Below are 71,848 nucleotides of genomic sequence, written 5' to 3'. Positions count from 1 at the left end.
GGGACCTTCGGATTCGAACCAAGGACCTCTCGATCTGCAGTCGAATGCTCTACCACTGAGCTATATCCCCGCAAACGTTGAATTGAGTAATAATTTTTAGATTTTATTCATAAATTGTTCCCAATCTCGTCGTTTTCAATTCATTCAACAATTCAGTTTTTCTGCCCAAATTCGCTACTTCCAAAATCAAAAATTTTGGATGAAACTTTTTGTTTTGAAGCTTGCGTCCGTGTTTCAGTTTCAGGAAATAAGATACACACGATTTCGCTCCGCTGACCTCGATCTGCTGTTGAAATCTGTGCCAGTGAGCTTTACTAATATGATGTTGGTTAGGATTAATAAGTGTTGAGGAAAAGTGACAACAGTTTTTTTTTTCTTCGTTTTCATTTCTTTCATGAATTCATTCTTTTCGTCAAGTTGGGTACTTTCGAAATCAGAAAAAATCGATCGAATTGTTTAGATTTATAACTTGCGTTTGTGTTGCACTTTGCGGTGATAAGGTACACACGGATTCAATCAGCGTATCTCTTAAACTGCACTCGCATTCTTTACCACTGAGCCAGATCCCGTTCGTGGAAGTTGCAATTCTAAATTATCTAACAACAGTGCAAAAACGTGTCAGTTTCTTTTTTCTAGAATTCAAGGTATTTGTCCAAATTGGATAGATTTGCATAAATAATAAGTTCGAGCTTTAATTTGTTAGGGGACACTCGGATTCGAACCAAGGACCTCTCGATCTGCAGTCGAATGCTCTACCACTGAGCTATATCCCCGCAAACGTTGAATTGAGTAATAATTTTTAAATTTTATTCATAAATTGTTCCCAATCTCGTCGTTTTCAATTCATTCAACAATTCAGTTTTTCTGCCCAAATTCGCTACTTCCAAAATCAAAAATTTTGGATGAAACTTTTTGTTTTGAAGCTTGCGTCCGTGTTTCAGTTTCAGGAAATAAGATACACACGATTTCGCTCCGCTGACCTCGATCTGCTGTTGAATTCTGTGCCTTTGAGCTATACTAATATGATGTTGGTTAGGATTAATAAGTGTTGAGGAAAAGTGACAACAGTTTTTTTTTTCTTCGTTTTCATTTCTTTCATGAATTCATTCTTTTCGTCAAGTTGGGTACTTTCGAAATCAGAAAAAATCGATCGAATTGTTTAGATTTATAACTTGCGTTTGTGTTGCACTTTGCGGTGATAAGGTACACACGGATTCAATCAGCGTATCTCTTAAACTGCACTCGCATTCTTTACCACTGAGCCAGATCCCGTTCGTGGAAGTTGCAATTCTAAATTATCTAACAACAGTGCAAAAACGTGTCAGTTTCTTTTTTCTCTAGAATTCAAGGTGTTTGTCCCATTTTGATAGATTTGCATAAAAAATAAGTTCGAGCTTCAATTTGCTAGGTGACACTCGGTTTCGAACCCAGGACCTCTCAAGCTGTAGTCGAATGCTGTAACACTAAGCTATATCCCACAATGGTTAATGTGAAAAATAATTTTTGTAGGTTTGCTTCATAACTTGTTCACTTTCTCTTTGTTTTCGTTTCGTACAATAATTCAGTTTTTCTGTCCAAATTTGATACTTTCAAAATCAAAACAGTTTGGTTGAAGCTTTTTGTTTTGAAGTTTGCATCCGTGCTTCAGTTTCAGGTGATAAGTTATACACGATTTCACTCCGCTGACCTCTCGATCTGCTGTTGAATTCTCTGCCAGTGAGCTATACTTATGTAATGTTGGTTAGGATTAATAAATGTAGAACAAAAGTGACAACAGTTTCTTTTTTTCTTCGTTTTCATTTCTTTCATGAATTCATTTTTTGTCCAAGTTTGGTAATTTCGAAATCAAAAAAATTCGATCGAATTGTTTAGATTTATATCTTGCGTTTTTGTTGCACTTTGCGATGATAAGGTACACACAGATTCAATCAGCAAATCTATTAAACTGCACTCGCATTCTTTACCACTGAGCCAGACCCGTTCTGGGAAGTTGCAATTTAGTATTATCTAACAGCAGTCTAAAAACGTTTCACTTTCTTTTTTCTAGAATTCAAGGTGTTTGTACAAATTTGATAGATTTGCATAAATAATAAGTTCGAGCTTCAATTTGTTAGGGGACACTGGGATTCGAACCACGGACCTCTTGATCTGCAATCTAATGCTCTACCACTGAGCTATATCCATAATAATAATTTTTGATTTTATTCATAAATTGTTCCCGTTCTCTTCGTTTTCACTTCATTCAACAATTCAGTTTTTCTGCCCAAATTCGATACTTTCAAAATTAAAAAAGTTTGGATGAAGCTTATTTTTGAAGCTTGCGTCCGTGCTTCAGTTTCAAGTGATAATATACACAGTGATAATATACACATTAATAATTTTAGATTTTATTCATAAATTGTTTCCGTTCTCTTCGTTTTCAGTTCATTCAACAATTCAGTTTTTCTGCCCAAATTCGATACTTTCAAAATCAAAAAAGTTTGGATGAAGCTTTTTTTGAAGCTTGCGTCCGTGCTTCAGTTTCAAGTGATAATATACACACGATTTCGCTCCGCTGACCTCTCGATCTGCTGTTGAGTTCTCTGCCAGTGAGCTATACTAATTTGATGTTGGTAAGGATTAATAACTGTTGAGGAAAAGTGACAACAGTTTCCTTTTTCTTCGTTATCATTTTTTTCATGAATTCATTTTTTTGTCCAAGTTTGGTACTTTCGAAGTCAGAAAAGTTTGATCGAATTGTTTAGATTTTTGTCTTGCGTGTGTGTTGCACTTTGCGGTGATAAGGTACACACAGATTCAATCAGCGTATCTCTTAAACTGCACTCGCATTCTTTACCATTGAGCCAGACCCGTTCTGGGAAGTTGCAATTTTGTATTGTCTAACAGCAGTCTAAAAACGTTTCAGTTTCTTTTTTCTAGATTTCAAGGTGTTTGTCCAAATTTGATAGATTTGCATAAATAATAAGTTCGAGCTTCAATCTGTTAGGGGACACTCGGATTCGATCCAAGGACCTATCGATCTGCAGTCCAATGCTCTGCCACTGAGCTATATCCCCGCAACGGTTGAAGTGAGTAATAATTTTTAGATTTTATTCATAAACTGTTCCCTTTCTCTTCGTTTTCACTTCGTTCAAAAATTCAGTTTTTCTGTCAAAAGTTGATACTTTCAAAATTAAAAAAATAGCTTGAAGCTTTTCGTTTTGAAGCTTGCATCCGCGCTTCAGTTTCAGGTGATAAGTTAAACACGATTTCGCTCCAGCTCAAGTGCCAACAGTTTCTTTTTTCTTCGTTTTCATTTTTTTCATGAATTCATTTTTTTGTCCAAGTTTGGTACTTTTGAAGTCAGAAAAGTTCGATCGAAGTGTTTAGATTTATATCTTGCGTTTGTGTTGCACTTTGCGGTGATAAGGTACACACGGATTCAATCAGCGTATCTTTTAAACTGCACTCGCATTCTTTACCACTGAGCCAGATCCCGTTCGTTGAAGTTGCAATTCTAAATTATCTAACAACAGTGCAAAAACGTGTCAGTTTCTTTTTTCTCTAGAATTCAAGGTGTTTGTCCCATTTTGATAGATTTGCATAAAAAATAAGTTCGAGCTTCAATTTGCTAGGTGACACTCGGTTTCGAACCAAGGACCTCTCAAGCTGTAGTCGAATGCTGTACCACTAAGCTATATCCCACAATGGTTAATGTGAGTAATAATTTTTGTAGGTTTGCTTCATAACTTGTTCACTTTCTCTTTGTTTTCGTTTCGTACAATAATTCAGTTTTTCTGTCCAAATTTGATACTTTCAAAATCAAAACAGTTTGGTTGAAGCTTTTTGTTTTGAAGTTTGCATCCGTGCTTCAGTTTCAAGTGATAATATACACAGTGATAATATACACATTAATAATTTTAGATTTTATTCATAAATTGTTCCCGTTCTCTTCGTTTTCAGTTCATTCAACAATTCAGTTTTTCTGCCCAAATTCGATACTTTCAAAATTAAAAAAGTTTGGATGAAGCTTATTTTTGAAGCTTGCGTCCGTGCTTCAGTTTCAAGTGATAATATACACAGTGATAATATACACATTAATAATTTTAGATTTTATTCATAAATTGTTCCCGTTCTCTTCGTTTTCAGTTCATTCAACAATTCGGTTTTTCTGCCCAATTTCGATACTTTCAAAATCAAAACAGTTTGGTTGAAGCTTTTTGTTTTGAAGCTTGCGTCCGTGCTTCAGTTTCAAGTGATAAGTTACACACGATTTCGCTCCGCTGACCTCTCGATCTGCTGTTGAGTTCTCTGCCAGTGAGTTATACTAATTTGCTGTTGGTTACGACTAATAAGTGTTAAGGAAAAGTGACAACAGTTTCCTTTTTCTTCTTTTTCATTTTTTTCATGAATTCATTTTTTTGTCCAAGTTTCGAAATCAGAAAAGTTCGATCGAATTGTTTAGATTTATTTCTTGCGTTTGTGTTCCACTTTGCGGTTATAAGGTACACACGGATTCAATCAGCGTATCTTTTAAACTGCACTCGCATTCTTCACCACTGAGCCAGACCCGTTCGTGGAAGTTGCAATTTTGTATTATCTAACAGCAGTCTTAAAACGTTTCAGTTTCTTTTTTTTTCTAGAATTCAAGGTGTTTGTCCAAATTTGATAGATTTGCATAAATAATAAGTTCGAGCTTCAATTTGTTAGGGGACACTCGGATTCGAATCAAGGACCTCTCGATCTGCAGTCGAATGCTCTACCACTGAGCTATAACCCCGCAACGGTAAATGTGAGTAATATTTCTTAGATTTTATTCATAAGTTGTTCCCGTTCTCTTCGTTTTCACTTCATTCAACAATTCAATTTTTCTGCCCAAATTCGTTACTTCCAAAATCAAAAATTTTGGATGAAATTTTTTGTTTTGAAGCTTGCGTCCGTGTTTCAGTTTCAGGAGATAAGATACACACGATTTCGCTCCGCTGACCTCTCGATCTGCTGTTTAGTTCTCTGCCAGTAAGTTATACTAATTTGCTGTTGGTTACGATTAATAAGTGTTGAGGAAAAGTGACAACAGTTTCCTTTTTCTTCGTTTTCATTTTTTTCATGAATTCATTTTTTTGTCCAAGTTTTGAAATCAGAAAAGTGCGATCGAATTGTTTAGATTTATTTCTTGCGTTTGTGTTCCACTTTGCGGTTATAAGGTACACACGGATTCAATCAACGTATCTCTTAAACTGCACTCGCGTTCTTTACCACTGAGCCAGACCCATTCTGGGAAGTTGCAATTTTGTATTGTCTAACAGCAGTCCAAAAACGTTTCAATTTCTTTTTTCTAGAAATCAATGTTTTTGTCCAATTTTGATAGATTTCCATAAATAATAAGTTTGAGGTTTAATTTGTTAGGGGACACTCGGATTCGAACCAAGGACCTCTCGATCTGCAGTCGAATGCTCTACCACTGAGCTATATCCACGCAACGGTAAATGTGAGTAATATTTCTTAGATTTTATTCATAAGTTGTTCCCGTTCTCTTCGTTTTCACTTGATTCAACAATTCAGTTTTTCCGCCCAAATTCGATACTTTCAAAATCAAAAAAGTTTGGATGAAGCTTTTTGTTTTGAAGCTTGCGTTCGTGCTTCAGTTTCAAGTGATAAGTTACACACGATTTCGCTCCGCTGACCTCTCGATCTGCTGTTGAGTTCTCTGCCAGTGAGTTATACTAATTTGCTGTTGGTTATGATTAAAAAGTGTTGAGGAAAAGTGACAACAGTTTCCTTTTTCTTCGTTTTCATTTTTTCATGAATTCATTTTTTTTGTCCAACTTTCGAAATCAGAAAAGTTCGATCGAATTCTTTAGATTTATTTCTTGCGTTTGTGTTGCACTTTGCGGTTATAAGGTACACACGGATTCAATCATCGTATCTCTTAAACTGCACTCGCGTTCTTTACCACTGAGCCAGACCCATTCTGGGAAGTTGCAATTTTGTATTGTCTAACAGCAGTCTAAAAACGTTTCACTTTCTTTTTTCTAGAATTCAAGGTATTTGTCCAAATTTGATAGATTTGCATAAATAATAATTTCGAGCTTTAATTTGTTAGGGGACCTTCGGATTCGAACCAAGGACCTCTCGATCTGCAGTCGAATGCTGTAACACTAAGCTATATCCCACAATGGTTAATGTGAAAAATAATTTTTGTAGGTTTGCTTCATAACTTGTTCACTTTCTCTTTGTTTTCGTTTCGTACAATAATTCAGTTTTTCTGTCCAAATTTGATACTTTCAAAATCAAAACAGTTTATTTGAAGCTTTTTGTTTTGAAGTTTGCATCCGTGCTTCAGTTTTAGGTGATAAGTTATACACGATTTCACTCCGCTGACCTCTCGATCTGCTGTTGAATTCTCTGCCAGTGAGCTATACTTATGTAATGTTGGTTAGGATTAATAAATGTAGAACAAAAGTGACAACAGTTTCTTTTTTTCTTCGTTTTCATTTCTTTCATGAATTCATTTTTTGTCCAAGTTTGGTAATTTCGAAATCAAAAAAATTCGATCGAATTGTTTAGATTTATATCTTGCGTTTTTGTTGCACTTTGCGATGATAAGGTACACACAGATTCAATCAGCAAATCTATTAAACTGCACTCGCATTCCTTACCACTGAGCCAGACCCGTTCTGGGAAGTTGCAATTTAGTATTATCTAACAGCAGTCTAAAAACGTTTCACTTTCTTTTTTCCAGAATTCAAGGTGTTTGTACAAATTTGATAGATTTGCATAAATAATAAGTTCGAGCTTCAATTTGTTAGGGGACACTGGGATTCGAACCACGGACCTCTTGATCTGCAATCTAATGCTCTGCCACTGAGCTATATCCCCGCAACGGTTGAAGTGAGTAATTATTTTTAGATTTTATTCATAAACTGTTCCCTTTCTCTTCGTTTTCACTTTGTTCAAAAATTCAGTTTTTCTGTCAAAAGTTGATACTTTCAAAATTAAAAAAATAGCTTAAAGCTTTTTGTTTTGAAGCTTGCATCCGCGCTTCAGTTTCAGGTGATAAGTTAAACACGATTTCGCTCCGCTGACCTCTCGGTCTGCTGTTGATTTCTCTGCCAGTGAGCTATACTAAGGGTAATGTTGGTTAGGTTTATTAAATGTTGAAGAAAATTCTTCCGTTTTCCTTCGTTTTCAGTTTTTTCATGAATTAATTTTTTTGTCCAAGTTTGATACTTTCGAAATCAGAAAAAATCGATCGAATTATTTAGATTTATATCTTGCGTTTGTGTTGCACTTTGCGGTGATAAGGTACACACGGATTCAATCAGCGAATCTCTCAAACTGCACTCGCATTCTTTACCACTGAGCCAGATCCCGTTCGTGGAAGTAGCAATTTTATATTATCTAACAGCAGTCCAAAAACGTTTCAGTTTCTTTTTTTTCTAGACTTCAAGGTGTTTGTCCAAAATTGATAGATTTGTTAGGGGAAAACTCGGATTCGAACCAAGGACCTCTCGCTCTGCAGACGAATGCTCTACCACTGAGCTATATCCCAGCAACGTTGAAATTGAGTAATAAGAATTTTTAGAATTTATTGATAAATTGTTCCCTTTCTCTTCGTTTTGACTTCATTCAAAAGTTTAGTTTTTCTATCCAAATTTTATACTCTCGAAATCAAAATTTTGGTTGAAGTTTTGAAGCTTGCGTCCGTGCTTCAGTTTCAGGTGATAAGTTACACACGATTTCGCTCCGATCACCTCTCGATCTGCTGTTGAATTCTTTGCCAGTGAGCTATACTAATTTGATGTTGGTTAGGATTAATAAGTGTTGAGGAAAAGTGACAGTAGTTTTTTTGTCTTAGTTTTCATTTCTTTCATGAATTCATTCTTTTGGTCAAGTTGGGTACTTTCGAAATCAGAAAAAATCGATCGAATTGTTTAGATTTATAACTTGCGTTTGTGTTGCACTTTGCGGTGATAAGGTACACACGGATTCAATCAGCGTATCTCTTAAACTGCACTCGCATTCTTTACCACTGAGCCAGATCCCGTTCGTGGAAGTTGCAATTTTAAATTATCTAACAACAGTGCAAAAACGTGTCAGTTTCTTTTTTCTCTAGAATTCAAGGTGTTTGTCCCATTTTGATAGATTTGCATTAAAAATAAGTTCGAGCTTCAAAGTGCGAGTTTCGAACCAAGGACCTCTCAAGCTGTAGTCGAATGCTGTACCACTAAGCTATATCCCACAATGGTTAATGTGAGTAATAATTTTTGTAGGTTTGCTTCATAACTTGTTCACTTTCTCTTTGTTTTCGTTTCGTACAATAATTCAGTTTTTCTGTCCAAATTTGATACTTTCAAAATCAAAACAGTTTGGTTGAAGCTTTTTGTTTTGAAGTTTGCATCCGTGCTTCAGTTTCAGGTGATAAGTTATACACGATTTCACTCCGCTGACCTCTCGATCTGCTGTTGAATTCTCTGCCAGTGAGCTATACTTATGTAATGTTGGTTAGGATTAATAAATGTAGAACAAAAGTGACAACAGTTTCTTTTTTTCTTCGTTTTCATTTCTTTCATGAATTCATTTTTTGTCCAAGTTTGGTAATTTCGAAATCAGAAAAGTTCGATCGAATTGCTTAGATTTATATCTTGCGTTTGTGTTGCACTTTGTGGTGATAAGGTACACACGGATTCAATCAGCGTATCTCTTAAACTGCACTCGCATTCTTTACCACTGAGCCAGCTCCCGTTCGTGGAAGTTGCAATTTTGTATTATTTAACAGCAGTTCAAAAACGTTTCAGTTTCTTTTTTTTCTAGAATTCAAGGTATTTGTCCAAAATCGATAGATTTGCATGAATAATAAGTTCGAGCTTCATTTTGTAAGGGGACACTCGGATTCGAACCACAGACCTTTTGATCTGCAGTCGAATGCTCTACCACTGAGCTATATCCCCGCAACGGTAAATGTGAGTAATAATTTTTGTAGGTTTGCTTCATAACTTGTTCACTTTCTCTTTGTTTTCGTTTCGTACAATAAATCAGTTTTTCTGTCCAAATTTGATACTTTCAAAATCAAAACATCTTGGTTGAAGCTTTTTGTTTTGAAGTTTGCATCCGTGCTTCAGTTTCAGGTGATAAGTTATACACGATTTCACTCCGCTGACCTCTCGATTTGCTGTTGAATTCTCTGCCAGTGAGCTATACTTATGTAATGTTGGTTAGGATTCATAAATGTAGAACAAAAGTGACAACAGTTTCTTTTTTTCTTCGTTTTCATTTCTTTCGTGAATTCATTTTTTGTCCAAGTTTGGTAATTTCGAAATCAGAAAAGTTCGATCGAATTGCTTAGATTTATATCTTGCGTTTGTGTTGCACTTTGCGGTGATAAGGTACACACGGATTCAATCAGCGTATCTCTTAAACTGCACTCGCATTCTTTACCACTGAGCCAGCTCCCGTTCGTGGAAGTTGCAATTTTGTATTATTTAACAGCAGTTCAAAAACGTTTCAGTTTCTTTTTTTTCTAGAATTCAAGGTATTTGTCCAAAATCGATAGATTTGCATAAATAATAAGTTCGAGCTTCCTTTTGTAAGGGGACACTCGGATTCGAACCACGGACCTCTTGATCTGCAGTCGAATGCTCTACCACTGAGCTATATCCCCGCAACGGTAAACGTGAGTAATATTTTTTTAGATTTATTCTTAAATTGTTCACGTTCTCTTCGTTTTCACTTCATTCAACAATTCAGTTTTTCTGCCCAAATTCGATACTTTTAAAATCAAAAAAGTTTGGATGAAGTTTTTTGTTTTGAAGCTTGCGTCCGTGCTTCAGTTTCAAGTGATAAGTTACACACGATTTTGCTCCGCTGACCTCTCGATCTGCTGTTGAGTTCTCTGCCAGTGAGTTATACTAATTTGCTGTTGGTTATGATTAAAAAGTGTTGAGGAAAAGTGAAAACAGTTTCCTTTTTCTTCGCTTTCATTTTTTTCATGAATTCATTTTTTTTGTCCAAGTTTCGAAATCAGAAAAGTTCGATCGAATTCTTTAGATTTATTTCTTGCGTTTGTGTTGCACTTTGCGGTTATAAGGTACACACGGATTCAATCAGCGTATCTTTTAAACTGCACTCGCGTTCTTTACCACTGAGCCAGACCCATTCTGGGAAGTTGCAATTTTGTATTGTCTAACAGCAGTCTAAAAACGTTTCAATTTCTTTTTTCTAGAATTCAAGGTGTTTGTCCAAATTTGATAGATTTGTATAAATAATAAGTTCGAGCTTTAATTTGTTACGGGACACTCGGATTCGAACCAAGGACCTCTCGCTCTGCAGTCGAATGCTCTACCACTGAGCTATATCCCCGCAACCGTTGAATTGAGAAATAAAGTTAATGATGAGTAATAAATTTTAGAGTTTAGTGCTCAATAGTTTATTTTTTATTCGTTTTCAATTGTTCAAAAATTCAGTTTTTTGTCCAAATTTAGCACTTGTGCAATCCAAATCATCGATTGAATTGAATTGTTTAATAATCTTTTAGGTCTTGAAATATGATTAAATTTCCTTCCTGTTTAGATTTAGATTTTTCAAATTGTAGTCGAAAGTTGATTCCTAGTTTCTTTTTCAATTTTTCTAAAGAAGCTATCCTAAAACAGTATTTTGATTTTCATTCCACATCATTTTGAGAAGTCGTTGGAAAAAAAAAGTAGTTGGAATTTCGATGTTTTAGGCGACATTCGTATGCCAACTGAGGAAATCTCGATCTGCTGTTGAATAACCTACCACTGAGCCATATGTCCGTAATTCTGTTTAGGATTTTTAATTTTTTCAAAAAAAGTCAAAAAAAATTTCTCCGTTGTTTTTTTTTCGTTCTTTCGAGAATTCAGTCTTTTCGTCCAAATTTGATACCTTCGAAATCAAAAAGTTTGGTGGAAAGTTTTTGTAGTAGTTTTTGCGTCCATGCTTCAATTTGAGGTGATAGGGTACGCTCGATTTAGCTCCGCTGACCTCTCGGTCTGCCGTTTAATTCTCTAACCTCGAGCTATATTACCGTAATTTTGGTTAGGAGTAATATTTTTTAAAGAATATTAAAAAAAAGTTTCTTTTTTCTTCGTTTTCCGTTCTTTCTGAAACTCACTTTTTTGTCCAAGTTTGGTGCTTTCAAAATCAAAATAGATTGATCGAATTGTATACATTTATATATTGCGTCCGTGCTTCAACTTGCGGTGCTAAGAGACACACGTCTCCGAACCGCATACCTTTCAAACTGCTTTTGCATTCTCTAGCACTAAGCTAAGCCCACGTTCATACAAGTTGCAATTTATCTTATCAAACAGTATTTAAAAACATTTTAGTTTCTTTTTTTTCCAGAATTCAACGATTTTGTTCAAGTTTGATAGTTTTGCATACAAAAAGTTTCGAGTGTCTATCTTTTAGGAGAAACTCGGATTCGAAACAGGCTAATCTTGCTCTGCAGTCGAATGCTCTTCCCCTGCGCTTTATCCCCGCAACGTATATTAGTACTAGAAAAATTTAGGGATTATTCATGATTAGGTCCTTTTTTCTTCATTTTCAGTTCCTTCAAAAATTCAGTTTTTCTGTCCAATTTTGTTATTTTTGCCATCAAAAACATCGATTGAAAAGAATTATTTAATCCCCTTTGAAGTCTTGAATTATGATTAAGTTTCCTACCTATGCTTATGTTTTGATTGTTCAAATATAAGTCAAAAACTGATTCCTTTTTTCTTTTTTAGTTCGTCCAAAAAAATTATCCTAAAACAGTTTTTTTTATTTTTTTTGACACATTCTGTGAAGTCAAACTTTTTGTCCAAGTTTCTTGGTTTCTAGAAAACAAAATAATTGGAAGTTCCATGTGTTAGGTGGCATTCGGATGCAAACTAAGGACCTCTCGAATTCTTGTCGAATGCTCCACCCTTGAGCTATGTCCGCGTAAGATTGTTGAGTAATTTTTTTAAAAAAACTTCTCTCTTTTTTTCGTTCATTCGAAAATTCATCCGTTTCGTCTAAAATGGATACTTTCGAAATCAAAAAAATTGGCTGAAAGTTTCTGTAATAAATTTTGCGTCCGTGCTTCACTTTGAAGTGATAGGTTACACACAATTTTGCTCCGCTGACCTCTCGATCTGCTGTTGAATTCTCTACCACAGCTGTACTACCTGAATGTTGGATAGGAGTACTTGCAGGGTTAAGGTACACATGGATACGAACCGCATGCCTCTCAAACTGCACTCGCATTCTCTAGCACTGAGCTATACTCCCGGTCGTACAAGTTGCAAATTTATCTTATCAAAAAGTATTGAAAAAGTTTTCAGTTCGTTTTTTTCTAGTATTCAAGGTTTGCCAAGTTTGATAGTTTTGCAAACAAAAAAAGTTCGAGTGTCAATCTGTTAGGATACACTCTAATTGGAATCAGTGTAATCTTTCTCTGCATTCGAAAGCTCTTCCACTGAGCAATATCTCTGCAATGTTCATTAGGAGTAGAAATTTTTAGAGGATTTTCATAATTAGGTCCGTTTTTCTTCGTTTTAGTTTCTTCAAAAATTCGGTTTTTCTGTCCAATTTTGTTGCTTTCAATCAAAAACATCGATTGAAGTGATTTAAATAATCCTCTTTGAATTCATAAAACTTGGTTAAACTTGCTACCTGTGTTTAGATTTTGATTGTTCAAATAATAGTCATAAACTGATTTTTTCCCTTTTTAGTTTTTCCAAAGAAATGATCTTAAAACAGTTTTTGGATTCTCATGTCAACTTATTTTGAGATATCAGTTTTTTTTGTCCGAAATTCTTAGTTTCGCATGAACTGAAAATTGTTGGAAGTTTCGTGTGTTAGGAAACATTCCTATGCAAACTAAGGACCTCTCGAACTCTTGTCGAATGCTCAACCACTGAGCCATATCCGCGTATGATTGTTGAGTAATATTTTATAGAAATGTTCTCTTTGTTTCTTCCGTTCATCCGAAAATTCAGTCTTTTCGTCTAAATTTGATACTTTCGAAATCAAGAAAGGTTGGTTAAAACTTTTGGTAAAAAATCTTGCGTCCTTGCTTCACTTTGAAGTGATAGGTTACACACAATTTCGCTCCGCTGAGCTCTCGATCTGCTGTTGAATTCTCTTCTTTTGAGCTCTACTACCCTAATGTTGGTAAGAGTAATAATTTGTACAGAATAATAGCAAAAGTTCCAGTGTTTTCAAAAATTCACTTTTCTGTTCGAGTTTGATACTTTCGAAATCAGAAAATTTTTGATCGAAAATTTTAGATTTATTTTCTTGCGTCCAGGTTTTTCTTTGCGGTGAAAATGTAGGCACAGGTTCGACTGCGTACCTCTCATTTTGCTCTGGCGTTTTTCACCAATGAGCCATATCCCCGTTCGTGCAACTTGCAATTTAGTATTACCGAACACTAGTCAAAAACTTTTCAGATTCTTTTTTTTCTAGAATTCAGGGTGTTTGTCCAAGTTTGACACTTTTTCGTTAAAAACAAGTTCGCGTTAGAATGTTTTAGGGGGCATTTGGATTTGAACCGAAGAACTCGTGATCCGCAGTCGAATGCTATTCCACTGAGTTATATCACCCCAATGTGAATCTAGAGTAAAAAATTTTAAGAGTTTCTTCGTAAATAGTTCCCTTTTTCTTCGTTTTCAGTGTGATTAAAAATTGAGTTTTTCTGTCCAAATTCGATACTTTCGCAATAAAAAACCGCGGTTGAAAATAATTATTCAACTTTATTCGACGCCTTGAAAAATGATTAAGTTTCCTACCTATGTTTAGATTTTAATTGTTCAAATGATAGTCAGAAATTGATTTCTTTTTTTGTTTTTAGTTTGTCCAAAGAAATGATCCTAAAACAATTTTTTGATTTTCATATCAACTTATTTCGAGAAGTCAATCTTTTTGTCCACGTTTCATACTTTCGCATGAAAACAAAATATTTCGAAGTTACATTAGTTAAGTGACACTCAGATGCAAACTAAGAGCCTCTCGAGCTGTAGTCGAATGCTCCACCACTGAGCTATATCCGCGTATGATTGTTGAGTAATATTTTATAGAAATTTTCTCTTCTTTTCTTCCGTTCACCGAGCTATATCCGCGTAGGGTTCTTTAGAAATAATAAATTTTTCAGAATAATCAAAAAAGTCTCTTTTCTTTTTATTCCGTTCTTTCGAAAACTCAGTCTTTTTGCCCAAGTTTGATGCTTTCGAAATCAAAAATTTTGGTTGAAACTTTTTATGTTAACTCTTGCGTCCACGCTTCACTTCGAGGTAATAGGGTACGCACGATTTTGCTCCGCTGACCTCACGATCTGCTGTTGAATGCTCTACTACCACTGAGCTATAAGACCGTAATGTTGGTTAAGAGTTATACTTTTGAGAAAACATTCATAGATAGGTCCCTTTTTCTTCGTTTTCAGTTTGTTCAAAAATTCAGTTTTTCTGTTCAAATTCGATACTTTATCAATCAAAAACTTAGATTGAAGTGAGTTATTTAATACTAAACGGAGTTTTAAAATATGATTAAATTTCCTAGCTTTGTTTAGATTTTTATTTTTCCAACTAGTTGTCAAAAATTGACTCATTTTATTTTTTTTAAATTGTTTCGTCAAACAAAATGGTCACAAAACAGCTTTCTTGTGTTTCATTCTAACTTATTTTGTGATAATAATTTTTTTTCCTCGTTTCAAATTTTCGAATGAAAAAAAAATTAGTTGAAATTTCCATGTGTTAGGGGACACTCGGATTTATACCAGGGACCTTTCATTCTGCAGTCGAATTCTCTACCACTGAGCTTTACCCTCGTTCATTACTATTGCAATTTCAAATTATCGAACAGCAAAAGTCATTTTCAATCTTCGTTTTTTCCAGAAGTCAAAGCTTTAAAAACTATTTCAAGCTTCAACAGTTAGGGGAGACTAAGATTTCAACCAAGGACTTCTCAAGTTGCAGCGGACTGCTGTACCACTGAGGTATATCCTTGAAATGTCATTAAGTGCAACAATTTTTTTAAAAAATTGAAAAAAGTTTCCTTTTTTTCTTTTTTCTTTCGAAAACTCAATTTTTTTGTCCAGTTTTGAATTAAAAATGTTGACCGAAATGTCTCTGCGAAATTTCCGTTTTTTTGTTCAGTTTTGAAATAAAAAGTTGAGTCGTGCGTCCTTGCTTCACTTTGCGGTGATATGATACCCACGGCTTGAGGTTTTTAATGCTTTCGCAAGCAAAAAGTTTGCTCGAGTTGTTTGGTTTCATGTCCTACTTTCATGCTTAACTTTGGAAGATAGGGGACAATCGGATTTGCACCAAATCTTTATTGAATGAATCTGTTTTTATGGTCCTAACATATGACTCAGAGGCGAAGCTGAGCTTGCCAGCACTTGTGATACACTTGTGATACACTTTTCGGCTACGTCGAAAAAAAAATGGAAAAGGTCGACAAAACTAGATCTATCGAAATAAAAGATAAAATAAAAAATACAGTAAGCATCGAAAGAAAATTTATCAAGAGGTGACAAAGCCGAAAATACCGTAGCAGAAACCTTTTAGGCCGAAAAAATATTTTAAAAAATTTTCAAGTCCCTCACCCACATCACAAGCACACAAACTTTATTCGAGGGTCAAATGAAACAATATGATGACATTAAGCCGATAGAGTATTGGACGAAACCTATGAAGCTGAAAAAAAATTTAAAAAATAACAAGAAAGGCCTAAAAATTCAAAAAAAATTAAAGTTATTAAAAAGTTATTAGGTCCTCTCACCTTCAAAACACACTCACATGCAGCTTGTCGAACGACGCAATATGAAGTTAATAAGCTGATATGTTTGGGCCGAAACCTATCGAGCCGAAAAAAAAATTAACACTAGTAAAAAATTATTAAGTCCTTCTCACGCTCAAAGCACACACACACGCAAAAAAAGTTTTGCTTGTCAAACGGTGCAAATTGACGATGAAATTTAAGCCGAAAGAAACAGAAAAAAAAGCCAAAAAAAGTACTCAAAAAAACTCAAGACTAATAAATGGTTATCAAGTCCACCTCAAAACACATACACACAAAAAAAGGCTCGTTGAACCATGTAACGCGATATGAACCCACTGAGCCGATATAATATATGCCGAAACCTAACAAGACGGGAAAAAAAAAGAAAAAAAAACTTAAATTTGAAACTTTAACAAATAAAGTTGGAATAATTACAACCAACATAAAAAAGGCTAAAATGCCGAAAAAATTAGTTTTCTAAAAAAATACAATAATTTCTAATACAATGTTTTCTTAAAAAAATCTTAATTTTATATCTAATAACGTTCTTTTCTCTCTCAATTTTATCTTCAGTGAAAATTATGTATCATGATTTTTTGTTGAGTACTTTTGATTGCTCAATCAAGGTGTTTTATAGTACATTGGCCATAATTTTGTATGGATTGGACGTTCTATGCCCAAAGTTAAAGCGTTAAATTATAATAAATCATGTTAAATTGGTATTTGAATTCTCTAATAGATCTGACTATTATTTCTCTGCAAGTGCATTCTTAACTGACTGATTATTCTTTTCACACCTTGACCTTACTTTTTACTACTCTTCTGAACTCTCGTGACCCGAGTGGAAATTTCTATTCTATTTATCTTCTTCAAGTCGTGTTGTGTACTCGTGTCGTGTGCAATGCAACCGATCCACGCAACTTGATTGGCTCTCACTTCACCCGACTGATTTCTTCTTCTGTCTTCAGATTTATATTGTAAGTAGTTTATAATCTTCTTGAAATCTTTCTTTTCTTTTTTTCATTTTCTATTCACAGTTTCTCTATCAAAAATTGGGTATTTTTTGTTAACGACCCAAAATTACAAAACGTTGACTGAGCTGTTATGTTTTAAAAAACACTTCAAATTTTTTATTTGTAAAGTTTCAGTCAACTAAATTCAAACATTTTGATTCAAGAGTCGAAATATCAAAACAATGAACTTTGAGCCATAAAAAAGAGAAGGATTCTCATAAAAAGAACATATCAAAAAAGAATTTATTTAAAAACGTAAATGTATTTAAATTTCAGTTTAATTTTTATTTTGTCTCCTCTGGTCTTTATGGCAATGTTAACAACGCACTTTGTTCCAACACATTTTTTCTGTTTTAGCATTTAAACCCAAGCAGACTAGAAGTTATTTTGCCGAGGGTTTCTCGGACACAGAAAGTAACTCGGACTTCGACGTCGTCAAGTCGGGCAGATCGGACGACCAGACGACAACAGCCGACGAACGACTCGCTTAACCGAATTACAAATTCAGTCAAAATTGAGAGCAAACAATATGAGATCAAATAACTGTACTAGAATTTCTATTTTAAATGTTGCCCAAAACATTGCGTAAACCTTGTTATTGTGTAAAAAGATTTTTTAAAGTTATGATTACCCAAATTCAATCTCGGTTACATTCTACTCTACATATGAATTTAACGTTTGCTAATAAAAAAAAGTTAAGGATATTGATAAATAGTTTCTGGGGTTATTTGTTGTTGAAATCTAAGTTTCTAAGAGCAGCGCACAAAAATTCGAGTGTTTAGAGTAGTTTCACTTGAAAAAGTTTCTTTAAGGACATGTTTTTTGTATATTTGCATAATTCTTCCGTTATATTTAGTCAGGGTTTTATTCTAATGAGAAGCATTCGTTGGTTTTAGGTTAATTGGAGTAGTTTTGTTGATGGGAATTAACTGCCGGTAGGTAAGTTGGGTATGTAATTAAGTGAGATCGCTGCTTACCTAATCAAGAACGACATCCATATGAGAGCAGCCAGATGTATAAAGGAGCGAGACGCTCTGAGAACAGCCGATCCAACCTCGCCTTGCGTCGAGACACTCAATAACTGCATCCAGATGGCAATACGAGAGGAGAAGACTGCCAAATGGAAGCAATTTGTTGAGATCAACGGACATCTTTGAGATCTTTGATCACCGGGCAGTCACAAAGAAGCTTTGGAGCACTATCCAAGCCCTGGACAACAAGACTCCAAAGAGCAACAGAAATGAACCGATTAAATTCAAGCTGAACAAAGTAAGAAAACTTCACCGACCCAAAACAGATCAGTCACCTCTTCAACGTCCAATTAACCTCTCCGGCCATCCATAAAACCACGAGCCCTTCCCTTCAAATAACCAAGGAGATCAAAAGACAATCAGTCGAAGACGCCCCTACCATCTCCCGCCTCCAGGCATTCAAGGCTATCAAACAGGCCAGGAATTCAAAAGCAGCAGGACCTGACGGCATCACCATGCTACAACTCAAGCACCTGGGAGATTCCGCTATTGACTACCTCGCGGAGTTTTTAACACATCACTTGCAAGGTGCCAAATCCCCTCAATCTGGAAGAAGTCCGTCATCAGTCCGATCCTGAAGCGTAGAAAACCAGCTGGAGAAAGCTCCTCTTACAGGCCGATCTCCCTACTTTTCCCAGCAGTGAAGATTTTGGAGAGATGCTTCTTGAGCACCCTAACATCTCAACTCCAGACAGCCACCCACCAACACGGTTTTCAACTACGACAGTTCACTGTCACTGAGCTCACAGAACAGGCCACGTCCATCGCCGACGATTCAACTTTTTTTCAAGATGCATAAATAAAACTGAAAATGTTTTCTCTGGGAAAGTTTGAATCGTCAGAATTATCGTTTGTCTGCTTTCGTTTTGTTATTTGTAAATTTTTTAACTCTGATTTAAAAAAAATTTTCCGTCTTTTTTTTCGCATAAATGGTCTCGGCTTATTTTTATTGGGTTAGTCATCTTATATTGCGTCGTTGAAAAATATTCGACCAATTTTTTGTATTTTTGACAATCCGGTAAAAAATGGAGAAGTTTTTTGTTAATTTTTTGATCAAGTTTTTAACAAAAATTTAACTCAAACACATTTAAAATCAGTTAGAATGTTCAAGGATTTTTCTATGGCCTAAGCCATAGCACTCAATTCCCCGCACTCGATTCTGGTTGCCATTTTTTCCCAAAGGGCCCTTTGGTTTAACTTTACGACATCCATTTTTGGATGACCAACCGCAAAATTTTTCTAAAAGCGCCTTTGGCGCCGATGTAACCAAATTTGAGGGGGGAGCGCGCGCCGAAAAAAACGCATTTTTTTGTCATTTTCCAAAAAGTGACAATCATTATCGAATCATTTTGTAAATTTTTCGAAACCCCCCTTAAAAAAATTTCTGCGCACGCCACTGGGCCTAGGGTTATGTCTTCATTAAAGAGCAGTTGTTCATCATCGAGCGCGGTGTCATATTATAAGATAAACGGACTATGTTTAGACAGGCTGGATAGCCCTTCATATAATAGGTCATCTGCGAATCGCAGAAACCTCAATTATTATAACGCTTTCGATTGTACTTCGGGTTCTTAAAAATCATAAAAATTTCCCCACTAGCAAAAAACGCTCTAATTAGAAATCGATGCACTAAATGAACTATGATGGAAACTTTATGTGATACTTCTGTAGCAACGGCTAAATTGTTCCATTCTGCAATCCGGAATTAGACTTGTAATCGAGAAAAATTGTATTTTTTACCATACTTTTTGTAAATCTATCAAAAAAACGTATAGTTGCTGGACACGTACAAGTGTTGATTTAGGTTAATGGTACATGTATGAAAGTCCACTAATGAACGACCACGAATTTTTGTGCTTATACAGTTTTGAAGTTCTCTAAATTTGTTGATCCGCCAACATTTTTTAGAGTCCCAAAAAGACAAATCGGGGCATCCGGAGCCGCCTAAAGACAAGAAGAGTTCCAAGTGCAGATTGAGGAAACAAGCAGTGGGTTCGAGGGAAAATAGTCAGACTGATGACATGCAGTCTAGCAATAGAGACAGACTTCGGAGTAGACAGCAGATGAGGGAGGATGAGGCGGAGGACGTGGTCAGGCCTGGATCTGTGATGAGTGTGAAGCAGGATCCCAATAATAACCAGAGAAATATCAAGAGTTAGTAATAATCACGCTTTGAAACAAAATAAATCGGTTATAATCAGTGATATTTGCGCTTTTAAACAGAGGAAATTGCTGGTCAGAATGTAAGTAGCGACGATCATTCTGCCCTTTTGCTCTTTCCTTTTCTGAACGATAAGGCAAAAAAGTAATTTGACTGGTGAGTATTGCAATGAACAAATTTGGATAATTTTTCACCCTTTTAGATTTGAACAAGAATATTTCAAATTTTTAAGGCTCTCTATTAATGACATGGTTCTAATTTACGATTTGCAATGAAAAAGCTAGCTCAAACTCCATTTCAAATTTCTCAAACTGAATAATTATTTTTTTGATACCATTTGCATGAATGGTGATTGAATAAATTTTTCAAAAAATGCCACCTCAATTAGGTGATGTATTTTTTCAGGAGCTGTGAGTGCAGCATCCAACCGCAGTGCAGTGAGTGTGGTTCACTCGGCAGGAGGTGAGTCGGCGGAGAGTGGGGTGAACATCTTCGACCCACCCGACTTCAGCTCGACCGAGAACCTCCTCGCCGAAGGAGACGAAGACTACACTCCCAACATTCTGGACATGAACGATGGGGAGTCGCTCACTGATTCTCAGTCGCATTCTAGAACTAACTTGGACAGCAGTAAGAAACAGTTTTTTTGTGTAAAAACATTTTCTACACAGAGTCGAAGCTGAGCGTTGCAACCCTTGCGATACAACAAGTATAGGGTTAAAATAGCTTGGCCCTCAAGAAGTAGCAAAGATGTTTTCGATCGATGAAATTGAAGAATGAACTAGAAAACCAAAAAAAAAGTTAAAAAAGTAACAGATTTTTCATGATTAATTTTGTTTACGTTTTTTACTGACTTCCTTGAGGGAATATTTTTTTTCAGCAATAAAAAATAGAGTGCCAGATTCTTATTGATCTTAACAAAATTGGGTAGAAAAGATAAAGTCGTCAGCCAATAAGCTATAAAATTGCATATACTGCCCACATGGTGTCCACGAATTATATATATGTAGAATTTCAAGGTGGTATACACAATTTGACACAAAGGCGTTGCTGCACTTCGCATACACAAGCAAAAATATGACCGATAACGCTACTGGGAAAAACTGAATGAGTAAAACTGCAAAATTTCTGAATGAGTCTTCGTGAAAGTGACTCACGCCAATTAGGTGACTCAATTGACTCACGCCAATTATGACGCATTAGTATTACCAGTTAATTTTAAAAAAAAGAACTTTAACAACTAACATGCCGCAACTTACAGAGCAGTCTATGCAGCAGTAATAAAAGGAAAAAATTAAATGTAATGAAAATAAATTGGATTTTTTTTAATTTCAGATTTTTTGTAAAAAATCATCCCCTCACACGCCATATTAAGTACAAAGTGATATATTTCGCTCCTAGTAACAAATCAATTATGGCAAATAAGCTTCCTTCAACCAATATGGAACGATTTTTATGACGGATTAAAGCTCCGCTTACGCGTTAATAGGGCGAAATATATCGCGCGTTAATTCTCAAAATGGCAATTTTTAAACTCCCATAACTTTACGAAAAATTATCACCGGTGAAATATCTTTCCAAATTGAAGCTCAGGACAACAATACTTTTTGAATGATACGAAAAATTCCAACAAAAATGGCTAGTTTAAAAGTCGAAATTCGTCTGAAGAAAAGTAAACACCCCGAGCACAAATTTTCCGTTACTATTGTTACGAAAGTCGGAACAATATTAGTCTGTAATAAAATCTTTAGAATTACCTGTACTTAATAGGTGGTTATTGATCAAAATGAACACTTTTTATCGAAACAATGTTTTATCGCAACAATATTTGCGACATAGGTTGGAAAAAAAAGATAGTTCATACTATAACACAAGCATGGCTTTTGTAAAAACTGAACTGACAGAGTTTAAGTCGACAACCATAAAGCAGAAAACGTTTAATACAACACAAATATAGTACGACAAACTAGCAGACAGAAAAAAGTGAGACGAAAGCCGTTAAGTCGAAAAAAAAGTTTTCAAAATGTCGAGAAAAGCTAGATCTACCAATAATTTTTTTTTATTTTTGATCAATTTGTCTGGAATAAAGTTCATTGCTTACAAAAAATGCCAAGTAAGACAACTGAACGTTAAATTTGCATCGAAAGAAAACTTTAATTCCTAATTATTTTCTAGGCGACTTCCAAAACGAATATGACATCACTGATGACGCAACACCCGGCGAGCAGATGGACGACGACGCGGCAAGCATGGAGCCCGAGGGCGCCGACACGCGAAGTCTGCGAAGTATAGACAGCGTGCCGAGTCAAACTGCCGAACAAGTTTTGGCAGCCAATTACATTCAAGGAACAGACGAGGATGATCGTTTTATAGTCTCCTTGAAGAATGCTAAAAATGCGGAAGCCGAAACCGATTCTATGATTAATATTTCGAGTGAGGAAGATGGGAAACATGTGAAAAAGGAGGATGAGTCACCTGGGTCGCCCCCTAACGGCAAGAATGTGAAGTTTAACCCTGTGGTGAATGAGATAAAGAGTTACGAGTATGATGAGCAGTCGCTTTCTGAGAGTGTCAGTGGAAGTGTACGTGAAGTGCCTCAAAACGAAGGTAACACTAATTATGACTATATTTTTACCCTTTCTAGGTTTAGGTTGTTAAGATACATACGAATAAAGTTTTTAGTTGAGATTAAAAGAGTTTTCAGATTATTTTATTTTTAAATTTTCTAGATTTGGTTACAGAAGATATAAAACTATAGTATCAAAAGTGCTCTTATTTCTAATATGCATAAAGATTTGCAGTTATGGTTGGTTTTGCTCATTTTGAGGGAATTTTTTTTTAGAAAAAGAGTCGACGGAGCTGAAACTGGTTATTGAAAGCACATTATGCGACGAGCAATGGGTAAGTGCTTTGGCCATTGACCAAATTCGACCGAAAAAATAAATGACTACTTAATGTTCAAGTTTATTACTTTTTAGATTTCGGAGACTTTATCCAGTATCAGATCCCTTCCCGAAGACCGCCGCAACTTTGTCCAATTGACCTTCCTGAATTGTCACTTCATCCAGCCAGAATTCAACGATTTCCTAGCTTCTCTTAAAGCTTTGATTACCCAAAACTCCCTCAAGGTAGATGAAACTGAATTTTTTGAAAGGACATTTTTTGAGTTATATGTTGAATTGAAGTACCATTTTGAATGAAGAAGAATAATTTTATGATTTGCTGATTTATCAAATATTTTTGTGTTTTGTGATTTGCTGAATAATAGGCAAACGAAATACTTCTTGCAACAACAGAATTTAATTTGAAAATTGGATGTGTTTCTAGAAGGTTTTTTACATCAACTTCTAACAAATTGCATCAAATGCAATAATCTATGGATACTTATCAGTTAAAAATTCCTATTTTCCGACTCTTTTAGTGTATTGATTTTGCAGATGATGAGGTTTGAAAGTTGTTCCGAGTCGCAGCAGACGGAGGAGTTGAGTGATCACATAGTGGACATTGCGGCCCATCACTCCAAATCACTCGCCTCTCTCAGGTCTGCAGAGAACCATTCAGTCGAAAACAGGAAATACTATTATCAGAACAATCTTTGATAGAACTTTGATTGTTGGATTTGGACATTTTTTCATAATAGACACAAACGCATGGTGTGTGTAGTAAATGTTTTACCTAAGGGAGGTTCTCCCCTAGGTGAAAAAAAAATATCAACACGGCCCGTGGGTTTTGAAAATGGGCCAAAAATATGTCGGCTTTCTACTGGGCAAACCGTAGAAACAAATAAAGCCATGTTTCTCTTTGAGGTCGCCGCTAAATTTCATGGACACATTTGTAGTTTTTTGTATCCAATCTTATTATGGTTCGAAGTAGTTGTTCAATGCTACAAGACTTAGACAATCACTAAAAGTGGAGAGAAATAGGCAAACAAGTAAAGATTATGATACGTTTTTTTTTCTAAATAATATATTATCATTTGTTTCAGCTGTAAAAACGTGTACTTTTCTCAAAACAGCAAAATTTTTGCGTCTCCGTTTGAGAAGCCAGATGAAATTCCTCTAAGTGGACCTTCGAAGCAAGACGAGACTGAATTTGTGGACAAATACGTCAACCAAACACTCCAGAATGTCATTATTCAATGTGAGTTCAGGCTTGGCTTACATAGGTCTAAGGGATTTTTTTGGCGGTTTTGGAAAAGCGTTGACTAAAAAATCCCAGTTTTCAGTCCTTTTCCCATATTTTGTAAATTGGCTCAAACTAGCTTGGTTGAAAATGTATAAAACAAAGCAATTTCAAAAATTGGGATACTTTGAAAAATTCGTCTTCCGGAAATTGAAAAAGCAGACAGACGCTTCCAGTGTTTTAAGGTTTTCCATATAATTTTTTTTAGATATAAAATTTTAAGATATGGCGAGAAATTTTGTCTGATGCGGTACAGGAGAAAAAAACCTTGAGTGCAATACCTCAATTTCAAGTTTTTAGACCGGTTCATTACCTTTGGAAAGTAAAGTTAATAGTACCCCCCTCCCCCACTTAATATTACTGTTTTACAGTGAGTTCCGAGAACCGGCTGAAAGAACTGAAGCTGATTGGTTGTGCTAAGCAAGGCGCATTGCGCTCTTCTGATTGGCTGAATTTCTTGCACTCCTTACGCGCAATGCAGAACCTCCACTCTCTTGACCTGTCTGAGAATGACCTCTGTGACCTTGAAGTTCTGACTGAACTGAGCAATTCAGTCTCTACTTTACCAAATTTGGAAGTGCTATCTCTGAAAAGGTAACTCAAGTTTAAATTGTTAAGATCATTTATCCACAACAAAAATTATTGACATAATGTGCCCCTGGTTACAAACTATATATTTTTTTCTACTATTTCTGGGCTGGCAAATGTTGCTACATCCTCAAGCAATGAGCACGGAGCCTTGTGCGCCTCGAATTGCAGATCTTTCGCACTTTAAAGCCTTTTGAAAACTTTTTGTTTGAAAAAATGACGAAATAATCTTTAAAATTGAAAAGAAAAAACTGTTTCATTTGCCGTTTGGACCTTCGAAGAAATGCGGATAATTTATGCCTGGGGGTGTCTTTTTATTCTGTCAAATTTCGGCGATCGCAAGAAAAATTCTTTGAACAATTTATTTACTACGTTGAAGGTATCAACCAACTCCCTGAGTTCAAATTCAAAAAGGTTTGAAAGTTGCCTGTTTGGCCATTCACTGGACTAACTTATGCGCGCTTTGAAGATTTTATTCATGCTGAAGTTGTAACGAAAGTTTTTTGCCTGGCTTATTATGACGCACTATGAAATTGTTTCAAACTGAATAGAGGCAAGCTAATCGGTCGCATTAATTTCGCACAATTCAAATTTTCACACTTGATGTTTGATATTTTCTAAAATTTATGTTTTTCTAATATTTTGAACAAAATTATTCTCTGCCGATTAAGGGGCAGTCGGATCATTCAAGGTTTGCACTGATATACGAGCAGTTTGCTCTCTTCATTTAATCCCCCCATTCGGATGTAAAGTATAAAGGGATGCATTTAGTGTCTCATAAATAGAGTATCCTAATAATACTACCCAATGACCTGCCTCAATTCAATTCAAAACGATTTAATCCGCCGCTTATCAGAAAGCAATTTGACCCGCGTAAATTATTCTAAATTGGCCAAATTAGCTATTTTCAAACCTTCATAACTTTAAACAGAATGGTTACAGGTAGAATTTTTTTTTACGTTTGAGCTCCAGACAACAATATCTTTCAGTTGGTATTAAAAATTTTTGTCTAAAACGCTTAGAACATAGGCGCTACGCGCAATACACCGAAGGCATAGAAACTGAAGCAAAAACCAAACAACTTGAACAACTAATAATTGAAGAATAACAGTTCTAGAACAAAAAATCGTACTAATACATGTATACACCAAAATTTTGCTATATCGAGAAAGAGCCTGAAATAACAGTTCTAGAACTAAAAATCGTACTAACACATGTATAGGTTAAATTTTTGATATATCAACGAAGATCATAAAATAACACTTCTAGAACTAAAAATCGTACTAACACATGTATACACCAAAATTTTACTATATTGACAAAGGGCCTGAAATAACAGTTCGTGAGCTAAAAATCGTACGAACACATGTATACACCAAAATTTTGCTATATTGGCAAAGATCATGAAATAACAGTTCGAGAGCTAAAAATCGTACTAACACATGTATACGTCAAATTTTTGCTATATTGACAAAGATCATGGAATAACAGTTCTAGAGCTAAAAATCGTACTAACACATGTATACACCAAAATGAAAGAAAGAATAATTAAATAAATATAGAAATAAATATCAACAAATAAACAAAACACACCTGATAAATAAATAAGCAATAAAAAAATAAATCAATACATAAATAAATAAATAAATACATAAATGAATACATAAATAAATAAATATATAAATAAATAAAAGCAAAAGTGAAATGTACAAATAATTAAATAGACATGAAAAAATATATATGAACAAATAACCAAACAAACAGACCCATAATATGAATAAATGAAAATAACTAAATGAAATAAATACACATACATAAATAATAAAAGCAAAACTAAATGAAAGAAAGAATAATTAAATAAATATAGAAATAAATATCAACAAATAAACAAAACACACCTGATAAATAAATAAGCAATAACAAAATAAATCAATACATAAATAAATAAATAAATACATATATAAATACATAAATAAATAAATAAATAAATAAATAAATAAAAGCTAAAGTGAAATGTACAAATAATTAAATAGACATGAAAAAATATATATGAACAAATAACCAAACAAACAGACCCATAATATAAATAAATGAAAATAAATAAATTAAATAAATACACACGCAGAAATAATAAAAGCAAAACTAAATGAAAGAAAGAATAATTAAATAAATAAACAAAACACGTGATAAAAATAAACAAAAATAATTATGTACATACATAAATTATAAATAAATATAAGCAAACTAAACATAATTAAATAAATAGAAGAACAGATAATTAAATAAATAAAGATGAACAAATAAAGAAACAAACATACGCAATCACGTGACATAGCGCGATATAGTCCAGCCCACATGATAATTGATAACTGTGGACGTTATTTGTCGACACTTGACAACAGACAACATTAAAAAAAAAAACCCGTTACACGATACCATAACACCTTGACTAAAGTCTTCGGTGTAATTAAATTGACTAAAAAACATCCAAGCATCAATATTACGCTTCAGCGCTTCCTTCGAAGCTTTGAACAAAATATCAGTTTGTATTCAATAGCGTATGGAATGATGATTTTCCAAAAAATCAGAAAGCAAAAGTATTTTTTTTTAAATTACCCCATTTTTGTAAATCGAACTCTACTGTATTGGCGATTAAGTGCATTCGGAACATACACGGTGTCGCTCTGATACGAGCAGTCTTGTTGGGCGTTTGTGGAAGCTTCCAACCAAATCTTGATTTTGATTTTCAGCAGAAAAAGTTAGTCTTTCTGAAGTTTTTGAGGATATACCTTCAAACTGGCTAAAACAAACACGAAAAAGAGTTTGAAAGAAAGCTGATAAGCTTCATTTCAGGTGCAATATCGATCCAGACAAAATCAGAGGTTTGACTCCTCTGGTGGCTAGTAACAGTCTCAACACTCTGGATTTGTCCGACAACTCAGTCGGCTCGGAGAGCAAAGACAGGCTGGAAAAACTAACCCAGTTCTTCAAACCTCCAAAACTTATCGTCAACTGAGAATTATCTGAATTGGATTGCGTCTTGAAATTTACCCAATTTTAATTAATGTGATTTAATGTGAATATACTGCTTATAAGTGTACAAATGTCTAAAACGTCAACTTTTCTATCAATTCTGTGTCCAAAATAAAGATACAAGTCTTTATAAACGTAGTGCAATGTATGAATGATGCGTGCAATAGAACTAACGATAGCCTTAATATGCTTGAATTAGAAATTGTCTTCCTTTTTTCTACTATCTTGATCAGAATGACATAGGCAAAAGTTTTCAACGAAAAGGGGAGATTGCAGATCTGCTGTTGTGACGCCATCAGACAGTTTAGTCGCGGGTGAATATTCCACCCGTAACCCGCGCACAATATAGCAGCTGTGCAGTATATACATTGAGGAGTGCGGTCTGTATTTAGACAACCACGTATTCTTACTCGTCAGTAAGCAGACAAATACTGTATTAACCAATCAGAATCAAGATGAGAAAGCAAACTTTCGAAATAAATAATTATTATTTATTAATTTGTTCCTTATCTCGAGTCTGATTGGTTAACACAGTATTTGTCTGCTTACTGACAAGTAGGAATACGCAGTTGTCTAAATACTGCTACGTAACCATACATTGATTACCTAATTCGCTCTTCTACGCACACTTTCAACTTGTACTTACCCGGGTTGACTAAAAATGCTTATCATCCAATTCTCATAAATGGGAAATTTCTTTTCATACAATTCAATACGTACAGAAATTTGTATGAAATCTCTATCATAAACATTTCCCCATAAATGGAAATTGTATGACTAACATTTTTGCCATAAATGGAAATTGTATGACTAAAAATTTGTCATTTATGAGAATTGTATGACAAACAGTTTTCGGAGATTTTTTTCTTCAAATGCGGCACAAATTACATTGAAGCCCATCTAATAAGCCGTGAATGAACAGAGAAGAAAACCTGAGAACCAAATTTGTTTTTAGAAGTTGCAACCTCAGTTTCTTAATTTTCTGCTGGAAATCTTCTGAATTATTTAGATAGCAGCAGGATCCTAATCTGATCCTAAGGGGTCAATACTGGAGAGGAGGTTATCTCAAAAAAATTTAAAAAAAAACCTTAATTTATTAAAAAAACCTTTATATCTGCGTGAACTATCTCCGGCAAACATCCTGCAGTTCGGTAAATACATCGTGAATCTACTAGTTCTGACATCCACAAATGCATTTCCTCTGAAAAGAAAACTATAAAAATTATAACAAAGAGGCGAAGCTGCAGCTTCGCAAGCACGAGCGACAAAACAGCAAACATCCAGGAGCTTTAAAATGCACAAAAATCAAATTTGATTTAAAAATTTGGAATGTAATAAACTAAAGGCAACCACACTAACTTTGCATGTAATTAATTAGAATGTATCTAACTTTTGCTAATATACTGCTAAAACAGCCTAACTTTTTAGAAGTGCCACCAAAGTAGCTCTGTTATTGTTTTTCCGAAAGCTATACATGGATATCAAGAAAAATATGTACATGAACATTTTTTGAAGCGAGTTTCGTTCCAAATGAAGCCCCCAAATTGAAATCTTCCATTTTTTGACCCCAAATTCTTGCTTTTAACGCAATATTTCAACCGTTTTAAAGCCCTAATACAATTCATACTGTTTGTTTGAAGAAAAGTGACTGAATATATGTGCTCGGGGCTTTTTTTCTCCAAATAAAGTTCGACTTTTTAACTAGCTATTTTAATATGAAAAAAATAGTTTTTTAGTTTCGCTTTGTTTTTTTTTGTTTTTGCCATGACACCCAAGAGACAAATATTGCTCAAATAAGAAATTGATGAGTTAGACGGCATTAATATTGCTAATCAATGTGAATTTTGAAGAAAAAAAAAATTTTGATAGATTTAAAAATTGGTAGAAATTGAAAAAAGAATGAAACATTTGAAATAATACTCTCTCTCGCTTTCTCTCACTACATATCAATCATAGTTTTTTCACAAAACATCGCTAAATCACAGATATCACGTTTGGGTATGGAATTGTAAAATGTATATTTTGTGAGCTCAAAAGAAAAAAATCTTCCAAAGTTTTTTTTTTCATTTTTGATTTGTTTTTCTATGGAAAACGATTAAATTACAAATTATAGGGCTTTATTACCTATCTGCAATCCCTATTAACGCTAAAGGGTGACAAATTCCAGAAAAAGTTGCTTGCATCAAAGCATTTTCGATAGAACAAAAATTAAACGAAATTTCTATTTTTTCGTTTTTAATTGCTTCTCCTTTATTTGGATTTGAACGGATTTGTTTTCGCGTTCTGTTCTTATCCTTTAAAAAAACGCTACCAATTCATTTGAAGTTTCCAAAAACTGGTTTGCGAAAAATTTCTGAAAAAAAATCATTCCTTATGGCGAAAATTCTTGTCATACAATTTTCATATACGGAAATTGTATGGTACGCATTTTTAAAAAATTTTAATTCAGTTGTTTTCCGTTACCAGCCTGTTTAACTGTTCTGAAAAGGCCCCAGAAAATGTTAGTTTTTATCTATTGTTTTTCGAAAATGTATGAAAATTGTAACATAGGCGCTACGCGCAATACACCGAAGGCATAGAAACTGAAGCAAAAACCAAACAACTTGAACAACTAATAATTGAAGAATAACAGTTCTAGAACAAAAAATCGTACTAATACATGTATACGCCAAAATTTTGCTATATCGAGAAAGAGCCTGAAATAACAGTTCTAGAACTAAAAATCGTACTAACACATGTATAGGTTAAATTTTTGATATATCAACGAAGATCATAAAATAACACTTCTAGAACTAAAAATCGTACTAACACATGTATACACCAAAATTTTACTATATTGACAAAGGGCCTGAAATAACAGTTCGTGAGCTAAAAATCGTACGAACACATGTATACACCAAAATTTTGCTATATTGGCAAAGATCATGAAATAACAGTTCGAGAGCTAAAAATCGTACTAACACATGTATACGTCAAATTTTTGCTATATTGACAAAGATCATGGAATAACAGTTCTAGAGCTAAAAATCGTACTAACACATGTATACACCAAAATTTTGCTATATTGACAAAGATCATGGAATAACAGTTCGAGAACTAAAAATGGTACTAACACATGTATACAATAAAATTTTGATATATTGACAAAGATCATGAAATAACAGTTCGAGAACTAAAAATCGTAATAACACATGTATACACTAAAATTTTGATATATTGACATAGATCATAAAATAACAGTTCGAGAACTAAAAATGGTACTAACACATATATACGCTAAAATATTGCTATATTGACGAAGAGCCTGAAATAACAATTCTAGAGCTAAAATCGTACTAACACATGTATACACCAATATTTTGCTATATCGACAAAGAGCCTGAATAAACGTTGTAGAACTAAAAATCTTACTAACACATATATACACCAAAATTTTGCTATATTGACAAAGAGCCTGAAATATTGACAAAGGACCTGAAATAACAATCGTAGAACTAAATGTCGTACTTACGCATTGTAGATCAATTTCTATAGCTACAATAAAATACAAAAGATTGTGTTTGTATGTGTAGCAAAACGCCTCCTGTCGTTTCAATCGGCCAATCGTATAAATTGGCATGTAGACTCATATGGGTCTCCGGAATAACTAAAAATCGTACTTACACATATACTTACAAGAAAGAGCTAAAATGAAAAAAAGCTATTAGTCTTATTATATTGAGAAATTGTGAAGCAGTCTCAGAATTGACAGTATGTAGCAGTAAAACAATCCGAAAAACAAATCCAAAAAACAAAAAAAATACTTGCAAAGACATGACACAGATCTGAAAAATGTACCAATGTTGGTATTCATGAACAAAACTTCAATCAGGTAAAGATATCAGTTAAGTATTCCACGAAATCAAGTTCAAATTCAACCTTCAAAAACCGTCAAGTAATAAAAATGACATAAAACTTCAACGTTCAGCGTCAAACTGATTACGGAACGTCAAATTTAAACGGACGCCATTCCATTTCTCAAACGATCCATCGGGTGCAGTGGATCCTCTCAAGATGCTGTGCTTCCAGTCTTTCTGGCAAGCTCCGAGCATGGTAAAAACGCTACCATGTGGCAACAAAACAGAAACTTCAGAGCGCGTGGTCCCGTTTCTTTTCATTGCAAAGCGTCGGGTGGCTCCAAGGGATACGCTGGCAATGGTTGGATAATCAGGAATACTACGTTCGTTGTCAGCGTGAAATCCAACTCCCTAAAAATACTGATAGGCAAAGTACATTTTCTATGTTATCTAATTGTTATGACGGTATTTTGTGATATTACCTCTTCGAGGGAACAATAAATGTTGATGAGGACACTGTTGAAGGAAACTTTGAGTTCTTTCTCCAACAAGGTCTTTAACAACAACAACTGTGGTGACCATGAGTTGTTGGGCGGGTGGCGAACGCTTCCATATGAGTATGGAACCTCTGAAATCCACTTGACAGAGCGCCCGTTGACATGTGTCCAAGATTCCTGTTTGTATGATTTGTAAAGCTCTGCAAAGAGGGAATCAGCTATGCTCAAAACAGATTTATTGCAAACGTCAAGGGAAATTTGTGAGACGCCAAGCACTGAAGATGAGCTGATAGTAAACGGCTGCAAAAATAAAATTATGACATTTAAGTGCTCAGTGGAATACAACAGAAAAAAAAATAGAATAGACAAAAAGTATTTACCACGGCAGATGTCAAAAGAGTTAAGGATACTCTCTCACAAATTAATTTCGCCAAATTCAGGCAGCCCATTTGCGACAAATGAACACCATCGGTAGATAAATGTGTGTAGCGCAATAGTCCAACGGGAATAAATGACCAATCTGAAGACTTGATGGCTGTATCCAACGCGCGGATTTCACGGTAAAAGTCCTTGCGAACAATTGGACTAAAAATACAATGTAGTTTATTTTTTCTCTAAACTTCATTAAAAAAACAGCAAAACTGATACCTGATGAACAATGTACATTATTATTATTACTGAATTAGTCGTTTTATGAAAATGTTACCAAAGGAGCAGGACTTCAAAGCCAGCATCGCGAAGAGGAGAAGCAAGTGACATAATCAACATAGCAAGTGTGGCCTTTGCCAAGCTCGCGAGAGAAGCATCGGTATGGGCAATGCTTGGTTGTAACACAATATCTTGTTGGCGGGGACACATGTCGTTTGCACCAACAGCAAGAATAACGCGAGCTGGTTTCAAGGCTTTTATCTCTTCGACATGAGTGTCATTGATGGTACTGACTTTCAGTCCAGATTTCACTATAACCGACGTATCGGAAAGTCTGATAAGGTATTCGTTAAATCCTTTTAACATAGAATCGCCAAACAAAACAGTGGACGTCATTTCTGAAAAAAAAATTATATCACCATCATTGTGTTATAGAAACCATTACAATAAATTTGAACTACGGCCCTCAGATTTAAATGCATTGATAATTGACAGTAGTACCTCGGAAGCATCGTGCTGATGTCCATAGGTATATGAGAAGCTGTAATTCAAATCAAGATGCTGGAGAATTTTAACTTTGGAAGTAGACGCATTGATGAAAAAGTTTTCTGTGGACAGCATTTGACAAAATATCTCTTTCACAGTTGAAATTAACACGCCACCATGGTCAAATTCAGTAAGTCTACTGAGCCGATCTCTGATGCAAGCGCTTGACAACAAAAGCTGAAGAACAGAATTGAGATAGCAACTGTTGTCATCATTTGCAATGCCCGTGGGTCGAAATGGCTCCATTACATGACTGAAAATAGAAGTAACATAAAATTTAACATTTTGCTTTACGTTATTGAGTCCACGCTCCAACAAATTCTTTTTTGAGAAATACAAAAGCAAATTTGAAAATTAATTACCGGACAGATATAACTATAGATAAATCTTTAAAATAAATAATTTAAAATCATTTTTGATGTAGCTGCAACCCAAAAGCAAGTGGACAAATCTCGTTGGCAGCGTTCCCTGTAAATCGTTGTACGCTAATTGGTGATATACAGATCTTTCTGAAAATATCCTAAACAGAACAATAAGTTGAAAATCATTTTTTGCTTTTAACTACATAGCTAAGAAGTAAAACATCAAATTTCACAATCAAACAACAAAGACGCTAACTAAATAAATAAATAAATGAACGAACAAACCAACAAATGAACGAACAAACCAAAAATAAATAAACATAAATAAATAAATGAATAAATAAATACATACATGAATAATAAATAAAAGCAAAACTAAATGAAAGAAAATAATTAAATAAATATAGCAATAAATATCAACGAATAAACAAAACACACCTGATAAATAAATTAACAATAAAAAAATAAATCAATACATAAATAAGTAAATACATACATAAATAAACAATTAAATAAATAAATAAATAAACGCAAAACTGAAATGTACAAATAATTAAATTAACATGAAAAAATATATATCTCATGAACAAATAACCAAACAAACAGACCCATAATATAAATAAATGAAAGTAAATGAATTAAATAAATACACATACATAAATAATAAAAGCAAAACTAAATGAAAGAAAGAATAATTAAATAAATATAGAAATAAATATCAACAAATAAACAAAACACACCTGATAAATAAATAAGCAATAAAAAATAAATCAATACATAAATAAATAAATAAATACATAAATGAATACATAAATAAATAAATATATAAATAAATAAAAGCAAAAGTGAAATGTACAAATAATTAAATAGACATGAAAAAATATATATGAACAAATAACCAAACAAACAGACCCATAATATGAATAAATGAAAATAAATAAATGAAATAAATACACATACATAAATAATAAAAGCAAAACTAAATGAAAGAAAGAATAATTAAATAAATATAGAAATAAATATCAACAAATAAACAAAACACACCTGATAAATAAATAAGCAATAAAAAAATAAATCAATACATAAATAAATAAATAAATACATAAATAAATACATAAATAAATAAATAAATAAATAAATAAAAGCAAAAGTGAAATGTACAAATAATTAAATAGACATGAAAAAATATATATGAACAAATAACCAAACAAACAGACCCATAATATAAATAAATGAAAATAAATAAATTAAATAAATACACGCAGAAATAATAAAAGCAAAACTAAATGAAAGAAAGAATAATTAAATAAATAAACAAAACACGTGATAAAAATAAACAAAAATAAATATGTACATACATAAATTATAAATAAATATAAGCAAACTAAACATAATTAAATAAATAGAAGAACAGATAATTAAATAAATAAAGATGAACAAATAAAGAAACAAACATACGCAACCACGTGACATAGCGCGATATAGTCCAGCCCACATGATAATTGATAACTGTGGACGTTATTTGTCGACACTTGACAACAGACAACATTAAAAAAAAAACCCCGTTACACGATACCATAACACCTTGACTAAAGTCTTCGGTGTAATGACAAGCATTTTCTCCATACACTTGATGTATGGAATTGTATGATAATGGTTTTTGTTGTATGGAATTGTATGATAAGCATTTTTGGTGTATGGAGGTCAACCCTGGCAGCTACGTTTTTTACATCGCAAAGATAAAGATCATATCAGAAAAATTCTTTCGTGCATGTGCTCAATTAAGTAAAAATGGTTCGTTTTGGTGAAGACCCATTTGTACCAACGTTCATTTGTACCAAAAAAAAAATCGGTCCTATTTGTACCAAAATTATTCAACTCGTTTTCTGATTGGTCGAATTGTGAGCCAACGAATTTTTACATTAATTTTGTCCTGTTCAAACAGAAGAAAACTAAGCAGCAGAATAGTGACCGCCGCAGTCGCGCCAACATGTTGCGAGCTTGCCAACAGAGGTAGGACTCTATAGGAAAATTAGAGCCGGTTATCGCGGCGACCTTCAACCAAGAGCTTAAAATAGTCGGCGTAGTAATCTTTGGCTAATGGAATATTTTTGGTACTAACGCGATTGATTTTCTATTTTGGTGTAAATGGGACTGATTTATCATTTTGGTACTTGTGAATACCCACCGTTCGCTTATACCAGTCCCATAATAATATAGTGCATTTCTTAGTAACAATGTCCCCATTATATAATAAATAATTTAATTTCATTTTTTCATAATTTAGGGGGTATAACTGAAAAGACCCAACTTGTGTTCTGCTTTCGGGTGCTGAATCAGTAATTTCTTTTGAAATAGTTGATTCTTGAAACAAAAACGTTATCAATAAAAATCAAAAAAAAAATCAAGGATAAACAATAAAAATCGGATTTAAATCAATTGAGAATATACATCAGATTTTTATGCTACCCTGATATTTGATGAAAAACAAGCGACTGTGACTGCAATTCAAGCAAATAAAGTGGTATTTCCTCCCCTGAAGAATGGAATATAGCACGTTGACTAGAGCATACTTGAAGAGGCATTCTAGAATATTCTATTCAATAGAATTTTCTTAAGCCGTGCAAGCAAAATTACAGCTATTCTAGAACGTTCTCGCCAAAAGAATTAAATGCCATCCATATACATTACAATTCCAATTCAAAACTGCAAGAATTTGTTTAGAACTTTCTTTGCTAGGACATTCTAGAATTATTGGTGTTTTCAAGCATAAATACCAACGCCTAACTTCACAGGAATAATATTAATTGTAACTGAATTCTGAGTTTTGCATAATTACTGCTATAAAGAATCTGCTACCAGCGCTTTAAATTCTTGTCTTGAATTGCATTAAAACCGTTCAAAATATTGAGTAAAAAAACTTCATTGAAATTGAGAAAACCGCTAGAGATGGCAAAAACAGCACCCGCTATTGGAATTGACTTGGGAACCACCTACTCCTGTGTGGGGTTATTTCAAAATGGGAAAGTCGAGATTATTGCCAACGACATGGGGCACCGAACCACTCCTTCCTATGTTGCTTTCAACGACTCGGAACGACTGATCGGCGAGGCTGCCAAGAATCAGGCGGCGATGAACCCGAGCAACACAGTATTCGATGCCAAACGACTCATTGGTCGAAAGTTCTCCGAGGAAACTGTGCAAAGAGACATCAAACTCTGGCCTTTCAAGGTGCCAAACAACAACGAAAAGCCACAAATTGAAGTTGAGTACAAAGCCGAGATGAAACGATTCCACGCTGAGGAAATCAGCTCGATGGTGTTGATGAAAATGAAAGAAACGGCCGAGGCCTACTTGGGATCAGCTGTAAAAGACGCAGTGATTACAGTTCCCGCGTACTTCAACGATGCACAGAGAGCCGCAACCAAGGATGCCGGAGCAATTGCTGGACTGAATGTCTTGAGAATCATCAACGAACCAACAGCAGCTGCCCTGGCCTATGGCCTGGACAAGAAGGCGACTGGTGAAAAAAATGTCTTGATTTTCGACTTGGGAGGAGGAACTTTTGACGTTTCAATTCTCACAATCGAAGACGGAATATTTGAAGTAAAATCAACAGCCGGAGATACTCATTTGGGAGGCGAAGATTTCGATAACCGACTTGTGAAACATCTCATTGAGGAGTTCAAAAGGAAGCACAAGCAGGATCCCTCGCAGAACAAAAGGTCTTTGAGGAGACTGAGAACAGCAGCTGAGAATGCCAAGAGAACCCTGTCATCCAGTGCCCAAGCCACCATCGAGATCGACTCCTTGCACCAAGGAGTCGATTTCTACAGCAGCATCACCCGAGCTCGATTCGAAGACTTGTGCATCGATCTTTTCCGAAGCACCTTGGAACCAGTGACAAGAGCTCTTAAAGATGCTCAGTTGAGCAAAAGTGACATCCACGAAGTGGTGCTGGTCGGAGGTTCAACCAGGATTCCCAAGATCAGGAAACTTCTCGAAGAATTCTTCAATGGCAAACAGCTGAACTGCTCTATCAATCCAGATGAAGCAGTTGCTTATGGTGCTGCAGTTCAAGCTGCTGTTCTGACCAACGTCAAAGACGATGCAATCAATGACGTTCTTCTGGTCGACGTTGTACCTCTGTCGCTTGGAATCGAAACTGCCGGAGGAGTGATGACGAAACTGGTCGAGAGAAACACGAAAGTTCCAACCCGGGCTCAGAACACTTTCACTACTTATTCCGACAACCAGCCAGCAGTCACGATTCAGGTTTTTGAGGGAGAAAGAGCAATGACTAAGGATAACAATCTGCTGGGATCTTTCAACTTGCAAGGAATCCCGCCTGCACCTCGGGGAGTCCCGAAGATCGAGGTGTCTTTCGACGTTGATGCAAACTGCATGCTGACAGTCACTGCTAAGGATACGAGTACTGGAAAGAACGAGTCGATTAAGATCACAAACGACCAAAACCGACTGAGTCAGCAGGACATCGATCGAATGGTTGCCGATGTCGAAAAGTTCAAAGCCGAAGACGACGCTTGCCGAGCTCGAGTTTCAGCCAAGAACGCCCTCGAGAGCTACATATTCACTGTGAAATCATCAGTCGAGGACTCCGCAGTTGCTGATAAACTGGACGCCAAAGACAAATCGCTGGTTTGCGATCTCATCAAGGACACTGAGACTTGGCTGGAGCGAAATCAGTCGGCAGAGAAGGACGAGTTTGAGTATAAGATGAAAGAAGTGCAGGACAAAGTGGCTCCCGTGATGAGTAAATTGTACAGCGGAGGACAGTCAAGTGGGGGAGCTGGTCCTTCTATGGGAGGCATGAATGGAGCATCTACAGAGCAAAGTGGACCAACTATTGAAGAAGTTGACTAAAAGGTCGAAACAAATGACACAATGAACTGTGTGCTGACACTGTAAAACTTATTTAGTTGAAAATTTATGTGAGGCAGATATTAAAACTTTTAGATATCGTTTAGTTTGAATTTTTATTTATGTCAGTTTTAATTTAAAGTTTTTAGTCAACCTTACTTTTACACTCGCTGGTATAAATCTTGAATCTACAATCAAAATTGCTCAGATTGAAAACAAACTCAATCGAAATTTTCGCTGCATTGGAAAATTTCGGTCAAAATGATAGACACAGAGAAAACGGATCTTAAAACTGTTTTTCCATTGTTTTATTCTAAACTTGCATCTTGATTGCTTTCAATCAAAAACAACATGGCTAAAGCAAAAAGTCATCAAACATTTAAAAAGGCGAGCATGGAAAAAAATTGCGATTTTATGTCGAAACTTTGAAGTGCACATTTTCCAAGAAAATGTTTTCTATATGATAATAGCCTGTATGAAAGATCGAAAACAAATGATATATTTAGCCTATACTGAGGTTTAGATTAGATAACTTACTTGCAATAATTGAGTATGACATGAACTAGGATCCAGAACTTTCTGCGGCGTTCTCGGGCAGTGTTTGACTCTTTTAGAAAAAACGCACCACATGTATCATCTCTGATTCGTCGATTTTCGTTTTGCATTGTGCCGCGTTCTGCTCTCGGCCAACTCTTCTTTTAGACGGACGTCAAATTTGGTCTTCTAACTCTCAGGAAATCATATTTTTTGAGATACTTAGACTCTTTGTTTCAATAAAAATCTGTCCATTTACTTTCTATTTGAGTTTACATTGAGCTGAGAGCAATTCAAAAGATTATATCTGCTTCGGTTAAAATAATTCAAGATAAAAACCTATTTCAAAACTCGTAAAAGCAAAGTTATTTCATTTATTTTCAACGAATGAATTTTTTTTTATTGGATCAAAGATATTTTTGCAAACAGTAGAGCGTTATCAAAAATAAGTAAAAAGTAAAGTTATCCGATTTTCCAAAACAGTTTTAGATTAACATTTTCATATAAAACTAACGCAATTTGTTAAGAGGCAAAGTGAAGTTTCCATTACTTGAATGCATCAACACACTCGAAAAACCATGGGAAAGCCACTACGCCAAAATGTCCAAAAATATCAATCAAAACTTTTTTGCGTTTGTCTCAAATTTTTACAAAATTGATCAACAATTGTCAGTATTGAACTAGCATCCTAGAAAAATGATAAATTGGTAACTAGGCCTAAATCATCTGGAAACATGAATAACCTTTATAGCTTGCTTCGAATTTATTTGCTTGAAAGAAAGTTTCAAAAGCGGACTTGAAATTGAAGATTTGTCAGCAAAACAAAAACGATAACTCATTGATCCAATTTTTCTAATTGACTAATTTGTGAAAAAAAATACATTATTTAGAAGAAACTTGATATTTAATGGCTTCACGTGTTTACTTTTTCTTTGATATTCAAAAATGAATCATGTTATGAAAAAAATCAATAATTTATCTATATTTTTCTGAAATTATTGACGTTTTCCTTACTATTTGTTGGCTATATTCATGTTAGGTTTTGACGTCCTATTTCAACAGAAAATAACTTGTATTTAAATTAGATCCAAATCACTCAATACAAGTAACTCATCAAAAAAAGCTAATTAAACAAATCAGATGCCAAAAACTTGCTTAAAAACTTTTGACGAGACAGCTGAAACTTGGACATTAGACATTTCTACGGGAGAATAATGAAATTTAAAAATGATCTTTTTTATTTCTTCGATTCCATTGATAAAAATACAATGGCGTGTTGGTTTGATTTTACGTGCCGATGTACAAACAGAAGACAATTATTAGAAAGGCGCAAAAAAAACCTGCAGTAATTCTAAGCCTGAATGAAGATTTAAACTTATGGGTTTTAAAGCCGAATGAAAAAATTCTAAAAAACCAGTTTTCTCGAAATGAGTTTTTGTAGAAAAAAAAGGTACTTGACCTACAAAAACGTTAGAACTTCAACAGATTCGAGGCAGCGCGCCGAAAATACAAGCAAGAAAACGACAAAATTTAGCTGTACTAAAGGCCTTGAAAATTAACGCTTTTGCTGTGACGGATTCGAACTTAGAGTTTAAGGGGACTTGGAGTCACATCCTCGCATCTAAGCTATGAGCCCTTAAAAACTCAAGACTAGCCACCAAATACAGCAGCAACATATGCTAATAAATTGCAATGCTATGCAGCAAAAGTAGCACCAGAATTTCAATGTAATAATTTGGAAAAACATTAAACTAAAGGCATTCACACTAAATTTGCACGCAATGAATTGGAATGCATGAAGCCAAATTTAGTATAAATAATGCATTTCAAAAAATTTGCCAGATATAGTAAGTTAGAAAGTTTCTGAAACTGAGTTAATGTAGTTGTTTTCAACAATTACTTTTTTCAGTTCATTATGAATCAAAAATGCATCAACTGTGTTATGTTTTTACTAATCGAACTTCGAATTACATGCTATTATAGTGCCTATGCAGCCTCCTGATTCAAAAAAGCAGCCCAAACTTGCACATTTATTTGCATTTGAGGTAGGAAAATGGAACACTCATACTAACACACTACGCTCGCTAAAGCTAGGTTGCGCAAAAAGAAGGATAATAACTGCTCGTTAAAGCTCCTCGAAATTCGTTGAAGAAAATTTCCTTACAAGGCCCAACTTATCATTTTGAGAATTTTACGTGTTTCCGCATAATTGAACCTCCCTTTGTTCTCCTTTGGTTCTTTCATTTTCTTTGATCGTTCCGACAGAGTTTTAACATATTTACAGACTTGTCTCTAGCATCTAGGAACATACAGACATAAAATTGTGCGCCTATCCGGTTGGCCTCGTAATGTTTACGAACAAAAATTTTTTTTAAACGAAGTCTACCGCCAGTTAAAGTGTCAATGAATACAAAGACACAAGAAACATTGATTTTTTTACAGTTTATTTAACCAGACACTTTTTTGGTATTGTTAACACAATTTGAGAAAACTGGATCAAAATTAATTTTATTCCGCTGGAAGGCTTAAAATTACAATAAATATTTTTTTAAATGAAGTCGGTCATGTTTTTTTCCTCTTTTGTAAGGAGGAGAGCAATTTGCCTTCCCTTTGTTAAATGAATTTGAATTCAACTTATAAATCACAAGTCAAAGACAAATTTGAGCGTAATCACAAAACAAAAACTTCATCATCATCATCATCATTGCCGCCTGAAAAAAAACTTACTTCCTGTGTCTCCACTGCTTTTATTGAAACCTTATATTTAAATTACTTATCCTGTTTATTACCTTTAGGCCGCTTGAATGTACCTAATTGAACGCGAAAAAAAAGGCAAATGGAGTACCACGAAAAAAGCAAGAAATGGAGTATAATTAGCTCTACGAAGTGATGTTGAAAACAAGAACAATACTAACCTAAATTGCACTTCAATCAATTACAATTTTGATTCACAACTGAACCCAATAGACAATCAAATAAGAACACAATTTCATTATCATATAACTGCTAACTCCAGTTTATATCGACTAAAATCAACAATAATTGCCAATATCTGATTGTTTCAAAAACCTCAATCATCATTTCTATTCGCCATCCTGAGTAGCTGCCGTAAGCCGTCTGTGCTTCTTAATAAACTTGGATATGTTCCAGTCTTTAGAACCAATATCATTCGCCACTCCGTTATTCACCACTAAAACTGACATGTTTGGCTGGTACTGCAGGTCTAGTAGTAACTTAGGAGTCACAAAGAGGTACTGGGAAGTCTTGGTGTCTGAGTCTCCGTTGCAAACTGTCTCTACGATCATGTTGAACACCTTGCGTTCGTTGTCTGCGTCCATGCCTTGGTTTATCTCATCCACTATTCGGAAGGGTACGTCTGTAGTCAGCTCCTGAAACACAAAATCAGTCAACACGCGCCATTGGTTTGGTTTCTAAATATTCGCCTCATATTAGCTAAATATTACAATAAGATCATTTACCATCATTTAAGCATGGCTTTAGATATTGTCGTAAGACTTTCTACTATAACTGGAGACATCTTTCTCAATCTCGGTTAAAATCATGTTAACCTTCAGCGTTAACAATTATTTTTTAATCAAAAAAAGTAAATTCGGTTTTATCTTAAGCAATCCACTAGCGATTCAGAAATTGAAGAAAAACATCTGTCATACTTGCAGTGCCAGTAGGTACAACATGGTGGCCACACTCTTTTCTCCCCCACTCTGGTACTCCCGCTTCAACTCCTGCACCCCCTCACCCCTCCTGTAGCTCACTTTGATGCTCAGTCCGTAAGAGCCCGGATCCAAGTCCCCCTTACTCTGCAACTCCACTCTACCGCTGCACTGCATCTCACCTATAATATCATTTAGCTCACAAAAAAAAGCTGGGGATCTATTTAAAACTGAAACGTTGCGGACGACCGGGTTTGTATTGCTTTCACTCCTCACTGTTAATTTTTACTCTAACTTCTAATAGATTTTGTCTTTCCAAGTAAACTTGTAAAATATCCGGTTACATAACAAAATGAGAAAAGCCGGCAAGGAATCCGTAAAACATTCGCTTATAAAATGCATCAGTCTTCATAAAATTAATCCATAATTTTATCTTTATATGTATGATAACTATTAGTTCCGATGCTTTTTTCAATTGTCAATAAACAACGACATCATCTTACTCATGAATCGGGAGAAGTTCCTATCCAGTCGTTCTATGAAGTGTTTCACACTCTGCAGCCACTCGTAGCGTAATTGGTCCACTTTCTCCTGGTGTGTGTCGTGCTGGCGAGATCTGCTGTCTTTCTGAGCTCGCAGTTCTTCCACTTTCCGATTCAATTTCTCGAATCTACCAACATACACAAATCGTTACAGGGTATCAAATACGTACCAAAAATTTATCAAAAACGTGTCATCTTCTAAGCAAACCGTGCAGAATCTGTGAGCAGCCTTCGTTTGATTTTGAAATATTCTTTAATACAGAGTTTTTGGGATAACCTTTATTATACAAGCATCTAACTGGGGAAAAATTGGCCCATAAACACTTTTTCTATAACCTAAAAAAATGGACACAGAAGCGAAGCGGAGCTTCGCGCCACATGCGATAGAACGAAAGCGTAGCACTGCGTGCTTCTAAATAGCGAGTGAGATGGAAATAAGTAAGCAACAAAAAACTTGAATAAATCAAAACAAAAATTCAATCTCAGGAAAACAGACGAAATAAACAACCAATAGCATAAACAAGCTCGTAGTATGTTCCAAGCGTTCATTAAGCCAACAACAGGTGGTTAGACATCAACTGATCCGAAACCAAAAAAAATTGCAAAAGAAATTGTTGTCATGAAAAAAAAACTAGAAAGAAATCAACATTTTTTTTCGAAATACGAAAATTTCAATCTCAAAAAAACAGACGAGAAACACAGCCACTAGCATAAAATGAGCTTTTAGTATTTTTCAGGCGTTCACTAAGCCAACAATTAATCTGAAACCAAAAAAATCAAAAGAAAATTGTTGTCATAAAAAAACTTTAAAGTCAATTTTTTTTTGAAATACGAAAAAATCGATCTCAGAAAACATAGCCAACTGGCAGTTGGAAAAGAGCAACGAATGCAAGGAAACTTAAAAAAACTGACTTGTTTCAAAATCCTTCAAGGTTTGAATTTCGAAGAAAAAAATTAGATGGCCTCAAAGCTCTTTGAATTTGTAGAACAATTTATGGTGGACACATTTTTGTTAAAATTGATCCCATTTGAGAAAACTGGATCAACAGGTAAAACTTTTAGTTCGCTGGGAAATCTGATAATCAATTTCCATTTTCGAATTTAGAAGTGGATCAAATTTTTTGTGAGCTTTACACTTGCTGTTTGATAGTGGAGTTTGCCTTCCTTTTAACAATGGAAATGCACTGATCTTAAAAACAAATCACAAATCAAACCGCGAAAAACCAAAATTGAGCGTGAACAAATTTTAAGAATTTTTCCTGAAAAAAAATTAAGAAAAAAATCATCAAGACCTATATTAGAGTACTCACTACGTGCATTACTCTGAAAACAGACGAGAAACACAACCACTAGCGTTTACTTAAACAAGCGTTTAGTATTTTCCGAGCGTTCACTGTCGCAAGTTTAAACATGGATAGCCGGTTGCTCTGCTAGTAGCACAAATGTTCCAACCACACTCGAAAAACTACAAAAAAAAGTTTTTTTTTTGCTCAAATTAGTGTCGCTTCTTGTGCATGAAGCAATGAAAGAACTATACATACTCGTATAAATTTAGAAAATTAGGCATAATTGTTAACTGTTTTCTTCATAAAACGGAATACGAACAAAAAAGGAAACATTTTCTAATCTTTTGCACAAAATTTTTTCCATTTTTTAGAAGCTTGTAACACAAGTTTTCGTTTAGTAAAATCAAGTTTTAGCCTAAATGGCCAACGTTACTCGATATAACGAACATTACGGGGTCGCTTTAAACTCTCGAAATAAGTCTAAAACCGAATTGTTTCGACACTGGGACAACTTTTTGAAAATTTTTAATGTCGTTTGAATCAGGACCGAAAGGGCTTTAATATGCTATATCGCTTGACCCATTAGGTTGCTTATTTATGGCACCTAATTAGCAAAAAAACTTAAACACGCCCAAATACAAAGTTTTTCCCCATTTTCAATGACAGGAACAATAAGGAAAGTAGGAAAATGTAAGAAAAACCTTGAAACAAATTGTCTGCTATGAGCTTTAATCGAACTTCCGACCTGAAGATTAGAGTTTTCAGGTTCGCGCACTTGCTCAACGATCGCTTGGGAATAAACGAACACTAAAAAAGCCACCAATGAGGCAGCTAAAGATGCTATTAAATTTCCAATGTTTGGAAATATACCAAGTGCCACCAAATGAGCACTTTTATTTGCTTGTTAGGAAGGGAAAAAAGTTGCTTCGTAGTAGTACAATAGGCTCCACATGTTTAAGTAATAAAAAAATGACAGCCCGCGAATTATCGCATGCGAATGGATTAAGTGAACTGAGATAATGATGCTCCGCGACAAAAGTCCATCTTTTCGAAGGCAATTCGATCTATTTTGTCTCTGTCTTTTTTAAAGTTTATCAACCGTCTCTTCGCCTAACTTTTCTATATTTGTTTCCTAGCTCCTACCTTTCCACCACCCCTTCGTCTAATTGGACTAGTGCAATTATGGCCAGCTGTTCCTCCTCCTCCTCCATCTGCTGCTCCACCGACACCACATCATCAGGCACACCAAACTTCTGAAACCTAAACACAGCAGAACATAATCATAACATGCAACGCCATCAGACATACAAAGAAAACACATAAAACTCAGAAAAGCAATTTGGTAAATTCTAGTTGAAAAATGATTGGAACACTAAATCGCGATGTATGGGAACGTATGAAAGATATAAATCAATTGATGGCGTCTCATCATTGGCAACTTTTATTCAACTCCTCGCAGTCGAAAGTTAAATCTAGCTCTAAAATCTTGCTTTAGTAATTCTTGGAAGTGAGCAACACTTAGAAATTATTGATCTTGTTTTCTAGGATGCATGAAAGAATCCAGAAAGGATACTGAATAAAATTTTTCTTCTTGAATCAACCCAGTTTATTAAGATATTCTTATGCTACCCGCAGGCAATACTGAGAACTAAATTTTACTAACTTATCCTCCACATATTGTGGTATGGTCTTGGCAGTGACCTCTAAATTAGCCTCCTTAAGTGCATCCACCCAACAGTTTCTGGCCTTCCTCTTTTTATCAGTCACTGTCTCCATCAGTCTCTGCAACTCCCCCTCCAGAGTACTGTTGGACTCCTGCTCTGTCTTCAGCTGTCGCTCACACAGCCGTGTGCCAAAATTGTCTATTTCTACTCTGAAACGAATTAAAGCATAGCAAAAGTGTCAATGAATAAGGAGACCGAAAAAAATCTTATTTTTGAAAAAATTTATCTTCTGAATTTAAAAGAAAAAAATCATCCTTGAGTTTTTAATGTGGTGTATTCACTATGTTGATTGGGACTTAATCACAATTTAAATCCTTTTGGGACATTTTTCTGTTTATATTTTTATGAAGAGCGGCCTCCTATTGGGCATGTATGGAATGTCATTTATTCAAATCTCCATAATCGTTTCTATTTCGGTTATATTCACGAAGGCAAACATTTGTCTAACTATTAAAAGGTGTAGTAAATCGATGTATCAGTGAATAAGCATATCAGTTAACAGAATTATGAAACAATTACTTAACAATTAGTTAACAATTACGTAACCGGTTGCGTAATATTAAATGCTAACTCAGATATTAAATACTAAGAATAAATTCATCAAGGAATCAAACTGAAAAACTTTCCACAGATTGACTGCAATATTTCATTTCAGCTGTGTAACTTAATTTACAACGATTTGCAATTTTATCTAATAAACATGGAGGCGAAGCGGAGCTTCGCAATACTTGCAATGCAAAAAAAACACATTGCGCTAAAAAATCATTGCCGCTACACAGAAGCAAAGCTTCCGTTCGAAAGCACTAGAGAGAACACTGAAAAAAGCAGCTCTATTAAGTGCAAGAAGGAAAATAAGAAACAAGTCTCGAATTGGTAAAAACAAAAATCGGCTGCGTCTAAAATTCGAATCAGCGAGGTAGAGATTAAGAGTCTCACACACAAACCACTCAGCCACGGAAGCTTAATAGGTACCACAGACAAGCCACGAGTGAAGCAGAGAACAGATACTAAGCGATTTCCAATCCTGCAGTGAAATTTCCAAAAATACGTGAACACATTTCATGGACACTTTTATTTGCGAAATAGGTTAGAGAAAAAAAAGGTTCGTAATAATCCTTTAACCTGATCGCAAGTGTAAAAAATTAGAGCTAAAAAACTTCATAATTGCATCAGATGAAGTTCATAAACAGCCCATAAAAATGGAAATCATTTACCGAGCGGCACCAAAGGCGACAAACTTTGGGTCGAAACATGTTGAGTCGAAAACAAAACTGTTGTCAAAAAATTTCATTTTAAGTTTTTACGACCCATCCAAACTGAAACCCCAAACGGAAAATTTCATTTTAAGTTTTTACGACCCATCCAAACTGAAACCCCAAGAAAATCCCAAACGGATATATGTTTCCCTCGAAATTACGCTGAACAAGTTGACTAAGCCGATATAACAAAAACTGAAACTGCTTGAATATAAAAACGAAAAAACATGAAAACAAAAAACTTAAAATAAGACATGGTAAATTTGAAAATTTGTGAAGTTTCAGTTATAGTAAAAAAAATGTTTAAATTACATTAAGCTCCATGCTTTAAAAGTAAACTAATAAAAACCCTACCAGAAAAAATTGGATTTAAAAAAAACGGAAATTGAACCGACACAAACTAAGACGAAAACAAGGAACCCAAAAAAAAATAGAATTTTTTTTTTGAAAAGATACTACAACCTGAAACGGGCTTGATCTAATTAATAAATTATCGCGAGGGTAAACACGTTACTTTGAAACCGTTGATACTTTAAAAAATATATTTTCGGTTTACTGGACACCTTTTTCACAATTTTCATTTTACTAATCAGGTAATTTCATTATCGGTTAACTGATCTGGTCTGCCCGCTTTCGGGTTGCTGATACATCGGCTTGCAGACTTACCACCTTTTTATAGAACATAGCGTAGATAACCCTTAAATAAAGACCACGTTCTGGTTAGGACTTTAAATGGCTTATCTTACCTCAAATTACAGAGAGATGCTTTCTGCAACTCCTTCATAACCTCTTCCATTTTCCCTTTTACATTTGCCATCAGCGCCAGTTTCTGCTGCCTCGAATCCTGGAAATTTTTCGTCGCCTTCTCAAACTCAGCCTTCATGTTCACTTTTGCCGACTCTATACTTCGCAGTTTATTCGATTTCAATTGCAGCGAAGTTTCCAACTGTTTCCGTTGCTTCTCATTATGCGCTAGCGAAGATTTCTCCGATTTCAATTGGTTGATTTTATTGCTGATCATGTTCATTTTCTGGAATATTTCTTCTAGAACCTTCTTGATTTGCTGTTCCTCCACCAGTTTTTCTGTTCTTTGCTGCTGGATGACCATTTTCTGACTCAGTTCGAAAGTGTCTTTGAGAAATCTGCAGTTTCTCAGCTGCACTTCGCCGGATGATATCTGGCCAGAGTATTTTGATTTCTTGCTTTGGAAGCGACGATCATTCGAGTAAAATACCGGAAACCTGAAACAATCTTCATGTTTAACAAAAAAAATCTTAAGGAGAGCTCTTGATGATTGCTGAAATTTTGATCGCTTGTTGCTTAAAACAACCTGGACAAATATAAACTACACGTTTCGGACACATTTTTTACACGTTTCATAATATTTACTTTCAATTTATATATTTACAAACATAGATTGGGGCAAAAATTGTACGGCTGGAAGAATTTTTGTTCAATAAAATCAGTACAATATGTTTAGTATATAATCAGACCGAGGCAGGTCGCAACTTTTATTCCAGAACCTTATAGTTTTTTCTACTCCAAAACCTTAGATACAGAGGTACGTTCAGATTATAATTGAATAATTATCATATCTTCCGACCAGTAATATTGTTCTAACTGACCTCTGGGAAAGTTCATCGATGTTCTGGTCTGTCAACTGGTTTCCAATCGGAGTCTTGTGGAAGAAGTAGATCTTCTGCAGATATCTCATCACTGGCCCAGGGGCACTTATGAAGTCCAGTAGAACTCCATCGCAATTGAACCTACTGAGCTGTTCTCTGGCCAATCTGTCCGAAGTGAGATCTTGGCTGGGAGCCAAAAGGGAATCTACTACCAGACCCATCTAAAATGAAACAAAACGCCATTCTTTTTTTCATGAGCTGCAAATAATGCATGTTTCCAATCTAGTTTTGACTTTCAGAGGATCCAACTATACTCATACACATGACAACGCGGCAAAAATAGATCCCGCACGATTACCTAATATTGTAACAAGTAAGTTATGCATATACACATTGACATAAACAAGGACTGTTTTTTTCTCGAATTTTCTAGTCTTTATTACATCACCATAAAATTCATTCAATTTCAAAAATCTTTTACGATTGGAACTCTGATACACAGAGGCGAAGCGGAACTTCGCACCCTTTGCGATACAAAAATGAATGACTATGATCCGAACCCACGACCATCGAGTTAAAAGCTGCGCGACTTACCCACGTCTGCTCGATCGATCATAGCGATACAAAAATGAATGACTATGATCCGAACCCACGACCATCGAGTTAAAAGCTGCGCGACTTACCCACGTCTGCTCGATTGATCTTAGTAGAAAGCCGTGGGTTAACTATATCGTATCTTCTACACAAAATTAGTGCCATTTCTTAACTGTTTTCGTTATAATTTACCTGGTCATTGACGATTGATGAGAACTTGTCGAGATCCTGTTTGTTGGCGAACACGAATGCGAACAGATCTTTCTTCTTCAGATGCATCTCCACCTGTCTCCGTCTGCTCTGGTCGGTGACTGCGAGGGAGAGGAACATCGGCAGACTCCACTCCCCCTCCAAGCCCAATTCACTCTCGTGCTCCTTCACCCACCTCAAAGACAAAATTAATGTGAAGTGAATTGTTCGTTTAGCCGACGATTAAAACACCTAATAGAAAAGTACAACCATCTTGTTTAAGAAGTGGGTAAGGTAAACTCAGTGGAAATCAAAAACACGTACATAAAGCAAATAGAAACTAAGCCGGTATAGTTTCCACCTAAAAAACAAAGCCGAAAATTTCAAGACAATAGATAGTTGAAAACAAAATTATTTTTCATAAAAAATTTATTGATTTAACTTTAGCAATAAGCCTAGAAAACTGTCACTTAATTAGTTAAAAATGGACTTTTGGGAAAAAAGCGACTCAAAAACTAAATAAAACCAGGACACTAAAATACAAGACAAACATTAAAAAACATCGAAAAAAAATGTAAACCGATCAAAAAAACTAGGTGAACCGAAACTTTCATGGCTCGATAAAAACAACTAGTGGCCCAGCTAAAGCTTGAGGTAGGTAATTGATATTGTATGAATTTGTTATACTGATTTGGGACGAATTGTGTAATTCAAAAAATGGACATTGCCCAAAACCTTAGTTGTTTCTCTACTAATTTAAGCGGTAGTGAAAAATTTTGAGATAATGGAATTTTCCCAAGGACCAATCAGTTCTTTTACAAAAAATGAAAGAGTCGCTGGTTCTGCAGGAAAACTTCACGCAACCGGTTCTTTCAACTGAGCTTTTCGCCTGAGATTTGATAGGGAAGTTTCTAAGCAAATTCAAAAAAAAGTTTCTAAAAAACGGTCAGAAATTCTAAAAAACAGTCGAAAGATTTTCTGAAATCCAGAACTTTTTTTCTGCAAAAAGCAGGAAGTGTCTCCATACGCAGAGATTATTACCAAACCAGGTTTCTCGATTGAACACTGAATCTGAGAATTGGCAGGGTAGTTTTCAAGTAAAGTCAAAAAGTTTCCAAAAACGGTCTAAGTTTCAAAACTTTGCCTAGTTTGAAGATCATAATTTTTTCTTCAAAAAACTGGGCGCACAAATTTATTAAGCTACACTTGCAACAACCTGATTTGCCGATTAAATCTACATTATCAGATTTGGCAGGATAGTTGGCGAGATAAATCCAAAAAACTGTCAATAAATCAAAAATTTGACATTTCCGGCAGAAGAAACTCACATAAACTGTTAATTTGATTGTACCAAAAAACTCAGTTTTGGGAGAGTCGTTTTCGAGAAATTTTTTCAAGAAAAGTTGAAAATATGCGTCATATTCCCCACAGACTTTTCCGAAGGCGGTAGACAGAGGGGTAAAGTAAGAAGAGACTAGGGGACTAAGCAGGCCTACAGGGGAGCAAGCGGTCTTTCTAATAATACACCTTTTTGGAAATCGGTAGAAGTTTCTGACAAGCTTTTGGCCAAAGGTAAAAAAAACCTTCTTGCTTCTCTCAAAAAACAATCAAATAAAAAACCCAATCCCATGCATTTTCATAATACCTGTTTTTATCAAACATGAAATCTAGGCAAAAAACACAGGCATGACATTTGAATTTTCATTTAGCAACCGAGCAAAACTTACTAAGCGGAAGCAAAGCGGACAATCTTAGAGCAGACACCAGTTGAGCGAAGAAAAAAGATTTTATGAACTTTGAAAGTTCAAGTCCCCCCAAAAACTACAATGAACAACACTTGCAACTACCACGATCTTACAGCACAAGAAAATAAAACTGTGATCTGAGCAGAAGTCGGCAAAACTTCAGCTGATAAACGCAAGTCTGACGAATTAAGTTTTACCGGAACAAAAAATTTTCAATTGCATACTTACTGAAATAAAAACAAGGTCCGGCTGTGATTCGAACCCCGGACCTAAGGATTAACACGGAACGGCGGTACCTCTAAACATAATGCAGGGGAACCGGGAATTTGTTAAAATTCAGTAATAAAGCTAAACGAAAATTTGCACACAGAGGCGAGAACACGGCAAAACAGCTGCTCTGTAAAGTGCAATAAAAAAAGTAGAAAGCAGCAAAAATTGGCTACGTCTGAGATTTAAGAGTCTCACACCCTAACCACTCAGCCACTGAAGCTTAATAGGTAAGAGCCAAACACTAGTCACAAACAAAAGCAGAGAACACATGCTATGCAACTTCCAATGCTACAGTGAAATTTCCAACACAGAGCCGAAGTTGCACTTCGCATGCACAAGCAAAAATATGACCAATAAGGCTACTGGGAAAACTGAATGAGTAAAACTTCGAGTCTACAAATTTTCTTAAATGACACACGCCAATTATGAGTCTACATAGCTGCTAAGTGATGCAAGCCAATAATGACGCATTAGCAGTACCAGTCAATTTGAAGAAAAAAACTATATAAACTAAGATGCCTCCAAATACAGAGAGGACGCATTTTAACTAGTATACGAAAAAGTTCAATAAAAAATCCGACCCTGCCCAGGTTCGAACCTTCTTGTTTTGTTGCTGGTCTCCTTCCCTACCTCTACGCTACAGATCCATGATACCTTGAAGCTAAAGTGCTATTTGTAATATGATAACCTCTGTTAATATCCTTAGCATTGGCTGTACTTAATAGCTAGATCAAAATGAACATTTCGTCGCAACAATTGCATCGCAACAATATTTGCGACTTAGGTTGGAAAAAAAACTTCATAGTATAACACAAGCTATGCTTGTGTAAATAAGTGAACACTTTTAATTGAGAGTTAGGTGGGCAAAAAGAAGGTTCGTAACAATACACTAAGCAGACGCTAGTGTAAAGAAAAATTGTTTACGGTGAAAAATATAATTCCCGATTACAAGACACTTTGCTTTCGCAAAAATTATAAACAATGAAATTTGAACTTATTTTATTTTTCCTTCCCAACAGTCAACATATAACAGAAAGCGCGCTATAAAGTTGACTAATACGACCAATTACCAGGGTTGTTATGTTGAATACACCATATGTTTTAAACAGTGTTTTAAACGTTTGTTTTTAATAGCTGTTTTCTATTATTGTTTTTTAATCCGCTTTTTCACAAAATACAAGCATCGAAGTTTATGGAATCTCACAACACTGTCAATTACCTTGTTGCCTCAAATCAATTTGGAATGATTTCGTGCGGGACAATTCAACGCGCTTAATTAAGTCGCCCTTACGCTTTGAACATCATAGACGAATTCCTACAAGCGCGCATAAATTATTCCAGAATATGGTCAAATTGGCAATTTTCAAACCTCCTTAACTTAGCAAAAAACAAACACAGGTTAAATATAATTTTAAATTCCAACTCAGGAAGTCGATATCTTCAGTGGGGTATAACTATTACTTCGATCGCCAAAATTGGTCTGATTGAAAAACCCGGAAAGTCAGAACAATAAACCATAGTTATTATGAATATGAACAGCTGCGGGGGATCAACTGAACAATAACCTACCATTCACCCCAAAATCAACAGTTCTGTGTGGATAAAGTTCATTTGATTAGTGGAATAATCAGTTGGGTTTTCAGCGAATCAGACCATATCAGTATTTTTGTGTTTTTTGAACAATTCTGGCAAAAAAACTCTTTCTGAATTCATTGGCCTTTTCTGTTAACCAACAAAACCAATTCAAAATGACTAATATTTGCACAGATTCGAATTAGAGTTTTGTCGTGGAGATAATTCGCTTATTCTATTTGACCGAAGCGGGTAATGATTATAGAAACCGTAATTTATTTTAAATTTTCGAAAAAATAGAGCATGTCAGCATCTGCACTATGGGAGAAAGGTAACAAAGCCTTATCAATCAAGAAGGGCTTCTCTTAGACAAGTTGTTTACAGAAAAAAAAGTCTTGTATTTGATAAGACTTGACAATAGCAGTGTAAAAACTGAGAGTAAGCTCGGTGAGTTTACTCACTGATATGCCCTGTAGGAATGGGAGTGGAACTGGTTCAATTCATTCTCCCTTTCTTTCACTTTGTGCTCGAAGTTCATCAGCAACTTGTTCAGCTGCTCCAGCTCACTCTTCTTCCTCTGGTAGTCCATACCCACCCGTCCATGCTCATTCTCCAATGGGGCTAATTCAGCATTCAAACCATCAATTATCGCCTCCAACTCCTGCAACCAACACAATAGTTATCAAAGCAGAAATCAATAGAATTTCCCAAGCAACTGCTATTATTGCAGTTTTCCGTGAATTCACGAAAAGAGATATTTCAGAAATTTCGATAATCGTCACCAAGTCGAAATTCTAAAATCGATGCGCCTATACAAAATACCAGTCTTCAGCAAAAACTACCTGTTAAATTAAAATTTGAACTCATCATGAAAAATTTTGGATTCAAGAGGCCTTACAGAGTGACTGCAATATATTGGTTGCTAACAATTGTCCTTTGGGAAAATTCTGTAGAAGATAGGATGATATTCAATATTGAATAAGATGTTTATTGTTCCAACCATTGAAAATGGGGAGGAACTTTGTATTCGGTTAGGTTTTAGTTTTTTCTTTTTGTTTTCCACGCAAAATCAGGTAGCCCAACGAATCATCGGACTGGGCTGAGTGATATATCAAATTAAAGCCCTTAAAATCGTGATTCAAAACACATAAAAAAAATTTCAAAAATTTTTCCGCTCTTCGAGAAACCACATTAAAAAAGAGATTTCCTTTAAGCTTTTCGAAATTGAAAAACAATTTGTGATGAACACATTTTGGTTAAAATTACCCAATTTGAGAAAACTGGATCAATAGGTAAAACTTTTTTTTTTGCTGGGAAATCTGATAATTTCCATTTTCGAAAAAAGAAGTCGATCACACTTTTGTGACCTTTACAATTTTGCTGATCGATAGTGGAGTTTGCCTTCCTTTTGTCAATGGAAAGGCTCTGAACTTGAAAAAAAAACAAGTCAAACCCCGAAAAACTAAAGTTGAGCGTTTCCTGAAAAAAATCACCATGACCTAAATAAGAGTACTCAATGCATTCATTATTCTCAAAAAAATCCCCATGAGAACCAAATTAACATTATGCTCATTGGGTTCTCATGGTCCCCATGAGAACTAAATTAACGTTACACTAATTGGGTTCTCATGGTCCTCGTGAGAACCAAATCAAGGTTATGCTAATTGGATTCTCATGCTCCCTATGAGAACCAAATCAACGTTATGTTATTTGAGTTCTCACGGTCCCAATGAGAACCAAAATAACGTTATACTAATTGGGTTCTCATGTTCCCCATGAGAACCAATTCGACATTAAGTTTATTGGGTTCTCATGGTCCCCATGAGAACCAATTTTACGTCATGCTAATTGGGTTCTCATGGTTTCTATGAGAACCAAATCAACTTTATGTTGATTGGGTTCTCATGGTCCCTATGAGAACCAATTTTACGTTATGCTAATTGGGTTCTCAAGGTCCTCATGAGAACCAAATCAACGTTATGTTTATTGGGTTCTCATGGTCCCCATGAGAACCAAATCAACGTTATGCTAATTGGGTTCTCATGGTCCCTATGAGAACCAAATCAACGTTATGTTGATTGGGGTCTCATGGTCCCTATGAGAACCAAATTAACGTTATGCTAATTGGGTTCTCATGTTCCCCATGAGAACCAAATCGACCTTATGTTTATTGGGTTCTCATGGTCTCCATCAGAACCAATTTTACGTTATGCTAATGGTTCTCATGGTCCTCATGAGAACCAAATCAACGTTATGTTTATTGGGTTCTCATGGTCCCCATGAGAACCAAATCAACGTTATACTAATTGGGTTCTCATGGTCCCTATGAGAACCACATCAACATTATGTTGATTGGGGTCTCATGGTGCCTATGAGAACCAAATGAACGTTTTGCTAATTGGGTTTTCATGTTCCCCATGAGAACCAAATCGACCTTATGTTTATTGTGTTCTCATGGTCCCCATGAGAACCAATTTTACGTTATGCTAATTGGGTTCTCATGGTTCCTATGAAAACCAAATCAACGTTATGTTGATTGGGTTCTCATGGTCGCTATGAGAACCAAATTAACGTTATGCTAATTGGGTTCTCATGGTTTTCATGAGAACCAAATCAACGTTATGCTAATTGGGTTCTCATGGTCCCTATGAGAACCAAATTAACGTTATGCTAATTGGGTTCTCATGGTTCCTATGAGAACCAAATTAACGTTATGCTAATTGAGTTCTCATGGTCCCTATGAGAACCAAATCAACATTATGTTTATTGGGTTCTAATGGTCCCCATGAGAACCAAATTGACGTTATGCTAATTGGGTTCTCATAGTCGCTATGAGAACCAAATCAACGTTATGTTGATTGGGTTCTCATGGTCCCTATGACAAACAAATTAACATTAGCTAATTGGGTTCTCATGGTCCCCATGAGAACCAAATCAACGTAATGTTTATTGGGTTCTCATGGTCCCCATGAGAACCAAATCAACGCTATGTTGATTGGGTTCTCATGGTCCCTATGAGAACCAATTGAAGGTTATGCTAATTGGGTTCTAATGGTCCCCATGAGAACCAAATCAACGTTATGCTTATTGGGTTTTCATGGTCCCTATGAGAACCAAATCAACGTTATGCTAATTGGGTTCTCATGGTCCCTATGAGAACCAAAATAACGTTATGCTAATTGGGTTCTCCTGGTCCCCATGAGAACCAAATCAACGTTATGTTAATTGGGTTCTCATGGTCCCCATGAGAACCAAATTAGCGTTATCCCAGAACAAAAAACTCCAAGCCGAGTCGCTCTTAGCATTCTGTTTAGTTTAATTCAAATGCATATCTATAAACGAAGCCTACAGACAGTTGTAAGAGAGTCAATAAACGCAAGAAAACAAAAAGTAAAAAAATATATGGCTCTATAGCTCTTTGAATTTCAAAAACAATATGTGAATGATAAGTTTTTGATAAAAAATGATTCGAAGTAAAAAATATATGGCTCTATAGCTCTTTGAATTTCAAAAACAATATGTGAATGAAAAGTTTTAGATAAAAAAATGATTCAATTTGTGAAAACAGGACTATTAGTTGAAAGTTTTAATTCAGCTGAGAAATCTGAAAATTAAATTCCACTCTCGTAACTAAAATTTGATCATGATTTTCGTCATGATCACTTTTGTAATTGTAAAGCTCAGCTTACCTAACTTTTGAGCAGACCAAAATTGAATTAAACTCAAATAATGCATTTATCCCTAGAAGCATTCATAAAGACTTTTCCTGAAAATAAAATCACGACCTGAAAAAAGTCCGAACTACATCGACTATTAACTCAAAACAACATGAAGTTCTCTTCACCTTGGTCCTTGTGGCGATACTTTGCTCTGACTTTGTTGTGTCCGTCAGATTCTGCTGAATGATAGCTATCTCCTCTCTCAACTGCTGAGCCACGACTACTCTTTTCTCATCGTCTAGCTTCCTCTGGTCTAATTGATGATGCACCTTCTGTTGTGCTTCTGAGAACTGCTCTGCCTTCTGCATCACTACTTCTTGAGATCTGAATTAAGTCAAAATTAACAAAATATATCTCAGCCAGCTGAAGTAAAGCTATGATTTTCCGCAATTGGCAAAATTAATCTAGTTTCCGTAAACTTGAGCAAGATCAATGTTTTTAAAATGTCCTTAAAACATTAAAACTGACACTACTTCACATCAAATTCTTCCTTTTTAGGCAACTTTAGTTCCTAGTAGGCAACCAGAGGTCAAATAACAGCTGAGACAAATCCAACAGTTTATCATCTAACCTTAGGCAGTTCTGCAGATTCTTAGAGCAGTCTTTCACTTTCCGCATTGACTGGACAGCCGAGTCTTTTTTCTCACAGAGTACTTTCTGAAGTGGCTTCATGTCCTCTCTCTTAACGCTTACTTCCTTCTCAAGAACATCTCTTCTCTCTCTTAACTGGTTGAATTCTTTCAACTCCACTTCATAAAGAAGGAACAGCTTCTTCTGCTTCAAAACACTTCTTCGCTCTTCTCTGTCGCGTTTATCTTTCACCTGCAAAATTGAATAATTTTGAAGCAGCATTGAAACTTATTTATAAATTTCCATGGCATAACTTATATCATGAAAATTATGACCCTTCTAGTTTGAGGATTTTCATGAAGATCAAATTTTTGTCACTGGAACGCATCACGATTCTGATTGCTCAACCTATAAACGACTAATAGTCCTTGACGATTCATCCCACATTTGTTGTTTGTTTTGTATATGTAAGCAATTTTCACATTTCTGATACTTTCTCAATGTTTTTCTCTGATTAAAAAACCTATAAACTACATGAAGGACAAACAAAGTAAAATACCTGTTGCACTTGCGGCGCTAAAATGTCAATCTCTCCAGAAAAGCTATCGATTAACTCTTCCGTTTTCTTTTTCCATGCTTCGAAATCAGATCCTTCATTGGCTAACTCTTTCAATTGTTTGTGCTTCTCACTCAATGAAGGGTCAATTGAGTTTATTGAGTCCTCTAATCTAGCACTGTCGCTCATCGCGGAAAAAGCTTGTACTCTGTCCTGTGGCAGAAACTGGCACAGACTTTCAATTCGGATGCTCAATTGAAGCTTCAATTGATCAACATGAGAAGCGGTTGAGGTTTCCCCATTCACAATCCACTTGTTTTTCACTGACCCAGTACTGAAACGATACACTCAAGCTAAAATCCTACAATATCACTTTTGAAACCTATTCTCCACAAACATGGGCCGCTTTAAATCTATAATGCCATCAAAATAGCTGTTTAACTTACCGGTTAATTGTTCGCTCTATCGTAAAAGCTGGACCAGCTGGATTGTACAGTTCAATTCTCAACTTTGCAACATCCCATCCGTATGCAATATATTCTCTATCGTCTTTGGCTCTTCCAAGAAGGGTCGCTTTTCCATTAAGAGCCAGGCAAATTCCACATACAATAGAGCTTTTCCCAGTTCCATTGGGGCCCATAATGACATTTAAACAAGGGTCAAACATAACTGTGCACTGCTGGTAAGTCAGGAAATTTTCCATAGTAAGTGATACTAGCTTGCCCAACGACCATTGTTCACGCGTAGCCACACAAGTACGTGTTGTGCTTCCAGCGTCTTTCTTTGACGCTCTATTAGTCATTGGTCATAATCCTGAAAACAATCAAAAAGTCAATAAGTTTTCGAAAAAAACAAATCAGGTCAAAACTCTGAAATTCAAGAACTCTACATCACGTCAAAGTTAATTGAATTTCATGATTAACTGAATCTTACATGATTAACATTTTTACACATAGGTAATGTAACAGTCGCCCACATAAGTCGCATACGAGGTTAAAGAAAAAATAGGCCCTATAACCATTGGCTCAAGAGTCAGGGACACAGTCTCTTCTGTTTTTCTACCTCAAGCGGGTCGGAGCCAATTCGGTTCACTTGCGACATGAGACTAAAACCTGCGTTACAGCTTAAAGGCCACTACCAAAATACCCCCCCCCCCCCACACTCTAGAGAATAAGAACGCCCCCATGCTTAGGTCTCGAAATACCCAAAACACACGAACGCCATTAAAAACAGGGTCCGAACCTTATGTATAGTTACTTTTTATTAGACAATGGACCTTTGATCCATTTCAGATGGATCAACCTAAAAACTCTCCCTAACTCAACAAAATAATATAAAACACTCAAAAAAAATAATTTAGGTACTCACAAACCGACACGACCTCTGGAATTTTTTAAGGAATAAGTCATATTGAATTCACTATTGAGTACCAAATAAAGAACTTTGTAAAAAGAAGCACTGCAAATACCTTACTTTCCATAAATAATCATCCAAATAAGTTGAGTGATATATGCAACAAATTTTTTTTAAAAACTACAAATATGTACAATATACAAGTATTATAAATCAGCTTTGAAAAAATAGCACCAAATTACAGTTAAGAATAACAGTTCAGTGAAAAACAGCAACCGGGCGAAGAGAATAAAGGAAAGGTTAGTCGCGTCGTGATAGGGAATTATTGATGGAAATATCTTGGTTGTAGCAGGTCTGGCTTCTCATTTTGCGGGATCCTCTAATGCAAAGAAGGGCACCTCTCATAATGCAAAAGTTTACACGGGTTCGTAGCCACGAAATAGTTTCAGAATAGTGGGTTCCGCGCTTCTCAGAGGTCAGGAGAGCTAGCTGGGAAATAAATGTTGAAGTCAGGTTGCTGCAGTCACCACTGGTTGAATAGATAATGGGGGTGAAACTTGCGTGCTCCGAGTTCAAAATTCGTTCCTGGTAGTTATTGATTTTCTCTTGTTCATTATGTTTGAAGGTTTCAGAAATTTTCCGGTTGATATTGGTGGTGGCTCCGGGATTGAAAATTCGGACGTCGAAAAGAGTGCGTTGACCGGTCCGCCAGAAACCCCTTGCTGCTATATCCAATCTTGCTCCATCTTCGGCACGGTTGGAGTTAGTTTGGACAACTGGTTGGAGACTCGGTTCAATGGAGACGTCAAAACAGGTTTCGCGTATGATGTTCGCCAGCTGGTCACGCAAGTCGTTGTGTCTTTTATGAATAAAACCACCAGTGGTGCAATTAAGGGCGTGGGTGATGTCGTAAGGTTTCCCACAGACGCAGGCAATGGGAAGGTTATCAAGACTGATACCGTATCGGAGGCGGAGGAGGTCTTGAAATTCCATTTTGTTGAGAGCATACCCTAACTCTTTGATAGGGAGGGTAGTTAACCACGCTGAGGTGCCTTTCCGTCTCGTATGTTCTAGAAGTCTGTCTTGGCGCTCAGATAGCTTCGGCCGGATAGTTTGCAGGAGTTCTGTTTGCGTCTCGGTGTTTTGTTTCCGAATATAAGCCCTTCTAGATTTCTGATCGGATTCGAAACCAGAGGGAAAATTTTCAGATTGCGTACATATTAGGTCCACGTGTGGTTCGCAAATGAATTCTGAAGCCCGGTTCATTGGAGCACTCTGTCTAATTGGGTCGCGAATGCTCAGGCCGCCCAACCTGGCTGGTAACTGCGCAAGTTCGAGCGACGTGGGATCCAGTTTGCAACCAAATATGGTTTCGAGCAAGTTGTTGATAGAGCTTGAGAGGTTATGCCATGCTTCCGCGGGAGTTTCCATGATGCGCTGAAGGTACGACCATTTGCTTTGCAGGCTGAAAACAAGGCCAGCGTACGCGGCTTGCGGTTCTTGCTCTGCTATTTCAGTCAGCTTTTCCACCATGCTTGTGAACTTCTCTGTTTTTTGCAAGATGAAGTCAGAGCAGAAAGCTGTTGAGCCGATGACACCACCTAAGTACTTCTTTCCCGAAGTGCGAATAATCAACCCGTCACTTTTGAACAGTGCTTCTGCTTCATCGAGGTGTTGTGGTTTGACAACGAGTACTGTTTTGGAGGGCTCCGGGAAGTAACCGTAATTCGGGCCTCGAAATTTCATGAGTTCCCACCATTCTTTGACACGGATAAGTTTCCCTGCACCAGCTCCGTCATCGGCGTAAAAGCTCTTGTGAATGTCGGTGACGGTTTTATCATAGACAAGGGGGATCATGCTGATGGCGTACATGATCATTGCTGCCACGTCTCCTTGAGTGGTGCCTTCGGATGACAGGATGGACTTCCCTCCTACGAACAAGATAGCTGGCTGTTTGTAGAAGTTATTGAGGAAGGGGTGGAGCTGGGGGCATAGAATTTCGATGTTATGGAGAGCCGTACCGCGGTTCAGTCTATTGAACGCGTTTTCTGCGTCAATGAACAGGGCTGCTTGGCACTCGTCGGCGTTGAAGGTCTTCTGCATGGATCGGAAAGCAGATTCAATCCCGGCGCTAACACCTGCGCAAGTTTGGAGGGGGCCAACAATCTCCCTAACTTCATCTTGAAAGCACTGGATAAGAGCGGACGTGATTATTCTTCTAAAAATTTCTCCGATTCCAATAGGGCGGACGCCAGGTGATTTGTCCAGGCCAACCATGCGGCAGTTTGCTATGGGCTGCATCACTGAAGCGGGTAGTTGCTCTGTGGCAAGAATTCTGGTAAGATCAGCGAGAGCGTGGCAGACGTCGTCGGTTAATTTACCAAAACTATCGGAGCAAAGCATACGTTTGGCGCCTGTTGAACTTAGGCCGCTTGGTCCCGCGCCTCCAGTGCTGTTGAGTGCGCATTTGCGGATAAGCGCGCCTGTATTTAGGTCGATAAGGTCGATAAGCACGACCTCTGGAATTGAGTAACTAAACTATAAAGCAACTCTAGAATTGATTGGGTAATTAAGTTTAACTCCAGAAGTTTGAAATAAGCAAGTTTTAACTCAAGAAACAAGTTTTTGGTCTGGACCATTGGGCAGCTTCAGCTGTCCACCTTTCCACCGAAGGTTCACTCTGGTCCACTCTAATTTACTTCTCCTCCATTCGCGATCACTTTCCGTCTTCTGCCAAGGATAAGAAAGCTCTACTCTCGTTCGAATTATGGATTGCAAATTGCGAATAGCAATTTCCCGCTGCTATTTTTGACTACTTTCCCGCCATTGTAGTTCGAATCTTCTGATGTTATTTTTCTGGTATTTTCAGTTGTCGCGAAAAACTTGAGCAGGACATGCTCAATTCGAAATTTTGAAAAATTGCATTTCACTCCAAAATCAAGACTGAACGTTTTCTCAAGGTCAAACTTCCAAATATGATCATATGGCACATACTCCCCGGATTCAAGATCGATGTCCTCATAGCGTGTCGTTGTCTGTCAGTGAGCCCCCAGAAAATTGAGTGCGTCTCAAGATACAGCGCCAGTTGTCATTTACAGAAGTTTGCAGCAGATTTAACTTTATCTACACCCCAAAATTCACAACCATGCAAAATTTCCGCCTTGTAAGCTAATGATTAAAATGTCTTTTGTCTTACCCATTCATAAAACTATCATGCAGCATTTTGATTTATATTGTAGATACCATAAACAAGCAACAATTAATTTTTATTAAAATTTCTTTTCCGTGCCCTCAGATTTCATCTGTGTGCCATTCCCCCGGATTGGCACAGCGAAACCTTCCGTCGCAGAATAAAAAAGACGTTAGAGGCCTTAGTGATTGTGTATGGATGAAAACGAGGCTAGAATATTCGGGAATTTTTTAATTTTCGAAAATTCGAATTGCGACGTTACATTTCTGAGAAATGCGAAAACGGCCATGTTTAGCTGGAAATTAGAGAAAAACACAACAACAACCGAATTAGTGAGAGGTAGTCGGACGAGAACGATATAAAAAACGAAGCCTCTTATCGTGACGATCGCGCACAATAAGACAACTAATTGGAGACAAGAGACTGAAAGGAGGCTTCAGTGGGGAAGAAGGAAGAAGCAGTACTCTCCCGTGCCACGAATCAGAAATAATAACGACGTTATTACTGAAAAGGCACGGAATCGGAGGCTCGGCCCCCAGAGACAATATATGGTGAAGGACTGTGATAAACTGACTTTTTAGCTACTCTGATGTCATAAACTTTTGAATTAACGCCGGTATTATTTGTTATTTTAGAATATGAGTAGCTAGAAAGAGGAAAGGGTCAATCCATCTCCATTGGATTTAAAATAGAACTGTCATCAAAAACATAGTAAAATAGGATATACCAGCCGTGTTTTTAATAGCAATCATATAGTCTGGGAATCCGAGACCCAGATACGTGGTTGTGTTCGCATGTAAACGAAAGCTGATCAAAAGTCGTTTGACTGATGGCCTGAAAATAGTGAATTTTTACTTAGCCCTAAACAGACCAGAAAATCAACTGGCAAGGTCGAGGCGGTGAAAAACGAGTAGGATTAAGGTAACTGACGCCTGCCAGTCGTTAATAGGTACTTTTTCTACGCTCCGTCACTGTGTAGTATTTGGGCGAATGTTAGATAGACGTTTTTATGGCGCTCCTGGGTGGGCCTGTCAAAGGCATAAGACCACCATGATCAGCAAACGTTTCAGCGACGAACCCTCCGCTCCTGGCGTATGCCCGAGTTACTGGCCTTAATGGCCTTTGCTGTACCAGGGGGAAGGTGTCGACCCTCCGCCTAGTATTATTTAGCTTTTAACTTAGTTAAGACCAAAAACTCCGGGGGCCGGAGGTTTAGGTGGGAAGTCATGAGCCAGCTTATCTCAACGTCCCGGGACCAACAACAATTAAAGAAAAATGGCGAAACCAAACAAAAATCGTGTATAACCAAGAAAAAGCCAAAAGCAAATTTATCTGAAATTAAAAAAAGTACAAAAAACAGTAAAAAATCCAAAAAAGACCAAAAACAATAAAAAACATAGAGTGACAGTTTAAATGGTGTTTCCGGACGAGATGCGATCTGACATTTTTTTTTGTTGTTTCAGATTGATTTATATCATTTCTGATCGAAAGATTGAGTGTTTTGGTGGCGGGTTAGGTCCCTCCCTTGAGTGCTATTTGAGTATTTAAGCACGTTAATGGTGATTTTGCCCGTGACCGGAGGGTAGAGTGGCAAGCTGACTGACGTATTCCAGACTCAAGAGGTACATCAGGGACAACATCCACAACGACTGTTGGGTATCGTTGACACAATTTTAGTATCGTTCGGGTACTATTTCATTAAAACTTAAGTGGTGGGGGGCACAATTGGCGCGGTTCGATTGCACCCTCCGTCGATTGCGAATTTCCGAATTAAGGGTCTTAACTCGGGTATTTTGGTGCAAAAGAGGGTATAGTAATATTGATTAGTGACTACTAATAGATTATTATCCTTACTATATTACTTATCTCCTATTTAGACCCGAGAAACACCCAAATTTTGTCGAAAATTACTGACTTTCGACCAAACTGTCAAACCCCAAAGTTTCAGATGTCCGAGCTTTTCCGAACAGCAAAAAGCTTCTGTACAGTGAGCTACTACAGAGTTTGATCCCCCTAACTAAAAAAACCGCGCGGAAAAAGACTTAATAGAAGTTGGCGAAAACAACGTTTTTTTGAATACCTTTTGAGGATCGATTTTTTGAGTTTTTAGAGTTAGAGCGATAAAACTTTTTGTGTTAGGAGCGTGCTAGCATAACGTGCTCAGTTGTTAAAAAGATTTTTGAGTAACCCTCCGAATAGCTCCGCGGATAGAAGTAACAACTTAAAGATAGGAAAAGGAAGGAATCGGAGGGTCCAAATATGATAGTTGTTGGCCAATTTTTAATTCCAAAACAATTTTGATCCAGTTTTTTGCTTTATTCCAGTGCCGCACAGGGTTATTACGCTCGTTTCAATTATTTTTAGGCACTTTTAGTAAGAATTGCGGAAAAAGTCTTACAGATCCTATATAGGTGGTGAAAAAAGGCCAATTTGACGAACGCATTTTTGGCAATTTCGCAAAGACTAGCCAACCGATCGGAATAATTTTGGTACTATAAGTCGACGTTTTTGATCACATTCCTAGACCGCGACCGTTTTTGGGGTCGATAACTTTAGGGAAGAAATTTTTTTTAGAATTTGTTGGTTCGGAGGGTCAAATTTTTCGGGAACCCTCCGAGCGGCAGAAAAATTTATAATATCACCTTTTTATCCTACTGGGAACGTTGACTGAGTCCACCAACCAAGTTTTAAGTCAATTAGAGTGCAATTGGAGGGTTTACAGCGGTAAAAACATCCCTTTTCTTGATTTTTGGGGAACCCTCCAAAGCAACCCTCCGGAGTCAGCTAAGCCCCTTAGCAACCCTCCTTAATATAAAATTTCCACGCAGCCCTCTGAAGAAATTAAAATAACCCCCGTAGTGGATTTAGCTTGTTTTGACACTTTTTGAGGCTAGTTGGAGACCCTTCTAAGTGAGACTTGAAAAATTTAGAATTTTGAACGAACCCATCGAAGCAACCCTCCGGAGCGTATTAAGCCTCTTATTGACTTTCCTTAGTGAACTTAAGGGGACCCTCCGAAGTTACTTAGGTGACTAAGGTACCCTCCGAGGTAACCATCCGGAGTAAGTTAAGTGTCTTAACAGCCCTTCGAAGTAACCCTCCGGAGTAACTTAAGCCCCTCAACAACCCGCCTTAGTGAAGAATTAGAGGCACCCTCCTGGGCAGTTCGAACATCGTAAATATCCATTCAAGGCCGGAATAGAAGTTCAACTACTAACGGGGTGTAAATTTTGGGAACTTAGGAGCCCAGTTGATCTGGAAATTTGCGATCAACTTTGGATTCTAGATCGGGTTTATCAGAAGTACCTGAACCAAAAAAATTTTTTCGATTGTTATTTTGGTTGTGTGGTTGCGTTGAGCTACTTAGTAGGACAGCTCGGGCAATCGCAGGACACCTAAAAGAAGACCTCGGAGAGTGTTTTAAACAAAACATACTCACTTGAGAAGGCAGTGTCCTGGGCTTTGTTCTTTTGGAGCGTTCCAATCGAGGGAAGTCTTTTTCTTTAAGACTAAGTTTTAATTGTCTGTTGCTGAAACGATCACTGCTTTTTTATAAAATATCGTTTGATGCTAAACGAGGCAGTGATTTGATACTTCTGTAGCGGTAAAGTGATACTGAACAAAAAAAATTGCTGTCACCTCTAGGGTGTTTTTATCTAGTTATCAATTGTGTTTATTGTGTGTTATTGTAATATGCTGAAAAGATTTGTGATATTGTTATATCAGGTAACTGAGTGTATTTGGTAATATCTTAACACTAAGCAGGCCCTTTGTGTAGCTTGAGCTGAGTCACTTATAGTATCTTGAAGAGATTGAGGGATATTTTTGATATTAAAGGGTTTGAGTGAGTAGACTTGAGCAGGTTTTCTTCGAATTTAATTTTGGAATTTTTGCATTGACGTCAAAGTTTTATCCAACCCGACCACCACCATCACACGGACCTGGAAGAGCCACGCGAGGACTTTGAACAGGAGGAAGTTGAAAGAACGGAGGAGGCCTCGGAGCATTCCGAGGTTGAACAGCGAGAAAAACTATTGTTCTAGGGAGCGTCCAAATCGGAGACTACATGTAAAAGGGGGAGAAAGGAACAATCCTCTCCAGTTAAACAGGGCAAGAATGCGATGATGTCTAGCATAAGTCCGAGGGATGAGCAACCAAGTTCAAAAGCGAAGAGAAGCTTCAAGACGATGTACGATGAACACATGAGGTCGCTCCAAACTGATGGATTACCCTCTGGATATGACGGTCCGGGGCTCATGCACTCGGACATGGACTTCACACCTAGCCCGATACAGAAGAAGAGCAAGAAAGCGTTGTCGGATTCGCCAACTAGACCATTATCAGACGGAATAACGATGGGAGCGTTGTCGACATACGACAGACTGATGATGTCGATGGGCACACAGAAAGGTGGTGCATCGTCGAGTACCAGGCTGCAACCTCAATTGACGTCATCGTCTCTTGGTCTGATATGTTTGCCGGTGTAATGACAGGCCTCAAAGAGCTGCAACGGGACATGACTAAGAAAAAAGATCGAGTCGAAGAGAGGGCCCAGCAATGTCAAGAGAAATTCGGAAATGAGTTCACGGATGTAAAGTCTCAGGCAAGAACCGACCAGGCCCAATTGATTCGGAACACCGATCAATGTTTAGCACAGAGCTTGACACTAGCAGCCTAGGAGTCGGAAGAAAGATACATTAGGATGGCGAGAGAGATCGAGCGATTGTTGAACGATCTTGACAATACCTATGCTTATACAATGACCAGTCTGGAAGCAAGGTTAGATGCCAAATCTGACCTGATGATGCAAAAGCTAGACAAGATCTTAAACGGTAGCAATCGGGAGGAGCGTCCTTCCCCGAGAGAGGGCTCACACCAGGCGACTGAAAGAGACGGAGCTCACAGCTATGCCAGGGCCAGCCGGGGTCAAGAACAAAGTTTGAGTCCAATCGCAGAGAGAGACCCAGGGCAGCCCCGTCAAGGACGAACCCAGTCCCACCGGAGGCGGATGCTACTTTGGGGACACGATTGCCTACTGTACCACAAACCAGATCAGTGCCAGATCTGACTACCGTCTCGCAAGACACAACGATGTACGCCTCAATGTTTGAGCACTTGAATAAATCTCTTGAAACGTTTATCACCAAACTCTCGAAGTCAACCGAGAGAGGAGAGAAGTCAAGAAGGACACTCAAAGAGCCAAAGTCATACAAGGACGAATCAGATGGCTGCATCGACACCTGGATAGGGGTGATGAAATTACATTTTGAGGAAGAGAATCTCTCAAAGAAACAGGAATGCAGCGCATTGACAAGCAACCTAGAGGGTACCGCCCTAAGTTGTGTAATGGCGAAAATGACTAATGAAAGAGACAGCGCTCGCAAGATATTCGACATCTTGCTGAATCGTTTCGGCTCTGGTGTACAAGGGCATCAAGCTATGGTGAAGTTCGAAAAGAGGCGTCAAAGAGATGACGAATCCAAAGACAAGTTTTTTGATGACCTTGAGTTACGCGGAGGAGCAATCCCGATGAGAGAATATCGGAGCGAAACTTGGCAATCGCCTCGAAGTTCATAGATGGAGTAAAAAGTGATGAGCTGAAAACCATGCTGGCCACACACTTCACCCTCTCGCTTGACCAGATACCCACGCCCGATGATTTGCGTATGAAGTCGCGTGAGTACTTGCTCGTAAAACCGAGGGCGCAAAATTGTTACAGCAATTATGGCAACTACAACGGAACAAACACTGGCGCGAACTCCAGTTGGTATAGACCTCGTAACGACATTGATAAGAGGAGGTCATGTGCGATTGTGGTTTGACGGACCACCATGTTTCCACCTGTTCTGCTTACAAACAAAACCTGAAGGCAATAAGCTATTTTCTTGTCGACGTTGATGCGACCGATGAGGACCAGGTAGAGTATGTGAGAGGACTCATAATGAGATATGGACCAAGATGCTTCTTCTGCAACTTAGAGGGGCATTTCAAGTCGGACTGCACTCAATTCTGGGATGCTGTAGCGGACGCGAAGCATCCCCGCCATGAAGAGGCACTTTCGTCGGTCAAGGCAAGTCGAGCCCGCCTGATGAATGAAGCCGAGTCATGAAAAAAAGAGGTGAAAACAGACACGTTCACAACCAAAATGGTGAAAACCTTACCTGATGAAGCTATTGCTTCGAGCCTGTAGGCGGAGTCAACCGGCGCGCTCAAGGTGGATTATGGCCAAGCGTCACGGACCGCATTACAGAAAGTACAGCAAGAATTGGTCACCAAAGAGGTTGAGGAATGGGCAAGGTCAGAATTAGAAAACACAGAGCGAAGTGAGAAGCTTGACATTCTGGGAAGATCGACGAAGGAAGAGGGTAACCAGGAATCCGGTAAGTAGGGTCCAAAGCTGGATGTCATCTCGGGAAAAACCTTCGGCATGACAAGAAAAAGGACTGAACCAGTGGAAAAGAATGCCGTTTGGATTTTGCAATGCGACGGCTACGTTCCAACGATTAATGGCTCAGGCACTCACGAATGTAACCAAAAAGTATGGCAACCTCATAATGTGTTACGTTGATGACGTGGTCATCGCAGCACCTACGCTGGAGGACCATATAAAGAGACTAAACGAGGTCTTTGGTTGCTTGAAACAAGCGGGTCTCAAGTGCAAACCTTCAAAGTGCGAAATCTTGAGGGACTCAATTAAGTAGCTGGGCCGCCTTGTAGACAAACACGGGGTCAGGCCAGATCTCGAAGCGGTTGAAGCGGAGTTGACATGAAAAGCACCGAAAACCGACATGCAATTGATGAGCTTCCTTGGATTCGCTAACTACTACCGAGAATTTATCAAGGCGTATGCAGACAAATGCAGAAACTGACACGAAATAAAGGTAAAAAATTCTGCTGGACTGACGAGGCTCAGGTCTCCTTTGAGAGTATCAAGGACGAACTCTGCGAGGCTCCGGTCCTCGGCATGCCCACAGAAAAGGGAGTGTTCGTGTTAGACACGGACGCATCAGTGGTTGCGATATCGGGCATACTTCATCAAGAACAAGAGTGGAACAGGAGAACCGTTCTCCGACCAATAGCCTATGGAAATAAGGTCCTGAGCGACACTTGAATAAAGTACGGTGCACCAAAAGCGGAGATGTTTGCGGTGATCACATTCGTGGAAAAATACAGAGCCTTCAAGTTGCGCGTGGACAATCGTGCTCTGGCCTGGCTCAAAACCTATTCAATGGACCAAAGCTACATTGGTAGTTGGATCGTGCGCCTTGACGGATACCACATGATCATAGAGCATCAAACCCGTGATAAGCACCAGAATGCCGATAGCCTCAGCAAAAAAAAAACAGAACTTTATGAGCGACTAGAAGAGAGGCAGGCCAGCCAAGCGGAGATTAAGGATGCATTTTCATTCCTGGAAAAGAAACCTACGACGAACTGCCACTCATTAGATGGCTCGACAAGTCAGGGCAGCCCATACCAGGGTATCCCGAACTTCCCGTGGAAGTTGCTGCGGGGATAAAATGTTGTCGCGAGGTGATCCGGTCCAGTTGGACTTGCTGGTTCGATCAAACCTGGTTCAACAAGAACTTCTCAGGCTGGGCATCAACAGCATAGCCTTAATGAACAAGTCGGTGAACGTGGCACCGGACGTCATGTTGAAACTCCGTGACCTGCTAGACAGAGAGATCGAACGGCATGCTAATGAGTGGATGGAGATTATGCAACGATTGACCATCGGAAAAGAACGGAAAAAAGGCCGGTAACCATTCGGAGTCGGGATGTTGAACGAGACTGTCGGTCGATTGTGAATCAGCTAGTGAACTCATGGCCCAAGGATGTCTTGTTGAGGACTTCGTACACTGAACATAGGGAAGCAACAAACGTCCAAACCACTGACGAAGTCAAGGTCAGGTCAAAATCCAGCGTGACGAGAAAAGTTCAATTCACCGAGGCAAAATAAGAGTTCAAGCCGTGCTCAGAAAGCTCATCTGGAGACGAGACATTGTCCGGGGTGTCATGCGCTTTCGGGCCCGGGCAGGACGACTTGTCCGGGGAGTCAAATTCAAAGCGACCAAGGGACAGAATTATGTCCGGGGAGTCGAGAAACATCACAGACAAGTTGGAGTGTAATGATGGGGAATCCGCCGGCTCGAGTGATGACTCAAGGACTCAATCCTGGAAGAATACATCGGAATCTCCTTCGAATTCTGATGATGTCTCAAAGATTGCGATTCATTTCTTGTTGGTTGAATGGAAACAGCGCGGGTTGGACCGCGAAATGCATCAGGACCCGGACAGAGACAGCTATACCACCGATGAGGAGGGCACTGTAGTGGATAATGCCACAGATGAGCTTGAACTGATTGCAGTGTCGAAACGCTCAACCAGAATATTTCCACATGGTACGGTTGTCCGTACCATCCTGGAACCATCTGTGCTGGAAGCAACAACTTTGAAGAACATATCGTGTGTCAAGTTGATGGATGATGCCCATGCCCGAGATAATAAGTGGACAATTAAACGTAGTAAAGACGTATCTGAAAGCCAGCTACCGGCTGTCGGATCTCTTAAGGGCTCAACGAAATGATAGAATGACGAGAAATCTGAAGAGATGGATCGAGAACGGAGCACCTGACAAAGGAGATCTAGAGGAAGACAGCTATAAGATCTTGAAGCAATTTTATCTCAAGAGAAAAGATTTGTTGTACTTGCATGAAGAAGGAATCTCAGCCTGTAAACGCAAGGAAGAGGAAAAATTCCTTACTAAGTATAATTGAATAGTGTTACCACAGTTGTACACAGCTCTTTCGTTCACATGATCAGATGGGCCATCAAGGCGTGGACAAAATGTACAACAGGATACAGAAACGATTCGAATGGCCTGGTTTGAAGAAGGCTTGCGAAAAGTGGATCTTTGCGTGCTTGTCGCG

General features: G+C 36.8%; 3 protein-coding genes and 9 non-coding genes across 12 annotated transcripts in view; 2 read left to right on the top strand and 10 right to left on the bottom strand.

Annotated features, from left to right (window-relative positions):
• Positions 1–70, bottom strand: part of Trnac-gca (transfer RNA cysteine (anticodon GCA)) — a 72-nt gene extending 2 nt beyond the window's left edge. Inside the window, exon 1 of the tRNA in view lies at positions 1–70. This exon is cut by the window's left edge and continues 2 nt beyond it. This is a non-coding gene — a tRNA (tRNA-Cys).
• LOC134846617 (uncharacterized) overlaps positions 1–27,967 on the top strand; it is a gene marked incomplete in the record, with an annotated part of 112,073 nt that extends 84,106 nt beyond the window's left edge. Inside the window, 9 exon segments of the mRNA XM_063864002.1 lie at positions 19,697–19,942; positions 20,355–20,579; positions 22,125–22,556; positions 22,792–22,850; positions 22,928–23,077; positions 23,387–23,490; positions 23,935–24,089; positions 24,503–24,725; positions 27,573–27,967. Coding sequence (XP_063720072.1) covers positions 19,697–19,942; positions 20,355–20,579; positions 22,125–22,556; positions 22,792–22,850; positions 22,928–23,077; positions 23,387–23,490; positions 23,935–24,089; positions 24,503–24,725; positions 27,573–27,735 — 1,757 coding nt within the window.
• Positions 702–773, bottom strand: Trnac-gca (transfer RNA cysteine (anticodon GCA)). The gene has a single exon. It is a non-coding gene; the product is annotated as a tRNA-Cys (tRNA).
• Trnac-gca (transfer RNA cysteine (anticodon GCA)) lies at positions 2,985–3,056 on the bottom strand. Its single transcript has one exon. It is a non-coding gene; the product is annotated as a tRNA-Cys (tRNA).
• On the bottom strand, positions 4,688–4,759 carry Trnac-gca (transfer RNA cysteine (anticodon GCA)). Its single transcript has one exon. It is a non-coding gene; the product is annotated as a tRNA-Cys (tRNA).
• Positions 5,384–5,455, bottom strand: Trnac-gca (transfer RNA cysteine (anticodon GCA)). Its single transcript has one exon. It is a non-coding gene; the product is annotated as a tRNA-Cys (tRNA).
• Trnac-gca (transfer RNA cysteine (anticodon GCA)) lies at positions 7,457–7,531 on the bottom strand. Its single transcript has one exon. It is a non-coding gene; the product is annotated as a tRNA-Cys (tRNA).
• Positions 8,859–8,930, bottom strand: Trnac-gca (transfer RNA cysteine (anticodon GCA)). The gene has a single exon. It is a non-coding gene; the product is annotated as a tRNA-Cys (tRNA).
• Trnac-gca (transfer RNA cysteine (anticodon GCA)) lies at positions 9,569–9,640 on the bottom strand. The gene has a single exon. It is a non-coding gene; the product is annotated as a tRNA-Cys (tRNA).
• Positions 10,263–10,338, bottom strand: Trnac-gca (transfer RNA cysteine (anticodon GCA)). The gene has a single exon. It is a non-coding gene; the product is annotated as a tRNA-Cys (tRNA).
• Positions 27,968–36,340: 8,373 nt separating the features above from the next.
• Positions 36,341–38,639, top strand: LOC134846419 (heat shock-related 70 kDa protein 2-like). The gene has a single exon (XM_063863768.1). The coding sequence runs from the start codon at positions 36,591–36,593 to the stop codon at positions 38,523–38,525; it is 1,935 nt and encodes a 644-aa protein (XP_063719838.1). The 5' UTR covers positions 36,341–36,590; the 3' UTR covers positions 38,526–38,639.
• Positions 38,640–41,959: 3,320 nt separating this feature from the next.
• LOC134845934 (structural maintenance of chromosomes protein 5-like) lies at positions 41,960–59,184 on the bottom strand. The gene is made up of 13 exons (XM_063863065.1): positions 58,822–59,184; positions 58,379–58,709; positions 57,821–58,071; positions 57,375–57,573; positions 53,992–54,191; positions 49,947–50,139; positions 49,161–49,381; positions 48,282–48,776; positions 46,219–46,428; positions 45,699–45,815; positions 43,231–43,397; positions 42,728–42,909; positions 41,960–42,445 (listed from the first exon to the last, which is right to left on the bottom strand). The coding sequence occupies exons 1-13, from the start codon at positions 59,175–59,177 to the stop codon at positions 42,140–42,142; spliced, it is 3,228 nt and encodes a 1,075-aa protein (XP_063719135.1). The 5' UTR covers positions 59,178–59,184; the 3' UTR covers positions 41,960–42,139.
• Between the last annotated feature and the right edge of the window lie 12,664 nt (positions 59,185–71,848).

This window comes from Symsagittifera roscoffensis, chromosome 5 (assembly GCF_963678635.1).
Source record: "Symsagittifera roscoffensis chromosome 5, txSymRosc1.1, whole genome shotgun sequence".
NCBI lineage: Eukaryota > Metazoa > Xenacoelomorpha > Acoela > Convolutidae > Symsagittifera > Symsagittifera roscoffensis.
Note: the sequence above shows the minus strand (reverse complement) of the source record. Positions and strands in the feature narration are given on the sequence as shown.

What these genes read in the sequence shown, in the direction of transcription:
- LOC134846419 (XM_063863768.1), top strand. Translation starts at nt 36,591, where the DNA reads ATGGCAAAAACAGCACCCGCTATTGGAATTGACTTGGGAACCACCTAC.
- LOC134845934 (XM_063863065.1), bottom strand. Translation starts at nt 59,177, where the DNA reads ATGACTAATAGAGCGTCAAAGAAAGACGCTGGAAGCACAACACGTACT. An exon ending in ATAGAGCGAACAATTAACCG is followed by an intron (nt 58,710 to 58,821) that starts GTAAGTTAAACA and finishes GTATCGTTTCAG; the next exon opens with TACTGGGTCAGTGAAAAACA. An exon ending in CCACAATATGTGGAGGATAA is followed by an intron (nt 45,816 to 46,218) that starts GTTAGTAAAATT and finishes TGCTGTGTTTAG; the next exon opens with GTTTCAGAAGTTTGGTGTGC.